This window comes from Panicum virgatum, chromosome 8K (assembly GCF_016808335.1).
Source record: "Panicum virgatum strain AP13 chromosome 8K, P.virgatum_v5, whole genome shotgun sequence".
Classification (NCBI taxonomy): domain Eukaryota; kingdom Viridiplantae; phylum Streptophyta; class Magnoliopsida; order Poales; family Poaceae; genus Panicum; species Panicum virgatum.
Window position 1 is genome coordinate 6217068 of NC_053143.1, and position 71047 is coordinate 6288114.

The 71047-nt window shown below is 43.9% G+C and overlaps 5 protein-coding genes across 12 annotated transcripts; 3 read left to right on the plus strand and 2 right to left on the minus strand.

Moving 5' to 3' along the window:
* The first annotated feature begins 3060 nt into the window (after positions 1-3060).
* On the plus strand, positions 3061-6772 carry LOC120643723 (sec1 family domain-containing protein MIP3-like). 8 transcript variants are annotated; one of them, XR_005663144.1, is made up of 6 exons: positions 3260-3399; positions 3492-3583; positions 4048-4160; positions 4908-5051; positions 5607-6159; positions 6234-6772. XR_005663144.1 is itself a non-coding variant. In XM_039920188.1 (5 exons), exons 2-5 carry the CDS (start codon positions 3536-3538, stop codon positions 5682-5684), a joined length of 402 nt encoding a protein of 133 aa, XP_039776122.1. In that variant the 5' UTR covers positions 3061-3399; positions 3492-3535; the 3' UTR covers positions 5685-6772. The 8 variants fall into 8 exon arrangements, 5 of the variants coding, with proteins under 5 accessions (XP_039776122.1, XP_039776119.1, XP_039776123.1 ...); XM_039920188.1 differs by having other exon boundaries at positions 3061-3399; positions 4029-4160; positions 5607-6772; XR_005663146.1 differs by adding an exon at positions 4200-4274 and having other exon boundaries at positions 3260-3583; positions 4029-4160; positions 5607-6772.
* Positions 6773-9132: 2360 nt separating this feature from the next.
* On the minus strand, positions 9133-11457 carry LOC120643722 (putative auxin transporter-like protein 4). Its single transcript, XM_039920184.1, has 5 exons — positions 10996-11457; positions 10761-10873; positions 10434-10617; positions 10213-10310; positions 9133-10116 (listed from the first exon to the last, which is right to left on the minus strand). The coding sequence occupies exons 1-5, from the start codon at positions 11398-11400 to the stop codon at positions 9459-9461; spliced, it is 1458 nt and encodes a 485-aa protein (XP_039776118.1). The 5' UTR covers positions 11401-11457; the 3' UTR covers positions 9133-9458.
* A 19731-nt stretch (positions 11458-31188) lies between these two features.
* LOC120643724 lies at positions 31189-33093 on the plus strand. Its single transcript, XM_039920191.1, has 3 exons — positions 31189-32124; positions 32241-32586; positions 32677-33093. Exons 1-3 carry the CDS (start codon positions 31434-31436, stop codon positions 32951-32953), a joined length of 1314 nt encoding a protein of 437 aa, XP_039776125.1. The 5' UTR covers positions 31189-31433; the 3' UTR covers positions 32954-33093.
* Positions 33094-41315: 8222 nt separating this feature from the next.
* LOC120643725 lies at positions 41316-42538 on the minus strand. The gene is made up of 2 exons (XM_039920192.1): positions 42027-42538; positions 41316-41713 (listed from the first exon to the last, which is right to left on the minus strand). The coding sequence occupies exons 1-2, from the start codon at positions 42272-42274 to the stop codon at positions 41575-41577; spliced, it is 387 nt and encodes a 128-aa protein (XP_039776126.1). The 5' UTR covers positions 42275-42538; the 3' UTR covers positions 41316-41574.
* A 384-nt stretch (positions 42539-42922) lies between these two features.
* Positions 42923-45786, plus strand: LOC120643726 (dolichol-phosphate mannose synthase subunit 2-like). Its single transcript, XM_039920193.1, has 3 exons — positions 42923-43096; positions 45225-45318; positions 45416-45786. Exons 2-3 carry the CDS (start codon positions 45229-45231, stop codon positions 45569-45571), a joined length of 246 nt encoding a protein of 81 aa, XP_039776127.1. The 5' UTR covers positions 42923-43096; positions 45225-45228; the 3' UTR covers positions 45572-45786.
* Positions 45787-71047: the final 25261 nt, after the last annotated feature.

Consider the following 71047-nt stretch of genomic DNA (forward strand, 5'->3'; position numbering starts at 1 on the left):
ACAATGTCCGATAAATTATTTAACTTTACTAACTTTTGAGCTTCTGAACCTACAATTTGTCTTTTGTAACCAGAATTTGACACTAATAGCTTGCAATGAGTTCCGAATGTCAAACTATCATCTTTATTACTCTGAAAGGTAGTAAAGGAATCTCACAGCATCACACAGCACGAGCACCGAGCTCGGAAAGCAGAGGAAACGTTTCTATGGACTGAAACGCCTCCAGAGTGCCCGCATCTTGCATCTGCAATCTCATCTCCAAACTGCAACAACACTAATAGCTTGCAATTAGTTCTGAACCTAACTTTCTATACCTGTTCGTAAGTTGCAGTGAGTGAAGTGTGGTTAATGAGAGCAGCCGCAGTGTGTTGCCATTGCACACTGCAGCTGGCGATGCCTGAATGAAAAAAGCAAGCACCGGGGACTCTACTTTCCTCGATGCTCAATCACTAAAGTATAATTTCCATCGTCCGGCGCAAGCTACCTTCACTTGCATGCATGTTGGCAATGCCAAGAAAAAAAATCACTGCTGCTCCTCCTCAAAATTGCTAGGGGGGCCTACTGGATTCATGCGAACTCTCCAGCAAGAGAAGGAAATGAGGCATCGGTGATGATGTGACATTTTCGAGCATCGGTATGGTGCGGCACGCTGTGGGTGCCCTGAGAGTCCAGAACTGAATGCAGCATGTCCTGGTCGAACTTCAAAAGGTAGTCAATTCTAAAAGCGTTCATTCTTGGAGGGACAACTACCGCTATGGATAAGACTCCTATCTTCTTCTCTCCTGCCTCCCATGCCTAGCAAACCGCATTAAACCCCCTTGATGTTCTTGGTTTTGGGCTGGTGCAGTGGCGGATCCAAGATTTGTCTTTTGGGGGGCTCATCTCCCTTCTTCTTCCTCCAGCCCCCCCTTTCTTCTTCCTCCCTCCTTTCTTTCCTCTTCTTCTCCCTCCTTCTTACCTCTATTTTCCATGGTGTTTTGGGGAGTAGGGGGGGCTGGAGCCCCCTCAGCCCCCCCTGTAGATCCGCCCCTGGGCTGGTGTGCTATGGCAAGTAAAAGTTTAGTAAAATTTCGGTACATATATATAGTGTGCATTGTTAGCAGGTTCTTTATTAGATCGCATGCCATGCCTTTTACATCAGAATATTTGTAGGTGTATAGATTTTTCATGCAATTATTTTTTATTGATTACATGTTACACATTGTATATTGGACTTATAGTTCTCTGGTGGCATTCATGTCGGATGATGTTTTAGGTTTGTAAAATGATTATGTGTGCAAGAAAAGCAGAGTTGCTCCATTATTAATTTGAACGCTTGAATGCTCTCACATTGCTGACTCGTATGGAGATGACTAGACACTCGTGAGGTTTGTGTACAGAGGCTCAGCTATGAAAATGTAAGCAAATGCATTTTGATTTTTTTTTCTTTTCAATTGAGATGACTTTGTGTTATTTGCATATGTAGTCTGCTTATGCACTTGCGCGCAAGTGTAAAATCATTGATTACTTACTGAGAGGTAATAGACAAAATAACTGTGAGCCGTCGATCTGGATGACTTTTATTACATATTACTTCATGATGAGAGGTAATAGACAAAGTTCTATAATTATATATTTTTATTTTAGAAAAAATAAAAAAAATAGGAGGATATTAGGACAAATATCTTCATTTTGATATATTAGTTGTAACATGGAAACTCGACGTACCATTGGCCTAAAATTTTTTGCGGATTTTCTTGATACAAAATCTCTACCACTCACGTCACGGTCGAGGTTCAATGGTTGCACGACGGGTTCTTCCATCAAGACTGTTAGCTTCTTCCCTCCTGCCTCCCATGCCTAGCAAAAGCGCATTAAACCTTTTCCAATAATTTAGGCACTTGTTTCTTTTTTCCTATCCTTGACGTTCTTGGGCGCTGTTGCACTTTTTTTAAAAGAAAACTAGGGGCTGGTGTGTTATCTGCTATGGCAAGGAAGTCTAGTATAGGTTCGCATTATACCATGTATAGTGTGCATTGGGTTCATTATTAGATCGCATATCGTGCCTTTTTAATTACATCGGAATTAATTGATGTGTACGAGCCTCCTAGCTATTTTCTACGCAGGGCAACATAACATTCCATGATAGAAAGTAGGTAGAGCTGACTTGAACTATTACAACGGCTTAACTTGTGGAGAGTAGTCCTGTTAACTTGGTATGTAATACTATTTGCAGTGCCGCAATCGTATTATATTTATGGACCTGAGCATGTATGTGTCATACCGAAACTAGCTATGATTACAAATCAACTCATCTGTGCAGGAAAATAGATAATAGAAAATATAATCTCTCAAGGAAACTCAGGGTTTCCAAATCTCTGCATGGACACCGGGAGCACAGCAAGACGCTCCGCATGCATCTAACCTTGGGTTGTGACGCCAGACTCTCAAGGAGCCTAAGCTAAGGAGGACTAAGGAGAACGCTGTCTGGAGGCTGGAGCTGGAGTCCGTCCTCGTCAGGAGTGTCGTCGATTCCTCTAGGCCGCCACGTGTCGGCCATCCGAGATGGGGCTACAATCAGCGGAGTTTGCAGCCCGTCTGTACCGATTTTTTTCCAGCCGGATGTCATCCGCCAACAGGACAAGTACCAAATGATAGGACAAATTATTTTTAAGTCCCTGGTCACTTTTGCCCTTTTGCCTCCTATTCCCAACAAGCCAATCATAAAAAAAAGGTGTCTAGCCCTCCCATTCCCTCTCCCTTCTCTTGCCAATGTCAAAAATGACATGGGGGCATTGAGACACAAGCATTATATAGTGGCATATGTCGTCGATGCTAACAGTAATGAATGAATTAATGCTGGTAGATCTATATATTTTCCGTACACTTACCTTTTTCTATAAAAAGGTGTATATGTTTGCCATGCATTTACTTTTTTTTTGGACTACTAGTACTCACTGTGTAACATGACCGGTGCAAGAAAGTAAACTTGCTGTGCTATCAATTTCAATGCTTGGTTGCTCACATTGTCGACTAATATGGTGATGACTAAAGCGCTAGGCATGAGCTAGGTGGCTATACACAGGTTGAGTCATGAAAGTTCAAACAAATGCATTTGGATTCTTCTGTTTTTCATAGAGGATTTGAAGATTTTTTTTCCTTTTTTTTGAGAGGATGAAGATTTTTTCCTGAATGTCCATACGAACAGGCCCACAAGGATGGCCCAATCTTCTTTTCCATATCGAATACGGCCCACAGTCCATCTCATCTTTCTCTTTTCTTGTCCGTGCGGGGCCCATCGCTTCGTCTCCGCGCTCCCCCATTCGTCGCCGACGACGCCATGCCCAGCCTCCTCCGACGAGCCGGGGGCAACGACCGCAGCGCAGCTCAGTCGGCGGCTGGAACGAGGGAGAGGCAGCAGTATTCTCTATTCTCTGCCACCGGCCACCGCGGTAGCCGCTTCCCGACCGTGTTCACTGACTTTCTCACCCTCCCTTCCTCGTCCCGGTCAGGCTTAGGGTGCCGGCTCCTCATCTCCCCCACCTAGGAGGGCGCCATGGAGTCCGTGGATCTGATTGCCGCCTGCCTCGACTCCATACGCCAGGTCGGGTCTCTTCGCCACTTCGTCCTGATTCCGGGAACATGCTTGCCTTTCCCAATTTCTTTCAGAAGATACAACACGAGGCTTAAGCTGCTGTCTCTTTTGCATCTAGGCATGCGAATTTGCCTGTGCAGATAAATAATATCTGATGCATGTTCCTGATTGGAGCAATAAACCTGTTAAAAGAACCATCTTTTTTGCATCCTGGACTGAAACGTTGATTATTTTGTTGCCAAATTTAATGTTACAACGCCCGGCTTTGTTACTAACTTTTGAACTTCTCAACCTACAATTTTTCTTCTGTAACCAGTTCAAATTGTGAATAATTTGACACTAATAGCTTGCAATGAGTTCTGAATGTCAAACTATCATCTTTTTTACTTTGAAGAACACTATTTTATTTATTTATTTATTTATTTATTTATTTATTTATTTACTGTTGTTGCAGATTGGAGACGAGATTGCAGATGCAGATGTTGATTCGGGTATTGAGGCGTTTCAGTTCATAGGAGAGTTTCATCTGCTTCTCGAGCTTGGTTCTCGTGCTATGTGCAGCTTGGAGATTGCATCGCGTGATGCTGTGAGATTCCTTTACTACCTTTCTATATCTGTTCGTAAGTTGCAGTGAGTGAAGTGTGGTTAATGTGAGTGCAGAACTGAATGCAGCATGTTTGGTCTGTCAGAGCTCAAGCAGGTAAACACGTGTCTACTGTCTAGTGCACAAATGAAACGATAAAGATCAGGAAGCATTCGCAGTTAGATTACTTTTTATCTAATCATGGGGAAACTTGTATTGATGCAGTCACATTAATTACTTATATTTAGGAGCAGTTACTTGCACACTTTAGGATTACAGGGAATGAGTGAGGACGCCGGTGATGCAATATTCTCCACTAGTAGCATGATAGGGATGGTTTTATGATGATTTTGTATAACTGTTCTGTGCCTGCTTTCTCAATGGTCTTTATGAATAACAGATTTTGAGAAGAACATCATTTTTAGTTCTTTTACTGCAGGTATTGAAATGCTTCCTGAGTATTGAGTTGGTAGTATGCACACCAAGTTTTTTTTTCAGTGGCATTACATTCTAGCTTGAGGGCCTTTAGAGTGTCTCCTCTAGTAATTTATATTTTAATTATAATTACTGCCTATTGCTATTGTTCTTACAACACCTTGAATTTTTGTAAAACTGATATATGCTCTTTAGTTCAGTACTTGTGATGGATTGGAAGTGCCTGCCCTGATAACCTTTGTGTTAACTTCATGAAAAAAATGTCTTGTTCTGCTACTCTTTACCTGAATGTGTGTTGTATCATGTGCTTTGCAGCTTTGGCACTCAAGATTTTCTCATCCATTAAGGAAGGTTGTATTGCTTACATCCCTCCTTAGTGATGCACATTGGTATATTCTGCGATGCCTGGGCAACCATGGAACTGTTTCACATTGTACTGTGCTGACAGCTATTTCTGAGGTGCTTACCCACTGCAAGACTATGTTCCTTGTGATGTATTCCTTTAAGTGTTTCAGAATCCAGCTAGTTAATATTTTTCCTTCCACTAAAACTGTCATGGTAGAGAATTACCGAAAGTACCTTTGGTTGGCACTGAACTTCCAATTTATTTTTCTTAAAAAAGTTTATATTTGTTTCAATTAAATTGTGCCATCTAACACATCTTTACGTTGTCTTTATGTAGTATAGCTGACGAGTACTGATAGGATATTGTACAAGTGAGCTTGAGATCCCCATGTTATCTGATTTGTTGTTTTATTATATTGTACTTGTGAGCTTGAGATCCTCATTCTGTCTTTATGTAGTATAACTGACAAGTACTGATAGAACATCTTGCTGGTGCTGTTTTCTTTGAAATTCACTGTAACTTCTGCATTACTCAGAAAAAGTAAAGTAGATTTCTATGTTGCTACTGTTATTCATCTTGTTTCCTTAGAACACTCGGAGCAGCTTCAAATAGTATCCTAAATTTGTTCAAGCGGGCCTTTTTAATCTTTTTGTGAAAACTTATTGCAGTTTGGCCACTCAGCAAGTCAGCATACGTTGATTCTCCACTTGGGGCAGATGCTTGACATTACTCGTTCCGGACCATGAGGAGCTTTCTAAAGAGCATGAGAAATCAAACAAAAATAAAGGCACTATTAGTTACGCAGGGAGTGATTTGACCTCAGAGGCTGATAAATATTCTGAATGGGGTTCTAGAGTCCATTATGGATCAAATTCTGAATCCATCCGGATGGAAAGGAATTTTTTTTATGGCAACTTAGGCCAGTTAGAAGCAAGCGGAAAGAGGCTGTCTGTAACTGTGTCTCACTTTCCAATATTTTTTCTCCTATTTCCTCAAGAGCTTTCGTTCTTCCTTCTGATGGCATCATTGCTGACTCATGTGTGTCGAATGGATTCCCTTGGCCCTGGTCTACCCTCCATATCTACTGGTAAAGCTTTTGAAAGTGATGAGCTTCCTCCCTGAGTCCATTATCAGTTCATAGGAGCGTTTCCTCTGCTTCTCGAGCTCAGTGCTCGTGCTGTGTGCAGCTTGGAGATTGCATCGCCTTTGCCTCTTGATGCTGTGAGATTCCTTTACTACCTTTCTATACCTGTTCTTAAGTTGCAGTGAGTGAAATATGGTTAATGTGAGTGCAGAACTGAATGCTGCATGTTAGGTCCGTCAGAGCTCAAGCAAGTAAACACGTTTTGGATACAGAACAAATGTTCATCCCTGTACAGTGCTCCAAGGCATCATTTCATTACAACATACATCTTGGATCGGTTGTTCTTGGACAATTAGTTTCTTGAGAATCTTGGGGCCACATTTTTGTCAATTATCATCCCCCAATACATGATGCAAGGATGCATCGGACTCTGCAATTATTGCTATGCAAAGAACCGAGAGGCGCACGGACGATCACACGTGCTGCTGCTAGAAAAAGGAAAGGAATGAGCTTGCCATCGATGCTCAAGGTTCTCCGGCAGATCTGACATGAAGGTGTCTCTGTTGCTTCATCACCCTGCATATCTGCTTAATTGTGCTTAGCAGCTGGTGACCACTGGACTAAGCCATGTTTTCGTGTGTGTCCTTGCCTGCCTGATTGGTGTGGTGGTGGTACCGCGCTGGCTGTCCGTGGAATGGCAGGCATGCCAGGACCTGAATGATTCATGGTCCTGCAGGGATGGATGGATAGGTTCGTGATTGCTCCTGCAGCGCTCTTTTCCTTTCCTTTTTTTTTCTTTGGTTTTGGTGTTATTCACAAATCACAACGACGGCTGGCATCTTACTAAATTTTGTCGGCAAACTTTTGTAAATCTGTTAGAACAAAACTGAATCTTATGAGAAGTTAGTATGACCAAACTCATCAAAAGGAATTTGGGGGCTTTGAAATCACCAGGCATCATGTCAAGGAGGGGGGAGGATGTGCTGAACTGGATGCACCTTTGCACGTACCAATCGTCCTGAAATGATCCTGTCTGGCCGTGCACACCGGAGATGAAGAAGATGACGCCTGCTTCGGACATCGAGGTGAGTCCATGGTCACCGAAGCTGCTGGCGCTTGGTCCGCGGACACATGCCGCCTGCGCATTGATTGGTTGGATGCTACGACAGGCATGGCGACAGACGAGCTCCAAGTAGAGACAGTTAGCCGGGAGGGGTTTGGCAGGTGCCCCTTGGTTTCTTTTGCTTCAGAGGTGCTGTCCCTCCATCGCTGTTGTGGAGCTTTGGTGTAGTGATAATGGGCGCACGCAGCGACGCAGGCCCGTCGGAACAGTGCCGGAGGGGACGAGGGCGGCACATGTATGCATGCCGTGGATTGCTTGGTGGCCCGGCCGTCCATGCTCCATGGTTCCATAACCTGTAAGCGTCTACTTAGTTGTTAGCGTCTCTGTAGAGAGAGGTTGGGGCTGGGTTGAGTAGTATGCAGGAAACAACCGATAATATTCGCGGACTGAATCTTTCCGAGCTAGCTGTGCATGAGCTTTAGGTAGATTACCAGGTTGCGCAAATGATTCCCAGTAATAGTCCAGTTTTGTGGGTTTTGGTTGGTTTCAAGTCTCCGAAACCAACTTTTATGTAAAATTTTTCTCTTCTCTTAATGAAAAACATGCTCGGCCACGGTCGCGATAAAAGTTGCGCGATGAGCTTATTATGCTACATTGCTTACCGCTACTTTCTTTTGCGCTAACCTCCTCATCTTTTATTTAGAACAACTATATGGTTCCATCAATCAACCGTACTCCTACACGGGCTAGAATGTTTAGGAGATATAAGTATTAGAAGTCCATAGACAAATTTAGGACTAGTGTCTAGTTGAAATTTACAGAATATACTTGTATAGGTATAGATACTTTGCAATAGATAGCCGATTATGATAAACTTTGGTTGCTAGTTACTCTATACATTTTTCCATCCATATTCATAGTTTTTTCATTTCTTTGCATGCAACACCTCTAGTGCTTATTCTACCTCTATTCATAGTTTTTTTTGTATTTTATATATACTTTTCCATCTATAATCGTAGTTTACATAATGACATAAGCAAGGAATATAAAAGGATACCCGCAAAAAATGAAATATAAAAGGAAATTAAATCTAATGCTCAACGATGAGTAGAGCTTATTGAATTAATGGTCGTATGTTTATATTTTTTAAAGAGTCTTTGTGATTTCCCTTTTTTATTAACCAAAGACTTTGAAATTAGCCTCCGATCCAATTAGTAACAGTAAGAAGTATTATTCCCTAGGACATGATTTAGGTCACTTTGAGTCCGAAAAATGTATGTTAATGGCATCATTAAAATCAAAATTTTAATGCAGATGCCGGTTGTGCATTTCATAGTTCATCTGAATTTTCCAGATCTTCAGAGCTGGAGTCTCAAGCAATGTGGGTTCCTTGATCTAACTGTGATATGCTAGACTAACTTATCCTAAAAATTCTTACCATGGACCCCGAACCCCAAAAGTCCATCATGCAACCACATGAGAGGTACCACATGCCTAGTCCTGAACCTTCTCACTGTACTGGCTGTAAGCATCATGACCTTTCAGGACCAGAGAGAGATGCAAATAAAATAGTCCCTCCAAACTAGTCCTTTCTTCACAACAAAGCCAGGGAATGGACCACATGCATGCAGCCTCGTTCACCTTTCCAACATGCAGCCACACACTGTCAGTTCCAGTTGATCTTCCTACAGTATTAGCAACCTTTTTTTTTGCAGGACAAAATGGTGGACCACACTATGCATATATACAGTTTCTTCCTTCTCTAATTCTCTCCTCTAAAGTTAAAGTTCATAGATAGCATGGATGCATGCCTTTCAAGCTAGCCTGTAATGTGACTTTACAAGTGTCTACTAGTGCTTGTGCTTTTACAGTTATCCCCTATATATGGGTATCATCACTGGACTGCATCCATGATCGTATCCATAGGATGTCTGCATTGTAAACAATAGGCATATGGATCAACACTTTTGGAGTTTTGGTACCTTATCAAGGAAACCAAACATTTCCATTTTTTTCCGCATAAATGAACATCATAATGTGCGCATGATAGTAAAACCTGAATTTTTACAAAATCCAAACAAAACTGTTTCATTCTCTCTCGTCAAAGAAACAGAAACAAAAACAAACCTGAATTAATCGACAGGGTTACAACTCGATCGAGGACGATAATAAAACTAATTCGATCGATATATATCATGAGAGGTACGGTACACCGTACACACACATACATACATACAGCACGCGAACTGACAAGACGACATCATGTCCAATAATTCGTCGTATGTGTGCCGTGCCGACATGGAAATAGACGAAGAACAAGCTCGATCTGCTTAATCTTGATGTGTCTCTCTCGATCTGTCAGAGTAGATCATGTCAGTGCTTTGGCGGGCACTGGTAGCACTTGGCGAAGAGCCCGAAGGTGTCGACCTGGCGGACGAAGTTGACGGTGCTGGCCCATCCCCCGAACCCGAACCCGACGACGAGCACCCACGCCACCACGAAGCAGTTGGCGGCGAACATCCCCGGCCAGCCGCCGACCCCCCGCGGCGGCCGCTCCACGGCGTTCTCCCTGGCGGCCGCCGGCGCGAAGGTCGCCATGTGCGCCAGCGCCGGGACGATGTACACGGTGAAGCTCACGAGCAGCGACCCCACGGTGGAGTTGATGGGCCCGAAGAAGGGGAACACGACGGCGAGGAACCAGATGGGGAGCACGACGGGGAGCCTGGCGGCGGCGCGGAGCGCCACGCCCCGGGCCTCGTGCACGCCGACGAGCTTCTCCCACACGAAGTAGAGCGGGGTGCAGGCGAAGCCGAAGGTGATGAACTGGTGGACGAGCATGAGGACCACGGCGGCGTCGCGGAAGCCAGAGCGCGGGAGGAGGGAGAAGGCGTTGGAGTGGTCCAGGAGCGCGTCGCCGAAGGCCCAGTAGACGGCGGCGGCCGACGGCAGCGTCAGCGTCAGCACGTACAGCGTGGCGGCCAGGTAGATGAGCTTGAACTTCTGCGGCTTCCACATGGCGTGCATGATCTCCCTGCATGCAGAGAGATGATAATTGACGGCCAGGCTGCCACGTCAGCATATGACTGTGGTCAAAGCTAGCTAGGCTGGCAGAGGCTTAATTACATACACTGTGACAGCGTGGCCTCCAAAGGTGTAGAGGATGTTGGTGGCCCCAGTGAAGTAGAGCACCATCTTGGTCGGCCCCGAGTGCGTCACACCTTCCACCTACAACGTCATCGGTCGATGACGAAACATTAGTCTTGGTTTCGTCAAGAAACAATCAAGCTTAAGCTGATGGGAAGAGATGAGCAATCAACCTCGCCGCCATACATAGAAGAACTTACTCACCTGGCCGTGCGCGATGGCGGCGATGGTGAGGTACCATGCGGTGTAGGTGGTCATGAGGAGGCCGAGGAAAGACCAGATCCGGTAGTTGTGGAAGGAGGGGATGAAGACGGTGGTGGCGCAGCAGGCGCCGAAGATGTACGTCCAAGTCCGCTTGTCATACTTGTCGTTGATGTAGTAGATGTTGCTGCATGCAGATACATGGATCGTCAGATCATCAGATCACAGATCATCAGGAAATTGATCATCTATCACGTGCGATGATGACGACTTTGGTCGATAGATCGATGTGTACACGCATGGATGGAGATGATGATGACTCCTACATACCTTGCACATGCGATGAGCTGGATGACGGAGCCGAAGAGGAGGAAAGTGCAGTTGAAGAAGAGGCCCATGTTCCTCCAGTGCTTCCCCAGCAGTCCATCCAGAACCTCAAACCACTGCTCGATCACATTTGCAGCAGCAACATCGACGACCAAATAAGAATCAAGATCCAATAATTTGTTGTTTGAATTAAATTAAATGAATAAGAATAATGATCAATGGTAATTGCTGGTAATACCTGGATGACATGGTTCCTGAAGTCGACCTTCTCTCGCTCCTTCCTGGTGCGGTACTCGACGTAGAGGACGCTGATGAGGTAGGCCGTCCAGCTGCCCATGAGGCCGTAGAAGAGCTGGAAGACGACCCCGGACGCCATGCCCAGCTGCGAGAAGGAGTAGGGCAGCGTCAGCAGCACCTGCGCCACCTGGTTGGACGCGCAGCTGAACCACGCGTCGTACACGGACCCGCCGTGCCAGAACAGGCTCGACAGCGCCGTCTTGCCGCCGCCGCCCCTCCTCGACGCCGACGCCGTGCCGCCGGCTTGATGGTCGTCTCCACCGTCGTCAGCGGCCTCACCGCCGGCGGCCCTCTCCATCTCCATGTAGTTCCCGGCCACGATCGTCTCCACCTTCTCCGACGCCATCGCGTGGTGGTATGAGATCCGATTGATCTCTCTTCTAGCTCCCTTCTCGTTGCTGTGATCGGCGTCTGACGCTGCTGCTGCTTCAAATACTATATAAGTAGCTAGGCTCGAGCTGGCGAATCATCAGAAATTAAGAGAGAGAAAAAAAACATGTGCCACACTGCACTGTAGTGTGTGTGCTGTGTGATGGCCCGATGGGTGCGTGCATGGATGGACGGGGCAGCACACGAGCGGCCTTGGCCCATACGGCTAGCAGATCATGACATCGATCAACTTGTCATCTTTTTTTTCCTCTTCAATAATTCTCTCTCTCTTATTTATTTTATTTGGTATACATAGGAGAGATCTAGCTAGCATCTAGCACACACATATAGATAGAGTGATTGTTCATGGCTGTACGTAGCTAGTAGAGCCTGTACCTACAATGGTAGCTTGGGGCTCGTACGGACGGACGTGTGTGTAGGGAAAGATGGCTAGATAGACAGGATCATGAGATGGACGAGATATGGGCAAATGCATCAAACAAAATGTGCAATCAGATTTTGAAGACTTGCTGGATTGTGATCTTTTCTTTTGGTAACCGGACGTGTTTGGATCTTAGCATGCAAAGTTGGCGCATTGATTGTGGGTCATTCTGCAAATCTTTACCATACAAGCACGCAGCTCTGAGAGCAGCAGCACAACAAATTGGTTGTCACACGTGCAACATAATAATTTGGAGCACCATCACCCACCCCTGGAGCAATCATGGATGCTGATGAGTTGATGAATAATGGAATAAAGGGTTAAGGGACATCAAAAGGAAATTAAGAGAGCAGGACATCCTAAAAAAATAGCACTGTTGATGCGTGATTGCATATATCCTTATTAGTTGCAATTAAGTCGACCGAATCCTTGGATTATAAATTTGAGACAATCAAGTATCTATCAGCCCAAGTAAGCACCATTTAAGTGATGAGCAATAAGTCTAGCTAATTGTACAAAGTATAAAAGAAACTAATAATTAAGTTTGCTTTAAACTGAAGAAAATATTGAGATTACATTGTGATGGGAAAAAAATCACGGTCTCATTGCATCAGCTGAGTTTGCATAAGAAGTTATAGCTAGCATCAGCTGCTTTACTGGGTATGTTCATGAACATTTTTTCTTCTTCTAATTATTAGAACCACACAGAAGGTTCATTATGGTCGAGAATTAGGTTATCTATTGCCTTTTCCATGACAAACAACACATAAAACTATAAGTTTTTCCGATATATATATTGATCACTTGATGGTGCAACAATGCATTGAAGTAGCCAGAGAAAATACAGTAAAAGTAGCTAGTGCGTGCAACAGAAAATTAAAGTACATGCTCAAAAGGTGCATGTTCAAAGATATGATTAGGAGGTCTCTACAAGGAATCAAGGAGGCAGGCCCAGTCTAGCATTTGTTAATGCTACAAAAATCTTCTCTCTTTGGTTTCTTTATCGAAGATCTTCCATGCATCTTAAAGAGCTTGAACTATAATATGGAATCAGATTTGTTCCTCTACTCCACATTAACTAACAAGATTATTCATGAGCCAGCTGAGATTAAAATATGAAACAAAAGTACTATCCCACCAGTGGTGACCATAATTTTCAAAAAGTGCATGTTCCAATTTTCAAAAAAGAACATCTTCAGTTTACGTTGAATTCAAAAAATTTAATAGATCAAATTCTGAATGCATGAAGTGGATATGAAATGTTGATGATTTTTAAATATGTACAAACAAATTAACTACAGACAAGCAGTGATACATGTTGAAACCTTTAAAAAACAATTTTGAATGTGGTCCCACCCCAAAAAATGGGTGATATATTTCGCTGTTCCAAGCGCTTGCATATCAAAATCACTGCCCCTGCGGCAAGGCTTAATGAGCACTAAGAAGATGGTACTTCATCTAGTACATCTTACAATTATGATGGCCTTGATAATAGCTTTTGGATCTTAATCATATTAATTAGGGGCAAAGCAAAAGGCAAATCCCATTGACGTGACATGAGTTGCTATAACTATATGTTGTGTCTATGATCAATAATTTCAGAGATCACATGACAGGAGGTACGGTATATTAATTGTCTACCTTTTTTCTGTAAATTTGGTCAGTTAGCTACATGAGTAGCTCCTCACAAAGCGATGTGACAAAATATCCCAAATGGCCACAAACTAAAAGAAACAAATAAGACTGAAAATGAAGGTACAATTTGTTGAGGCTGACTACCCAACCAACTCTCCTTCAATATTTTTTGCAGTTTAATGAGGACCAGCAGCCAAACTATCTCTCTGACTTCCAGCAAAGCTAAGAAACTGGTATATATAATATTGGAACGCCGAGGATCAACCAAAATGCATACGGAAAGAAATAAATCCAGTTGATCAAAATGCAGATCATATATGTGCGTACGTTGGTATCTATATGTTGCACGCAGTACATAAAAATAATCAGTGAATAGTAGATATATGTTTTCCGGTTAGGGCTTTTTTACCTTTCTGGTTACCTTAATTTTCTTATCACATAGCTCGATCGCGTAATTTTTGTCATATATGTTTTCCTTTTCCTTTTCTCTTTTGTAATTTTTGTGCAGTCGACCTTACTAGGTAGCTTCCAGTTCGATCGCGTGATCGATCTCATTATTCGAATGCATGATTACCTTTGGAGGTGCAAGCAGACCTAGCTGTTGGCGACTAGTTAAACAAATCAGCAAGATGTGTACCTTCTCCCTTCCCCCCTGTTGATCTTCACACAATGCAATGCAAGCAAAAGGCACACGGTGATACTTCAGCGATAGCCTCCTCTCCCACCATGGCCGTTCGATGGGCTCTCTTTTTCTTCGTGCACGTATGGACCATTGCACTGCATCTAGCTTTTTCCTGAACCGGCCGGGACCCCATTCACTGTCATTCCCCTGCCAGGGTTAGTTCCAGCTACACACACCTTGCCGACCATCTGTGTCGATCTGCGTACATCTCCCCAGGGCAGGGGATCGATGTTCATGGATCAACTGTAAGCAGACACGCAGGAGCTTCCATTCAATCTGGTCATCATGATCATGATCATCACATGCGTGCCCTTGCAGCATATGATGCCTGCTCGATCGATCGATCGGTCTCTGCGTGTGAACGAGAGATCAGTGTGCAGTGATTGCCGAAACTTTCTTTGGAGTTGGCACGCAAGGCTGGCGATGGCACGCCGGATCTGCCGGGAGCTCGCGGTGCGAATCCAAAGGAAGCTCCATGTGACCCCGAATCTCATTGAGACCTTGCGTTCTCATGAACATCTTGTGCAATGTTCCTGCACATTCCGAACAAGCTGCGGAGGGCCCTCTTCACAAAAAAGTCATGGTGACAGTGACGAGACGATGAAGAGGCACCCAAAGAAGATGGAACATGATCATATCTTGGGTTTCTTGTTGCACCGGCATGAGATGGAGGAAGAGGTGGTGCATCACCAGAGCGGGCACGCAGGTGAAGAGGTTCATGCTTGATCGTTTTTGGAAATATGACCTTTGTCACCCTCTCAATCATGTACATGATATATGGTGCAGTAGGAAGTGACTTCTTGGCCTCAATCATAGTCCTTCTTAGTTCATTCCAAATGAAGTCCATGATGCAAAAAGGTTTTCCACTGGGCAAAGCACGGGCTAGAAGGTTTACTGCATAGTATCTAAGTGCCACGGAATCACCATCCTTTGCATCAATGGTGGCTCTAAAGAATTGATTCATTGCATAGTATACCAGTAGGAGATAGTTTGCCTTTCCTTCCTGAGCGCAAATAGGATTGGAGAACAAGGTAGGTACTTGATATGGCTTGAGTTGTTCCTCAACATGAATAGAATCTCTTTTCTCATCCTTAGTGCCAAGTCCAAGTATCCTAGAGAAGGTCATGTAATCTACTCCATATTTGACTCCCTCGGTGGTCCAACAGAAAGCAATCTCCTTTTCATCATAGTACAAGGAAAAGTGAAATTGACCTAGGATCTCCTCATTCCAATCATAGCGAAAGCCCATGATGTCATAAAGACTCATCTCCTTGCACTTATCCATAGCCTCATTAAAGAATGGTTCCTTCATATCTTCATAATATTTCCAATCCACGTACTTGCATGGGACAATGTGAGCATGAGACTTGCGCATCACCACTTAGGAATAAAAGTCTTCATGGAGTTTACACCAAAAACGCCTCTCAAGACCTTCACTATTGTCATATTTGTAGACTTTCTCCTTGCGTGCCTCCCTAATTGCCACATCTTGCTTGTAGTAATTTCTTTCTATCTCAACAGCAAAACCCGGAACAATTCCAGGTCGATGAAGCCTTGGAATGCTTGGATAGTTGCGCTCCTCAGAAGAGTATTCAACTTGCAAGCGATGAGGGGTTCGAGGACTAATGTCATGAGCAATACCCTTGCTTGTTGGAGTCGGACGGGATGGAGGAGCCGCGGGTCGGCTTTGCATAATGTAAGGAGCTTTCCTTTGCTCCTTTCTTGAACTGCTGCCTGCAGGTTCCTTGCCCGCGCGATGTCGTGGACGCAGCTCCCTTGTAGGGTTTGGAGGGGCATCCTCCCTTTGAGCGCGAGGATCATGACGCCGCTTTTGTCTTCTTTGTTCCGCATCCTCCAAAGACTCACCAGCACATGGTCTCACCATGCCTAAAGAATTAAGTAAGATCAAGACCAAGCTGAAAAGGATTGGGAAGAAGAAGATGTGTCTGTGGCGATCCAGTCCGGAGACTCCGGGTATATCCCCGGAAACTCCGGCCCAGAGATTCCGGAGTATCCGGGTGTATATCCGGAGAATCCGGACTCGAGCACCTGAAACCCTAGGTTACAAAAATCTAAGGATTTTGCCATGAGATTTGCGTGAAACTTGAGCCAAAGGTACCTATACATGCTAGGAAGAGATGCCCTAAATATCTTTCAAAGAAACCTACGGCATTGGGAGATCGGGCGATCCGAAGTTCTAAATACCTTTGAGACCGTTGAGAGCGCGGGAACTTCAAATCCAAAGCCTCCCCGGAGTTTCCGGAGGGAAGGAGAGCCTTCCTTCAAGGATTGACGAGCTCTTGATGGTTGGAAGGTTGAAATCGCCACTAGGGCGTGAGATGAGGTGAGGGGAAGAGAGGAGGCGGCGGCGGCGGTGAAAAGGACTTGAGGACGGTTTGACCCCGACCCCGACCCCCTCGCATTATATATAGGAAAAATTAATTATCCGGAGAATACGGACTGTCCGGAGACTCCGGGTCTTAGGCCGGAGACTCCGGCTCCCCCTCAAACTGAGCAGAAAAAGTCTCAAAAGAACTTGATCTAGATGGATTTGGTATAGATAGATTTTGAAGATCTAAAGGTGTGAGAGAAATTACTCGACTCAAGATCAGCCAACAATCAATCAAGGAGAACAATGATCTCAAGTGAGTAAAGTGAAGAACCACACTTTTCATAAAACAAAAGTCACACATTTTTGAAAGTTTTCAAGATCTTTTCATTTTGAGAACCACTTAATCTATGATCACTCAAGTGTATGCAGTAATTCAACTTAGGTTACGAGAATCCAAGATGTTTAGTTCACTTCTCAAAGCACAAAACCTTGACTCATCTAGAGGTTTAGTAAAGATATCGACAAGTTGCCCGTCGGTGCTTACATGTTGTAGAGCAATATCTCCCTTAGCCTCATGATCCCTTAAGAAGTGATGACGAATATCTATGTGCTTTGTTCGGGAGTGTTGTACCGGGTTGTTTGCTAACTTGATTGCACTCTCATTGTCACAAAATAGAGGAATTGCATAAAAATGACAACCAAAGTCACTCAACGTTTGTCTCATCCACAAGAGTTGTGCACAACACGCACCGGCGGCGACATACTCGGCCTCCGCCGTAGACAAGGCAACCGAATTTTACTTCTTAGAGCTCTAATCTACTAAGGACCAGCCAAGGAATTGACAAGTCCCCGTAGTGCTCTTTCGATCCACTTTGCAACCGGCACAATCCGAATCGGAATAGCCAAGTAAGTCGAAAGATGAGCCCTTGGGATACCATAAACCAAGGTTAGGAGTGAAGACCAAATATCTTAGGATTCTCTTAACCGCCATCAAATGACATTCTTTTGGATTAGTTTGAAATCTTGCACACATGCACACACTAAGCATAATATCGGGCCTAGATGCACAAAGGTAAAGAAGGGATCCAATCATGGAGCGATATACCTTTTGATCCACGGCCTTTCCATCTTCATGGAGATCGAGATGCTCATTGGTTGGCATGGGAGTTTTGATGGGCTTGGCATTTTCCATGTCAAACTTCTTGAGCATATCCTTGATGTACTTGGTTTGACTAATGAAAGTGCCATCCTTGAGTTGCTTGATTTGAAATCCGAGGGAAAAGGTCAACTCACCCATCATAGACATCTTAAATATCTTTGTCATAATCCTACTAAAGTCATCGCACCAAGTTTTGTTAGTAGAGCCAAATATAATGTCATCGACATATATTTGGCACACAAAAATTTCTCTATCAACTTTGCGAGTGAAAAGAGTAGGATCGACTTTGCCTATTTCAAAGTCTTTCCTTAAGAGAAAGTCCTTAAGGCATTCATACCATACTCTAGGATCTTGCTTGAGCCCATAGAGCGCCTTATGGAGCAAATAGACATGGTTTGGGAATTTGGGATCTTCAAAACCCGGTGGTTGCTCAACATATACTAACTCGGAGATTGGTCCATTAAGGAAAGCACTCTTCACATCCATTTGATATAGCTTGAAATCATGGTGAGTAGCAAAGGCAAGCAAGATACGAATTGACTCAAGCCTAGCTACAGGAGCATAAGTCTCACCAAAATCCAAACCTTCGATTTGTGTGTAGCCTTGAGCAACCAACCTAGCTTTGTTTCTTGTTACCACGCCATGTTCATCTTGTTTGTTTCGAAAGACCCACTTGGTTCCAATGATATTTTGCTTGGGCCTTTCTACTAAGGACCAGACTTCATTCCGAGTGAAGTTGTTCAATTCTTCTTGCATAGCCATCACCCAATCCGGATCATCCAATGCTTCATCTACCTTAAGAGGTTCCAAAGAAGAAACAAACGAGTAATGTTCACAAAACGTAGCCAAACGAGATCGAGTGGTTACCCCTTTACTTATGCTTCCAAGAATATTATCCACAGGATGATCCTTTTGGATTATGTGATGAACTCTTGGATGTGGAATGGAGGATTTATGTTGGATTGGTTCAACTTCTCTATCATCTTGAGATTTATCTTGTTGTTGAGTTGTTGTTTCAGCTTGAGTGAACCGGATACTCTGGTCATTATGTCCGGAGTCTCCGGCTTCATATCCGGAGTTTCCGGGTTTTGCAGCGGATGTAGAGGTAGATGGCCCTTGAAACATCAACTCATCATCATTATCATTGTCCACTTGTTCTTGAGGCTTTATCTCACCAATTGCCGACTTCTTGATGGCTTGACTTGACGATTCTTCCATTCCTACAACATTATCAACTTGCTCCCCTTGAGAGCCATTATATTCATCAAATGTCACGTCACACGCTATTTCAACACAACCGGAGGTTTTGTTGAAAACACGATAGCCATGAGCATTTGAGGCATAACCAAGAAGAAATCCTTCATCAACTTTAGGTGCAAACTTAGAGTTCTTGGGCTTCTTGTTTAGAATGAAGCACTTACTTCCAAAGACTCTAAAGTAAGACATGTTAGGCTTTTTACCAAGTAGAAGCTCGTATGCCGTTTTGTTCAAGATCTTGTGAAGATATATGCGGTTGATATCATGACATGCCGTGTTGATTGCTTCCGCCCAAAATTGATCCGAGATCTTGTACTCATCAAGCATTGTTCTTGCGGCCTCAATGAGAGTTCTATTTTTCCTCTCAACAATTCCATTTTGTTGAGAGGTGTATGGAACCGAGAACTCATGACCAATGCCCTCTTCATCTAGAAACTCATCTACGTTAGTGTTCTTGAATTCGGTACCGTTGTCACTTCTCACTTTTTTGATCTTAGTCTCAAATTCATTTTGAGCTCTTTTTGCAAACTTCTTGAAGGTATCTTGCAATACACTTTTGTCATGCAAAAAGAATACCCAAGTGAAACGAGAATAATCATCAACAATGATAAGACCATATTTGTTACCACCAATGCTAATGTACGCCACCGGGCCAAAGAGATCCATATGTAGAAGTTCAAATGGCTTGATGGTGGTGACGATGCTCTTTGATGGATGTGGAACACCAACTTACTTCCCGGCTTGGCATGCACTACAAACACGATCTTTCTCAAAAGAAACATTTGTTAGTCCTAGGATGTGATCCCCCTTTAGAAGCTTGTTGAGATTTCTCATCCCAACGTGATCTAGTCGGCGATGCCATAACCAACCCAAGCTAGACTTTGCTATCAAGAAAGCGTCAAGTTGATCATTCTCTTGAGAGAAGTCCACAAGATAGAGCTTTCCCTTGAGCACTCCTTTGAAAGCAACGGAGTCATCGCTTCTTCTAATAACGGTCACACCCTCGTTAGTGAACAAACAATTGAAGCCCGAATCACAAAGTTATGAGATGGACAACAAATTGTAACCAAGTGACTCAACAAAAAGAACTTTTGAGAGAGTGAACTTTGAGTTTAGATTAATGTTACCGGTACCAAGCACTCTTCCCTTTTGATTTCCTGCAAAGGTAATGAAATGATCTCTACTTGATGCGGTTATTGTTTCGAACATACTCCTTTCTCCGGTCATATGATTTGTGCATCCACTATCAATCACCCATGTTGATCCACCGGAGGAGTATCCCTATAAAATAAAGTTACTCTTTTCTTTTAGGTACCCAACAATACTTGGGTCCTTTAATGTTAGTCACAAGAACTTTGGGCACCCATACATGGCTTTTCATTTTTGTGTTCCATGTACGGTGTCCTACAAACTTGGCAACCACTTTACCACGGTGGTTCCTTATCAATACATAATCGGCATAAAAGGATACATGAGATGATTCTTGCACCTTGATCTTGGTTGGGTTAGAGGCCTTGAACTTATCTTCTTTGAATGAGGATGCAACAATCTTAGCACCCTCATCACATGTTGTGCCTCTCTTGATGAATTTGACATGACCACTTTCTTGAATCACATCATTTGTCTTGTGAATGGGAGTGGTCATATTCACTAGACCTCCTTGAGCACCCAAGGCGGTCTTGTTCTTGTTCTTGATAAATGGAATGGCATGTGGAGTACCTTGCCCATTCCTACCAAGTCCCTTACCTTTTTCAAACCCAAACTTGCTCATGTATCTTGACCCAAATCCCTTGGTGTGTTTCTCAAACTCACCTGCCCTTGTTGAGGGATTTTTCTTTGAGACTTGAGTATGTGATGGAGCCTCTTCTTGCAACAAATGAGTGAGTCTAGAGATTTCTTTCTTCATTGCATTCATCTCAACATGGTTAGTAGCACAAGTTTGAATATCGATGTTATAGCACCATGCACAACCATTACTTGTCGAAGGACTAGATGAATTAGATGTCTCTCTAGTCTTAGAAGTACTTTCCCAAAGAGTATTAAATTGAACTTCAAGTGTCGTGTGATTAGCTTGTAAGTTTGTCATGCTCTGTTGGAATTTCTCATTATCCTTCCTTAGGAAAGTGTTAGTGTCATTGACAAAAGAAAATTTTCTAGTCAAATCATCCACTTTTTCTTTTTCACTAGAGAGTGACTCTTTCAACTCAAGAAGAGTGCCATCCTTGACTTTGGTTGAGTTCACAATCATCTTGTTTTCCTCCCTTTCATTAGCGAGGTTCTTTTCAAGAGCCTTGAATTTTTCTCTCTCAAGTCTAAGCAATTCTTCTTGGGTTTCAAGAGTCTCATCCGCTTCATGTAGTTTCATAACTAATTTCATCATTTTAGTTGCGGCCCATTTATCATATTTCTTGACTAGTTTAGCAACTTCTACTTCATTATCCATTTCATCGTCCGATGAGTTTGGAGATGTTACCTTGGAGTTTTTAGCCATGAAGCACATGATAGGATCTTCATCCTCATCGTCGGTGAGATCTTCAAATAAGCTTGTAGGATGTGGAGATGATGTTTTGAAAGCCATGGTTGCAACATCTTCTTTCTCGGACTCACTTTCTTGTTGTGAATCCCATTCTTGACTAAGATGAGCTTCTCCAGCTTGCTTCTTGTATCTTGATCTATCTCTTTTGGATGTGATTTCTTTGGTGTCTTTGTTCTTCTTCTTCTCTTCCGGGCAATCGGCAATGAAATGCCCAACTTTGTTACACCCAAAGCATGACCTATTAGATCTTCTTCTTGGCTCATACTTCTTGTTCTTCCCAAAGTTTCTAAAGTTGCTTTTCTTCAATACTCTTGTGAAGTTTTTGATAAAGAAGGTCATTTGCTCATCATCAAGCTCTTTATCATCATCACTACTAGTGCCTTCATTTTTTGAGGATTGGTTTACCTTTTCTTTGCCTTTTGACTTAGCTTGAAGTGCCAACCCACTATTCTTGGCTGCTTGTTCTTGAAGCTCGGCTAGATCTTGGTTAATCTTGACTCTCTTCAATTGATCATGGTGAGCCTCAATTCTTCCAAGGACATTCTCGGCAGTGAAGTGCTTGAATCATCTTTCGGCTCTAATCAAGCTAGGTAGAGTAACATCCCTAGCCATAAACACGGTCAAGAGCTTGTCCACGACCTCACGGTCACCCCACTTGTCACCACCAAGAGATTTGATTTGATTTGTGGTCTTCTTCATGCGGTTATACATCTCTTTCACACCTTCATCCTTCTTCATGGAGAATAAGCTCAATTCATCTTTCAAAGTTTTGATTCTTGATTCACATACTTTTCTTGACCCTTGATGGTTCACTAGGAGAGTGTCCCAAGCCTCCTTGGCGGTTTGTGCATCTTCTATCTTATTAAATTCTTCGGGGCTCACGGATGTGTGAAGCATGTTCAATGCTTGAAAATTTCAATGGAGCACATATGATTGAATGGGTGTTGGAGTTTCATCTTCTTCTGGTAGTTCACACCCAACCTCTACAACCTTCCACACATCCTTGTGGATTGCATTCATGTAGCCGTACATCTTTGTCTTCCATTGATTGTATCCGGTCCCATCAAAGAAAAGTGGCTTGCCCATGTGGATTGATGCATTGTGCTCACTAGGTAGTGAAAAAGTGTAGTCATGAGCAACTCTTCGATAATCACATTTGCCTTTTGACCTTGATGATCTGCCCTTGTTTGAAGAGCGTGAGGCTCTTCTCTTGGAATCGGTGTCGAAGTCATCACTAGAATCAATAATAATTCGGGAGCTAGACTTTTTCTTCCTTTGCTCCTTCTTCTTTTTCCTCCATGCCTTCCACTTCTCATAAGACATCTCTTCATCGGATGTCTCTTCTTCACTTTCTTCTCCACCATTCTTATTCTTTTCTTTCTTGTTGTTGTTGGATGGCTCTACATTCTTGTCTTTGTTTCTTTTATCACCAGAATCGTCTTTTTCACCTTCATCAACCGGATTATCTGGATTCTTTTCATCATCCGACATATTAACCTCTCCGGACGGTTAAGCCCTTTGCATGGAGAACCTGGCTCTGATAACAATTGAAAGGACCTTAATATGTATAGAGGGGGTGAATAGGCAATCTGCAACTCAAAAAATACTTAAAAACCTGTCAGACGCAGACTCAGCCCGGATACTCCGGGTATAAGCCCGGATACTCCGGGTTTTGTGGTTCGGAGTATCCGGAGCTATAACCCTCAAATCCCTCAAAGGAATCACTCAAGAATGAAGAGAGGGGAGTGAGAGAGCTCTCTTTTGGCTTTAGGAGGAGTTCAGCTCGAAAGAATGGCAAAAGATGGTGAACTGAAGGAGGAGAGGGAGTATTTATACCCCTTGACCCAAAAATAGCCGTTGGGCGAACAGTTACCCGGAGACTCCGGGTATATGCCCGGAGACTCCGGGCAACTCTAATTTTTCAGCCCGTGAACAGCACTCGGACACTTCGGGCAAAGGGGTCCGGAGTATCTGGCCCTATACCCGGAGTATCCGGGTTAGGCAAGAGGAAAACTCATGTTTTGCTCTTTTGAGTGTATTTTGTGGCTCACAGGTGTTTGTCTAGGTTCTCATGAGCACAAGATTTAAATTGAAACCCTTGAATCAAGTCCCTCTTGATAGTACAGCGTCCCTATACTTAAATTTTAAATATAAAAACTAATATCATGAGTACACATAAACACCGCATTTTCATTTCCTTTTTGGGGGGCCATACTTCATCACTTGATTCACCTATACATATTCATCACCTGCACACATGCTCAATTACCCAATTAAATATACATGTGTTTTGTCATTATTCACCAAAACCCACTTAGGGCCTAGATCACTTTCACATGCTCCTACCTTTCTTCCTCTGCAATCTTTTATTTTTGAAAATTTTTACAAACAACTAATTCACAAAATTTATTGACCGCAACATCGATCTTTAGGTAAGTTCGGTTTTTAGGAGAACTTCTAAAATACTTTCTATTAGAGCATCTCCAAAAGGCTAGTTATCCTGAATTAGTTAGCTAAAAGAGAAGAAACACAACTAAACACTAGATCCAACAGATTCTGCAAACACGTGCTCTCGCTATCGCACTAGCCATTCCAGATCTTCCACTCGTGACAGATACCGCCGCGCGCAGGCTCGGAATCCATCCACTTCTCGTGGGCCCCACACCTTCACCGACAGCCCCGCCGCTGCACGCCCCACAGGGAAGCGGTCTGCCGCGCGGCCCTCGAGTCCTCTACAAGCACGCTCCGCCGGGTGGCCCTCCGCAAGTGCGCCTCAGCGCCGAGTGCCCGGCCACCGCGACGCGCCCCACCGCGCACCCTCTGTCGAGTGCCATGCTGCCGTGTGCACCGCAATGCTCCCCACACTTGAAGCCCCTCTGTCGCGCGGCCTCCACGGAGTTCGACCAGTACGCAAAGCGGAGGTTGGCTGTCTCGTTGCCGAAGAAGGGCCCGAGCTCCACGCCAAGCCACCACTCCGGCCTCGATCCGCCCTAGCTGACCCCCAAAACCGGTTGCCCTCGTCTCCCTGGTGCTCCTCTCCTCTTCTCCACCGCCGGCAAGCTCCTTCTCCAGATTTCGGCCCCAACCATGGCAGCTCCGGTCAAGGACCCAATTGTGAGTCCCCAATTCTTTCTAGGGTTATTAGTGTAAGAACTCAGGGACCTTATTGTAAAAAATAATTTTGACTATCAAAGTCAGATAGCTAGTCTGTTGGATAGTGCAGACATATGGAGAGTGAAGATTGGCTAAATAAATAGCTAAATAGCAATATGAAGAGTAGAATTTAGCTACTCTTTTGGAGGTGCTCTTACAATTTCATCGGATATCTTTTTTTAAATAAGAATTGTTCAACTAAGCTGAAATAACTATTTCTCATGTGTCCCATCATGTGAAAAAGAAAGCCTAGTCTAGGAAACTGCCGTGGCCCTTCAACTGAAATCCTGCACAAAGGGATGACTTGTCACCGTGCACCACACTACTTAACTAGCTAGAAGGTAAGCACTTCGTTAATGTAAATGTTCAGTAAACTTTTTCTTTTTGTTAAAATTTGGTGAATCCATCACAACAAGCTACATATAAAAAGAAGTTCAAAACGCTAAAGAAAAGGTTGTGTGAACATTTCTTCTGAAATATCGAATCAACAAACTTGAGATAAGCGAAAAGATTGGGTGGGGGAGAGTCACGGCCGGGAAAACACCTTTTTCAGCCATTTTTCTTAGTTGGCTTAATTATTCACACACACAAAAAACGAATTGCATAAATGTCTTCTGGTGAAAAGAGACATGAATGATGTGTCACGTCACGCATCCAATGGATAAAAAATGTTACTGATAACTGAAGCAAAAATAGCAGATTACTATCTGCTAACATTACTCTTATCACGTTTGCCCTAAAAAAAGAGGCCATGTTTGAAGGCCTACAATTTTTTTTGAGAGTTGAAGGCCTACATTTTGACGTGCCACCGAATCATGATACAAACTGGGCCGCACGTTGTTGAGTCCGAGCAGGCCCAGTCTGACCTCTCTGGATAAAAGCCGCGGGCTTCTTCTTGAGTTTTTTTTATTTTTTTCGATTTATCAAAAATATATGTCTTGTTTTTTTTTCAAAAATGTCACCCAGCCGCCGGTTCATCCGGCGGAAGGTTGTTACCGCCGGATGAACCGGCGGTAGAATTGTTCCGCGCTGGGCCGTGGTGGGCCGAGCCTTACCGCCGGTTGAAACGGCGGTAGGTGGAACCTACCGCTGGATGATCCGGCGGTACCTACCGCCGGTTCAACCGGCGGTAAGGTCCGGCCCTTTAAACCACGCGCGCCCGTCCCCCAGCGCCGCCGCCCGCCCGCCCCCCGCGCGGCTCCCGCACGCACGCCGGGCGCTCGCAGCGCTCTCCTGGCCGCCTGCCGCCGCACCGAGACGGCGCGCGCAGGTACATTTTAAATTCTAATTTTATTAATAATAGTTTGTAGATTGGAATTAGAAATATTAGTGTTTTTGAATATAGTTTTATGTGTAGAAATAGTTTTTAGTGTGTAATTATTTGAGTATAGTTTGATGTGTAGAAATTATTTTTTTATATATAGAAATATTAGTGATTCGAAAATAAATTATTACGATATAAAATCGTAGAACATGTAATAGAAAATATTAGTTTACATACGAATATAATTGAAAATATTAATGAGTTCAAACAGACATATTTGTCGCATAAAAATAATATTAATTAATATTATATTACAGAAAAATAGAAATTGTTGTCAGTAATAAAAATTGTAAAGAAATAATTAAGATATATGCAAAAATAGCAGAATTATTTTTTAGCGTTGATTAAATTCTAAGGAAGAGTAATTATTGTCGTAAATATTGACAGGCATGTTAGATGATTTGTATTTTCAAGTGTTCTATAGGTCAGGAGAAGTTAGATATGGTCCTGAAGGGGTAGATTTGTCAGAGTTTAGCTCGATCACAAAAAAAATACCCCGAGCTAGAGAGAGGACTTGGATTTCAATATCCAATTGATTATTTAAAGCTTTCGGCCTTAGTCGAGATGAACATGAGATCTCTGTCATGGCAGTGGTTAGTCGAAGGGAACCAGTATTTTGGGAGCTATTGCCGCTTGAAGGGACGCAAAACTGGAGGAATTATGTCAATATAAGTAGTAGCCGAGGCTTACCGCTTGTGTTGTTTGTTCAAGCATTCGAGAAGATTAGTTTTAGAACTGAAGCGGGCGGGGATCATGAAGGCCAGGGAGATATAGTTTCCGAAGAAACTGAGACGATGCATGAATCTCATGAAGATGATGGTGAACTTGAGATTTTAGAAGATGATAGACATGCTGCACACGAACCTCGTCAAGCAACTGGTCAGGCTGATGAAGGGGAAAACATTCCAGAGATAGTTGAAGAGTTTCAGAGGGAGGGTGAAGAACAGCACAATGCAATGAATGATGACTCCTCGAATTTTCAAAATTAAGTGTAAATGAAGGTGAAGCGGTGTCTTGGGAGTACAGGCAAAATGAGGTATGCATCGGTTCGGTGTATGCTAACAGTGACAACATGAAGGAAGCTATAAAACGTTGGTCGACTCTCTCTTTGCAAAGATAGTTCAAAGTTCTTAAGAGCAGTCCGAGAACATATGACGTACGAGCAGTGAGAGGTCCTGTTGTTGTTTTTAGTGGAATGAGTGCGCACTGTGGAGCGTACGAGTGCAGAACCGTGGACGACTGTGGAGCAGTGAGAGGTAATATCTGTGTTCAAAGTGATTGGACATGCAAGCAGCCCTGCGTCTATAAAAGAGCACCTTGTGGTTCCTGGGAGCACAGACTTGCAATTCAATTTCCACTTTTTTTAATTAGCCCAACCAAACAGCTATGAGCTCCTCATTCTCCCGGGCAGCTTTCCGTTGGGAAATGGAGGCTAATTTAGGACCTTCTCCTAACGATCCCAATAGATGTATTACAAATTGCAAGGTATGGCCGAAAGGTGTAGAGCCATCCGATTGCTATTGCAAAATGCGTTGTTTTCCGAACATATCTCGTGATTACGAGACTTTTGGCCAGAGGTATTGGTGTTGCAAGAATATCGAGGAAGTCCAAAAAAGAGGTGCAACATCACAGGTATAGATTAATTTGTAAATATGCTTTTATTATTTTTATTAACTTTGAATCGTTTCTTGCTTGTAAAAGTACGCTGGTGATGACACGCATACTCATTGGTGTCATTTTCATGAGTGGATTGACACGTGGATCACTCATCGTGATCAGCAATATATGGAGTGGTTAAAGAAGGTGAATGAAGATTTACGAAAAGGCGAGCGTGCAAAACCAGACATCGCGGGACGTGATAACGGTACTGCCCGTGAATGATTGATGTTGTACTGCTCCGTCTGAATAAATAATGTAACGTTTGTTCGAATTACCTAAGGCATGTTAGTTTTAGTATTGGACCTCGTTACCGTAGTTTGCAACAGGTCCTGACACGCCATGTCATGTGTTCTGTGCGTTGAATTGTGTGGACCACTATTTAATTTGTGTTCAATGTTTGAACGGTTATTGTTTTCATTGTTTTTATTGTGTGTACTGGCCGATATATGCCAATGGAGTTGTCATCGCGTCGGTCTGAAAAGTTTATTTGTAGGGCAATGCTTCTGAATAATTTTGTTGCAGCTAGTACAAATTACACAATGTCGATAAATTTGACATTGAAATTACAATAACAATTGCACTGACATATACATGGAACACGCTAACGTCGTGTTCCATCTAGACCTAACATGCCTTAGGGAATATGAAATTCGAACATTATATGATATTCATCTACTGAGTGCACCGAGGATACTTCCCCTTTCTAATAGCCTCGGGTCCCGCCTCCTTCGCACGGCGGGCCCTCTCTCGCTTCCTCTCCCTATCAGCTTCACGCTCCTCTGCTTGCCGACGTTCCACTTCTGCGAACCTCTTCTCGATCTCTTCTTTATCTTTCTTGTGCTTCTCCTCCATTTTTTCCTCTTGCAGCATTCGCTGCCACCTTCCCGCAGCCCACCTTGCTTGGCGCTCAACGTGTTCCTTAGCTTCCGTCGATTGCTCCGTGTCCAGCCACTGTATGAAATCACAAAGAGGTGGTGGACTCTATTTCCAAGCCGAGTTAGAATTAACATACTGAACTCCAAAGGCGCAAACTAGATAGTGCGAGGTGATACCTTCGCTTTGTCCTTGCCGTAGCGCTTTGGCGGATCGAACTCGTAGTTCTCACACATGAAGGACCTCCTGCCGAAGTCATCGCCCAAAACTTTGGACTCCATCAGCTTGCACAACGAACCGCAGAAGCACATTGGAACCTGCACTCCTTGAGGCACAAGTTCTCTAATTTTGTTCCACGGAATGTAGGTAGAACCAGAGGAAGACATGATGGCCGTGCGTGGATGGCTAAAGACTCCGTATGAGATGGCTACTGACTTCATATGAGATGGGGCGATGTTTTATTTAAAGATGGAGCTATTTGGTCTATAGGCATGGTTCACGCATGTCTATCGCCGTTTGAAACGGCGGTAAGTACTCCCATATTTTAAATTATAGTGGGGGTGCAGAAGAATCTGATGCAAGGTGACAAGACATCGAAATGGTAATTGAAACTCATGAATATCTCATGAAAATATATTTTCACAGACTATTAGAGTTAAATCTAATTTGTATAAATTTTTAAAAAATATTTCCCTAACCTCCGCTATCTCTATTATTTTCTGAAATATCTCTAAATATAAAGATAAAAATTACAGTTCAGATAGTCTTTAAAATAATCATACAATTATTTTTAGCAGTGAAAGCTTATAAAATAATTAAAAATAAAAAATTATAGCAGTGAAAGCTTATAAAACAATTAAAAGTAAAAAAAATTATGGGAACACCTACCGCCGTTTAAAACGGCGGTAGGGCGCTGCCAGCTACAGCCGGCTGTAGCAGCCGGCTATAGCCGGGCTACAACGCGGCGGTAGCACTTACCGCCGGATCGCTTGGCGGTAAGGAGCTACCGCCATTTGATCCGGCGGTATCTTCCATGGGCCGTGGGCCAAGGATCTTACCGCCGGATGAACCGGCGGTAACTCATTACCGCCAAACCAACCGGCGGCAGGGTGACATTTTTGAAAAAAAAATATAGCCACATATACTTTTGATAAATCGACGAAAAAAAATATAAAAATAAAAAAAATTCCTTCTTCTTTGTGCTCGCCACCCGGCCGGCCCAATCCCTGCTCCCGCTGTAGAAATGCTGGCCCACATCCTCAAGCAGAACGCTATTTTTTTTTTTGAAGCAGAATGCCAGAGTTTGCACTTGATTTCTCTCAAACCGAACAGGCAAGGCGATTCTGTATTACTGGCACTGGATTACTGACACTCGTAGAAAAGAAGAAGCTGCATGCAGCTATAGACAAAGAGCTTGGATACTGACAAAATTGCTCAACTGCCGGATTGAGCCGGGAGCCGGTGTGACTGAAGATGAGATCTGAAAATCATCTGAACATGCCGTGCTGAACCAGTAGAGATTATTGCAGGTCCGATATAATCCTCCATGAGCAAACTGACATGATTTTTGTTTAATCAGAAAAGGATGGAGCAATCATGCAAAATATATCACCACCTGAACATGCGTATCAGTGAGCGTGCTCCATCATCCGCCCGTGCATGTGCTTCCGGCTTTGTTGATTTCAGAGGCAAGAAGATGGATAATCATGGAGGGGGAGAGCATGGCTCGGCTAAGCTCGTCGTCTTCCTCCGGAAATAGCCAAGATCGATCCAGCAGAGGCTCCCCCGTCCGTCCCACCCACTTTCTCGAACCTCGCCGGAGCTGAGACTGAGAGCGCGCCAATGGCGAAATGATAACCAATCGGCCGCTGCCACGGAGCAGGTCGCCGGCAATGATTGCGGCGATCCGCGCCGGATCAGCCGCAAAGCTCTCCCGCCGCCTCATCACGCTCACGCCCGTCGTCGTCGCCAACGCATCCTCCTCGAAGCAGCAAAAGACACCGAGGAGGATCATCGATAGGGCTAGCCGTTTGGGGGTCTTCCGGTAATGATGGGGCGCAGGCCTTTCGAGGCGCCGGAGCGGAGGCTCTCTTTCTTTCCACCGGGCGCCGGCACACCGCACACCCATTGCACAGGTAACCACGTAGTCGTGCGGCAGAACTCAATTGGCACCCAGCCACCAGCATCATGCATCTTCCTCCTCGAAACCACAGGGATTTTTTTTTTTTACCGAGCTCCAGCTAGGTCGAGTGCAGGTTCAGAACTTCAGATTCCGATTCGGTCGCTTCTTGTTCCGTGAGTTCTCTCACGTGAATGACGGGCGGATTCAGAGCAGGAATAATCCAAGCACGCTGCTCCATTCCAGATATGGCACAAATCCTAGTTTAGGCCTCCAATTCGTGCCACTCCTACACGGACTATGGTACAATCTGTACTGAGAAAACAGTTTACAATCGGCAGGCACTACACGATTCTCTGATCAGGACAAGCAGAGTCGGATCATCGGGGGAGAAAGAGAACACGCAGGAGGTGAGAGGTGATGGCGTCGCATGGTCTGGAATGGATTGGGGGCATGATTGCAGGCTGCCCATGCCATGCCATCCATGAAAAACACCCACACAGCAGCAAAAGGCCCCCCCTCCTCCTCCCTTCCCAGGCTTTCCTCCTTGGCATTTGTGGCGCCAGCGTGTCTTTTCATTCACACCCCACCAGCCCGGCATCACGAAATAAAAGGGGCGCCATTAGGATTAGGGGCGCTAATACTATCCTAATCATGGAGCAGCGCAGCGCAGTTTTCAGGCAAAAGTGAGTGAGCAGAACAAGGCCACCTTCCTTATTATTCCTCTTGTTGTTCTTGTTCCAGCAGCAGCTCCTCTCTTCTGCCTCCCCAACGAAGTTCCAGAAAGGAAGAGAGGGAGGGCCTAGTAGGCAGCTGCTAGGTTGAACACATAGAAGATCATGCCTTGTCAAACTGCAATGGATGCGGCAAGTGCAGGCAAGGGTGCTGCCGCCAAGAAGAAGATGGGCAGAGGAGCTGGGAAGAAGACGACTCAGTCATCTTGGATGGCCATGGGGCTGGGGTTCTACCATTCGTCCTCCTCCGGCAAGAACAGAGCGCAGCCGGTGGCGGCGGCAGAAGGCAAGGACATTGACAGTGACAAGAGCAGCAGCAGCAGCAGCAAGAAGAAGAAGAGGAGCATCAGCATCAGCCGGAGCATGACCTGCGCGGGGTCCCTCTGCAGCACCAAGGAGAGCTCCGTGCTGTCCCGGGACCGCGCCGCCGGCCGCAGCGCCTCGAGCAGGTCGCTCCGGGCCCTCGACGGCGCCGACGTTGCCGACGCCGTGTACGCCGCCTCCGCCGCAGCCGTCTCCGCGACGTCGTCCTTCAACTCGGAGGCCACGGCGGCGACCTCCTCGTCGGCCACCGCCACCTCCGCGTCCTCGCCGCTCTCGTCGCCGGCGTCGTCGTCGTTCGGGAGCTCCTTCCGCGGGGTGCACCACATCAGGAAGCTCTCCGGCTGCTACCAGTGCCACTCCGTCTTCGACCCCAGGAGCCTCGCCGCCGCCGCCGCCTTCCCGTGCGCCGACTGCGACGAGGTCTTCGCCAAGGCTGAGTCCCTCGAGCTCCACAGATCAACCAGGCATGCAGGTAACAAACCTTTTCTTTTCCCAAAAACAAAAAAAATCCAAAACAACTTTCTCATCTTGCATCGTTCAATTCAAATTAAAGCTGCTTCACACTAATTCTTCGATCGATTACGGCAGTTTCAGAGCTGGGGCCCGACGACACGAGCAGGAACATCGTGGAGATCATCTTCCAGTCGAGCTGGCTGGGGAAGCAGGCGCCCGTGTGCAGGATCGACAGGGTACTCAAGGTCCAGAGCAGCGACCGGACGGTGAGGAGGTTCGATGAGTATAAGGAGAGCATCAAGGAGAGGGCGAGCAGCGGCGAGGGGAGGAAGAACCCCCGGTGCGTCGCCGACGGCAACGAGCTCCTCCGGTTCCACTGCACCACCTTCACCTGCTCCCTCGGTGCCGGCGGCGGCACCGCCCTGTGCCGGGCGCCGCCGGCGCAGTGCAAGCTGTGCAGCATCGTCAGGGACGGTTTCAGGTAATTGCCCAAGCAATTGATGAGCAGAGTTTTCAGATTGGATAATCATTGTAAATAATATCATCCATTTGGTGAAATGTTGATCGTCAGGGTCGATGGTGACGGGAAGATTGCAACAATGGCGACGAGTGGGCGTGCCCATGACATGGCGCAGGTGTCGTCTGACGGCGAGAAGAAGGCGATGCTGGTGTGCAGGGTGGTTGCAGGGAGGGTGAAGAAGACCGCTGACAGGAAATCTTCAGAGGACAGTGACTGTGACTCTGAAAGCCCCAGCTCAGAGGGGGTCTGCTCGGATTTGGACGAGCTCTTCCTGTTCAACCCAAGAGCTATACTGCCATGCTTCGTAGTCGTATACAGTGGCTATTAAGTTAAATTTAGTTAGTGTTACTTCGGCTTAGTTAAATTTAGCTAGTGTTACTTCTGCAGTTCTGCTCTATGTTCAACCTGTTGCATCCTTTGTTCTTTCTGTTCATCAGCTCATAAAAGCGTAATGTTCGGTTGCAAATCTTTCCAAGTTCCTCTGCAGTAGGAAAGCATAGTTTTCTAGCACATCATGTGACCAATCAAAAAAAAGTACAGCTATAACCACAAGAATCATTCAAATTAGTTTTCAAATGTGACACGTCGACAACAAGAGAATAATCTCACACACTACCAACAAAAGCAGTGAGTTGTGCCTGCTTCCAAGATCTAACTAAACCAAAATCAAAACATCCCATTTGTCGTCATGTGCTGAGCTCATATCAAATGCTTGTCTCCAACTCTCCATAAGCATTTCAGCTCCTTCCAAGAAGCAGCTAGACAAGAGGTTAAGAACAAGCAGGCACTTTGGGAGAAACAGTGAACTGCAAATCTTATATTCTCCTGGAGATGGCACCATACAGCTACATCCAACCCAATGCAATACTAAATACAAGTTTAGTACTGATCCCTAGCAAGTGCTGTTTGTCTGTCCTGCTCTGTAACCGTTATACAAGAAGGTGATTGTACTGTAATTTAATCAACACCATTATGAGGTTGTCAGCTTGTGCACAGGACCTATATATAGGCTGATTCTAGCCAAACAGATCATGGGTTAAGGGTTGTTTGTTAACTATTGTCAATCTAGTATTCCCATATAGTGTTCTGTTCATAATAAAACATTGGTGAGGTGCTGGAGGGCAATGACTGGAGAGTACAATCGGTACAATACAAAATTATCCTTATTTTGATTCCATTGGGTGCCGCAAACAACGTGCTTAGAACGTTATGCCTAAATGTGGGCCTATATCAAGATTCAAATTGAAAATAAACACTAGGAAGCAAACTTATATCCTAGTGGGTACCTATTTGTAGCCTAGAAGATGCAAGGCCTCTAGTTTGGGGTATGCAAGCCACGTACTTAAATGGCTCATAAACTTTGTTAATAAAGTTCATGAGGCAAGCTTAATCCATCAAATTTTCTTCAAAGCGTAATTAGCTAGATGGTACATTAATAACAGTGTAATTTATGTAATTTTTTTATGTACTAGGGTAAGGCCTAAAGGCTAGTCTTGTGACCTTAGGACAGTCCTGATGGGATTTTCATGGGATTTCATTAGAGTTTTATGAGTTCATATGTATAAGAATTTTTTTCTGATTTTTCAAGTTCATTATGAAGAGAAAGAAGGGAAGCCCTATGAAATCCAAAGAACTTCACGTTCATTTTATATAGGAAAAAGTCCAGATTACTACCCTGTGTTTTTGTGAAAGTCCGGATAACCCCTAAGGAATTTTTTAGTTTATTTTACTATGGTGGTTTTCTAAACCGGTGCACTTAACACCTTTTGGCATTAATCAAGTCTTGTTTTGGTGACGTGGTGGTGGTTTTGCAAATAATGATGCCACATAATCAATCTGACATGGCTGGAACATAGGTAGTGCACATACCCCCTCACCCTCCCATGCGCATGTAACCCTTCCCTTGTTTCGCGACAACTCCTGACGGACACCGCACGGTAGCGGATTGTGACAGAACCGCCCAAATTAAACCGGATTAAGTGCGCTAACTATCATCTTAAGCGTTAATCAAGTAACCGCGCACTTAAAACGGTGTAATCTGGCAGCCTGTTGGGTTTAGGATCGAAAACACCGGAAGTCTCACCCGAAGGCGAGCACAGGTGATTACAAGCATACAGAAATTTCTCAATTTTTTATTTACAAAACAGAGCTTAACAAAATAAATTTATGTAAAATATCAGAGTTCAAACTACAGCAAAATTTAAATAGAAGTTTGATGTAAAAACCATGATACTACGAAGACGTGAGGATGTCACATCGAGCCCACCAGTGTGAATCCTAGTTAGCTTCAACCAGCAACAAATACCTGAAAATAGGATAACAACAAACCCTGAGTATACTAATACTCAGCAAGACTTACCCGTCTATGGGTATACTTAGCCCATTATCTAGACATGCACAACTCTTTGCCTCTGGAGTTATTTTGCTGAAAAGCTACTAATACTGGATCCTTACATTCAATATTTTAGCTCCAATTGTGTTTATAGCTGGAAACTAGATTTGCCTAGTTCTCTAGAGCATACATGGTTGATCATATTATCTTTTCAAGAATATCAACATAAAACCATCTTTTCTCTTTCTGTCCTTTCAATCCTTACTATGATGCGACGCATTGACCAAGGCTCTCATATCCGCGAGTCACGGCGAATCGATCCGATTTAACCTTGCAAGGTGGACCTAACTCACACGCCCAGTGCGACCCCGTCGAGTCACACCACGCAACTATTCCCATGATTACCCCGAAGTCTGAATCAAGCCCGCAAACACCCGGATGATGAGCCCCGCACGTGCGAACACCCGGTGAACCCGTGGACCACTTCACCATCCGTCATCCCTACCCAGCATCGCAGGTTGAGACTCAGATTCCGACGCAATTTAGGTAATTAGCTTACCGGTTTCGACTACCTCCTACTTTCGGCATGTGGTTAGTACTGTTCAATTCTCAGTCAAAGGGCCAATAACGGAACGGTCCTCAATCGACACAGGCGGAGACTCAACTTTCCTTTAACCCATAATCATGTCCCACTTTCCTTCGTCCGGTCTCCATTTTCTTTCCTCATTAATTCATTCTCTAGTAACATTTCCATAAGTAACAAGACCTATATCTCGCGAGTGACAGAAAATCACTCGACTTTTACCGAGTTCCTACTTAGCAAAGCATTTCTAATGACACCTGCATACTAGTAAATGCACAATACTTAATTAATAATATTGAATACTGAAATTAAGGGTTATGCTCCGGGGCTTGCCTGGGTTTGACACAAAGTCAGTTAGTTAGTTTGTAGTCTTGCACCGGCTTGACATCATCCCAGTCCAAGCATGCACTCCAGTCAGTCCTTCCGTCTTTTGGATTGGTCCACCCGTGCACCATCTTCTGGCTCGGCTTCAACATTGCCCTCCGGTTCCATGTGTCGCACATTTAACGTACCTAGATGATGTGCAACGATGCAAATGCAATGCAATTAAAGGAAAGACATGACTGGGCAATCATTTATCGAGTAAACACAACAAACAAACTCAAAAGGCAACTGGGTTGGTGCTACAATACGAGAGTTCAATCAAGTATTTTAGCCTGAAGTGTTTCCTACTAAAAAGCATTACTAGCTTGCTTAGAAAAGGCTAAGCAAAGATATAAAACAAGAAAGAACAATTAGGACAATTTATTTAATCAACAAGTCACAAAAGTAAATTAAATAAAAGCAACCCATGAACTAGTTCTCAAGAGGTTAACATAATTTATACAGGACTAACCCAAATTGTTGAAATTAACAAGCAACCATGATTTTCCAGCATTTATTGATAACAGGAGGTAATTAAATTTAACCCCAACATGACAGACAAGTTAACTTATATCAAATCATTGCAAGCACTCACCAATAAGAATTTGCCAAACCTGCCTAGTCAAACAAGAGTTAATATGATTTACCCAAAAATGACATAACTTGATGGATTGAATCATGCAGAAAGGAATTGCTTAGCAATGCTTTTGGAAAAAGAAAGCTATAGCTGGGAACTAAACAAATACAAAACTTAACTTGCAGCCATGTTTTAGTAACAAGAATTAACTGGCATGATAAGATATTAGTAAAGAGTGTAACAAAAATTTATCAACATTTATCGGTGGCTGAAAACATTTATTTTAGCCCAAGGATGGAAATCAAACAATCATAGATCCACAAACATGCACATAGGCCATGCACTTGAAAAATTTTCAGTGGACTACACATACCGGTATTAAATAAACTAGCTTAAACACAATCCAAAATTTTAGCAGGGGCAAAGTGACATTTGCCACGCATAGATAAACGCGCAGGGCAGGGCTCGCACGGGGGTGGCTTGTGACGGCGAGGCGGCGCCCATGGCGGCGGCTCAGCTGCCCAGGCTACAGCGAGGCGAGGTGGCGACGAGGAAGGGCGGCATGATGGCTAGCGCGGGCGGGCGGACCCGACGCGCGCAGTGGCGTGGTGCGGGGCTGCGTGAGCACGGCCCGCAACATGCGGCGGCGACTGGAGGGTCAACCAGCGGCGGCATGGCCGCATTCCGGCGGCGCTGGCGCAGGAAAAGGAGGGAAAGGAGGTCGGGTAGCACGAGGGCGGCACGGGGAAGCTCACCGAGGGCTCGAATCGACCGGAGGAGGGCTGGAGGGGGTCATCAACAGTGGAGGCGGAGCTCCGGTGGAGGGGCAATGGCGGCCATAGCGGCGCGAGCTCGATTCGGTCGGGGAACAGCGCAATCGGGCTCGGGGTGTGGTGGAAGAGATAGAGGGTAAGGTGGATCGGGGTTTGGGGAGGATCGGGGCGCGAGGACGGCTGTGGGGCGGCGGGGTGTGGCCGGAGCAGCGGACGGCGGCAGCGCTGCGCAGCTCGGCTCAACCCGAGCTCTAGCAGAGGAAGGAGGGGGCGAAAACGGGGACGGCATCATGGGGATAAGGACGCGCAGCGCGGAGGGCGAGGATCGCCGGCGCGGCGATGCGTGGAGTCGCCGGCGACGACGCGGGGTCGCGGCATGGGCACGCGCGTACGGGCAAAGGAAAGAACAGGGTAGCATAGTGCCCACGTTTGAAAAGTTTTGACCCGATTTTGACCATCCATATCTCAAAATTTCATATGAGAACTTAGAATTTGGCCAAAATAGAAGTTGTAGAGGAAGAGAAGGTCTACAACTTTGATTTTAGGCGAAACTTGATTTGAGGCTCGGATCAGGGAGAAAAATGAGATCGAACACAGCTAAGTTGAGGAACACTATGCGGACTTGATTAGCGCTAACAACGAGCTTAAATCCATAATTAACGGGTTAAGCACATTATTGGCCTCGCGATTAACACTGGGGTGTTACACGGATCAGCGCAGCAAGGCAGCCGGCGGCGATCGGCGGCGATCGCACCACAACTCCTGGGATTGGCGGCGGGGACATTGCCGAGGTGCGTACCAATCCCTCTTTGGACTAGCACTTTGGTAGAATTTGCTGTACAAGGCTAGGGTGGGCTAGGGTTACGTGGGGATAATGTGATGTGTTTTTGTTGGGTCTGAATGGCCACGATTGGTTTGGAAACCTGACTTTTTGGTGGATTCGATGATTGATGCGGTTATTGTGGGTGCTATGGATGGCGTTCATAATTTCTGTACATGGAATTACGGGTGTTGTGGGTGGCGTTCATGATTTCTGTATGTGGAATTACAAATGAGTTTTCCTTTGTTGCTTTTCAGGGCAATGGATCCTGGAGATGTATTGGCAGTTAGGTTTCATCTTGGGGGAAGGTTTGATTACGATGGTTACAACGTCATCTGCATAGGTGAAACATCTGTTAGATCATCTCACTTGGATAGGGATAAGATATCTTTGATTGAAGTTAGGGGATTTTTGTCAGATCATGTGACACTTGGCAAAGATGATGATGTCCAACTTCACTGGCTTTATCCTAGACAAGATCTAAACAGTGTTTGAGGACTCTAAATGATGACAAGATATGGCAGTTCATGTCTGATTGCATTACAGATGATAGTGTTGCTGAAATTTATGTGGAGATTCACAAGAGTTATGGAGGTGTAAAACAACAAAGATGGGCCTTATCTTACAAAGAGTTGTCCAATAGTGCATTCTGATGAATTTGGAGATGGAGATGGAGATGGAGATGGAGATGGAGATGGGCAGGGTGGTGTTGATGGTGATGCTGACCGGGATGGAGATGCTGAAGGAGACAACTCAGAAGGATTTGACCCTGATGAGGAGGAAGCTGAAACAGAATCTGATGAAGAATATGTGGATGGTGACAGTTCAGATGTTGATGAAGAGGCAGATGAGTTCAGGACAGTTGTTAGGAATCAAAGGTCTAACCCTGCAGCCTCTAAAGAATTACTGTTGGAGATGGAAGAGGTTGCAGCTGAAGCAAATGTATTGCAGGATGACAATGATGATGAAGCCCCCATGATAGATTCAAGTGATGAGTACAGTTATGAAGAAGATGATGAGGGTGAGGCAATTAGAAGGAAGAGCAGGTTTCCAAGATTTGATAGTGAAGCAGCTTGTCCCACTTTTTCTCTTGGTATGATCTTTGCTGGGAGGGTGCAATTCAAGGATGCTCTCATCAAGTATGGTTTTGCTACTAGGAGACACCTCAATTTCTCAAAGGATGAGAAGGATAGGACCAGATGTAAATGTTCATGGAAGGGCTGCTCATGGATGATTTTTGCTTCTAAAGACAAAAATCACTTTAAGGTGAAGACATTCAATGATGTTCATCAATGCCCACAGAGAAGGGACAACAGATTGGTGATAGCACCTAGAATAGCTGATAGATTTGAGAACATCATTAGGCCCAATCCATCATGGAGGCTTCTCAATATCAAGGAGACTGTGTTCCTTGAGATGGGTGCGGAAGTTTCTTTGTCCAAGATTAAGAGAGCAAATTTAATTGTCATGAGAAGGATATATGAGTCATGCAAAGGAGAGTATGCCAAGGTCTTTCACTATCAAGCAGAGATACTTAGGACAAACCTAGGTAGCACAGTTGCAGTGTGCTTGGATCCTGAGTATGATTTCCATGTGTTTCAGAGAATATATGTTTGCTTTGATGCTTGCAAGAAAGGTTTTATTGCTGGATGCAGAAAAGTTATTAGAGTGGATGGGTGCTTCTTCAAGGGAGCTTGCAATGGTGAACTCATATGTGCTATTGGAAGAGATGCAAATAATCAGATATATCCAGTAGCTTGGGCAGTGGTGGAGAAGGAGACTGAAGTCTCTTGGTCTTGGTTCTTTGGTCTTCTGCAAAAGGATCTGAACATCCCCATTGGTGGCAAGGGCTGGGTTATAATCTCTGATCAACAAAAGGGTTTGCTCAATGCAGTTGCTAATTACTTTCCAGAATGTGAACATAGAATGTGCACAAGGCACATTTATGCAAATTGGAGGAAGACCTACAGGAAGACTGATTACCAAAAGCCCTTTTGGATGTGTGCCAAAGCTTCTAATTTGCAATTTTTCAACTATTGCAAGGCAAAGTTAGCCCAATTAACAGCTGCTGGTTCTAAAGATATGATGAATACAAACCCCAAACATTGGAGCAGAGCATGGTTCAACATTGGCTCCAATTGTGATAGTGTGGACAACAATATGTGTGAAAGCTTCAATAATTGGATAGTTGATATCAGGGCCCATCCAATCCTTTCCATGCTAGAGGGGATCAGGACCAAAGTTTATGTGAGGATACAACAAAATAGAGCAAAGTCAGCCAAAAGGAACTCAAGGATATGTCCAAATATTATGAAGAAATTGAACAAGTATATTAACCTTGCTCAGCACTGCACTGCAATATGGAATGGGAAAGATGGATATGAGGTCAAAGACAAGGACAGGAGGTACATAGTTGATATTGGCGCAAAGACTTGTTCTTACAGGTATTGACAGCTGTCAGGCATTCCTTGTCATCATGCCGTCACTGCAATATACTTGAACAGTCTGCCACTAGAGGACTACATAGCTGATTGTTACTCAGTAGTGGAGTACAATAAGATCTATGATCATTGCATGCTGCCAATGGAAGGAATGTGCCAGTTGCCGACTGACCCTAGGCAACCTCAGCCTCCAGCATATGTGAAGATGCCCGGGAGGCCAAGAAAAGAGAGGAGAGAACCTGGAGAGTCCAAGAAGGCAACTAAAGTCTCTAGGGCAGGCAGTGTAGTAACATGCAGTAAGTGTAAAAAGGCAGGCCACAACTCTAGAACATGTGGTCCCAAATCAAAGGCAAAGAGAAGAATTATGGAGAAAGACAAAGAGGCAAGTAATTTCATTAGCCTAATTCCATTCATGTATGCTTTTATTGTGCACTCATATTATTTTAGTTGGCTGTAGGTACTTGAGAGCAGCAGGCCCCTTAAGAAGGCAAGGACAAATGGAGGCACCCAATGTAGTAGTCAGGCATCTGAATTATCTCAAGTGCAATCCCAAACAACCTCAACACCAGTGAAGAGGAAGGCACAGGTTGCAGCCAAAGCAAGACTGAGGAAAGCTTCAACTAGAGAGTGATGTGTCAATTAGCTTGGTTATGTCATTGTGTCAGGGTTCTTCCTTCTAGTTATGTTAAACTTTGGTTTGATCAGTTATTTAGTTATGTCAGCTATGTCAGCTTTTGGTTATGTTAAATATCGATTATGTCAGCTTATGCCAGCTTTTGGTTCTGTTAAACATCAAATATGTCAGCTTGCAAATATAGTTGTTGCATTTCCATTTTCTTATTCCATAACTTCACTCATTCAGTACATCAAGTGACAATTACAGAGCTGTTCTATTCTGCTACTCTAATATTACACCTTCACACACAGTGACATCCACACAAACTTGCAAGCTGTTTGGGTACAATGTATAAATTCTTTAAGTTATTAACAGCAACTAGTTGGAGAGGGCCATGTCCGATCACAACCCTCTTTGGTTGGAAAATGATGGCCTTCTCGTTCTTCAGGAGTAGTATCCAACCGAGCTGTAGTCATTGAATATGGGACCAACAGATAGATAGGCATGAGCAGACTCAACAGTTTTGTTCAAGAATGCTGCTGCAGCTTGCACTGCTACCTCCAGGTTCATCTGGTTTGATAACCTGCAAAATAAACAATTTATCCACATGCATATTGCCAAACTGATCACATTGACTTATGCACATATACGCCAAGTTTCCAAAAGGCAAAATATGCGCCTATCAGGTGGGATGTGGGATCGAAGGGAGGTTGCAGCTAATACTGATGTAAATAGGCTTGCTCTCCTTTTTATTGCTGTACAGCGCCGCTCCATCCACGAAGCAAGCAAGCAAGAACAGAGCTGAGGTATTGTGGAACATTGCTGAACAGCTAATTCTGATGTAAACAGGCCATTAAGTCGAAGAAGCAGCTGAGAGGCGAGGCGATTGAGCTTACGGGCTGGCGACACGGAAGCTGAAGTTGTCGGAGATGGTCTCGGCAACATTGTTGTCAGGTTGTTGAGCTGCTTCTCGACGGCCGACAGTGCCGGGGCGAGCGGCGGCGCGGGGGAACAGGGGCAGTGGGCTCTGCTGTCCACGTGCGACGCAGGCGAGGAGGAAGCCGAGAAGCTGAAACAGCACGGGGAGGCGCAGGGTGACGCCCCGATCCCGCCGCTGAAGCCGGAGGGGCTTGGCATCGCGCATTCCCAGAGCCGCCGCCGGCACGCTGCCCCTTGCTAGGTCGATCCGCCGCCGGTCGCAGCACGGGACGAATAGAGGGTACCAGCAGGGTGGCCATGAGCACGGGCAGGGACCGCTGGCCCTCCCCACCCTTGCTTGGTCAGTCCGCCGCCGGTCACCTTGCTGGTCCGATCTGCCGCCGGTGGAGCACGCGGAGTTGGGGAACAGCCGAACAGGGGATGCCGTCGCTAGGGTAGGGAAAAAGGAGGGGTTATGTGAGCAAGATTAGTTCCAGCCACGTCAGCCTGCTTATGTGGCGTGATTATTTGTGAAATCGCGTCCACGTCACCAAAACAGGATTAGATTAGTGACAAAAGATGTTAAGTGCACCGGTTTATAAAACCACCATAGTAAAATAAACTAAATTTTTTTAGGAGGTTATGCGGACTTTCGCGAAACCACATGGTAGTAATCTGAACTTTTTCCTTTTATATATACTATCAAAAAAAAAAGCTTCAGGTTCGTTTCCTACTGGACGCACTCTCAACTTTGGCCCATCCACTTCTACTGTAGAACTACGGGTGCGAAATTTTTATCCGAACGGACCCGATTTCTACCCGGCCCGAGTCCGGCCCAGCCCATAAATGGGTCTACCTCAGCCCGTCTCCCCCGTCCCTTCCAGATCCGTCGCCGCCCTGCGCCCGTCTCCGCCGTCCGCCGGCCGCGCCGCCCACGCGCCTCCTCGCGCTCGTGCTGGGCACGGCGCCGCCCGTCTCCCCGGCCCGCGCCGCCCCTCCGCGGCGTCTGCGTGCCACCTCGCGCTCGCGCCGCCGCCCGTCCCGGAAGGTAAGAGGGCTACTACCGAATACGGCTCCCTAAGTGTTGACCACGAGCGCCGCATCAAGCGTGGACTGGTATTTGCACCGCGTCCTAGCATGGAGAGGTGGAGTTGCTTCTAGATCGCCTTCGTTCCCTAAGGTTTGGGGGGTATTTTTGTGGTGAAATTAAGCCCGGTGATTTCAATTGTTGCGTCATTTCGTTGCATCGTTTAGTGAATGTCCCTAGATCAAGACTCTCCGCATCCTGGACGTAATTTTCCTGAGACGTGGAACCTATTGTTTGTTTCAGACATCACGTGCCACTCTCAAACTTAGAAATGCCACTGCACCGAAAGGAAAGGGACTCTTGTCATTCTTATATTGATTGTTCTAGGTAGTATGATCAGATTTTACCTGCGCATAATCAAAGGTTCCTCTGCATTGCAGCACTGCTCTCTAATACATACAAGGTAGTACATCAGTGGCTGGATGGTTGAATAGTCATGAGATTTGCATTAGGTGCGCTGCTACTGTATGCAGCATTTCAATTTGTGTAATTATTTTGTTGGGATGAAAGAAAGATGTATCTTTGTTGCCTAAGCTATCAATTTCTTCATTTGTGTATCCCCCTGTCATCATCACTAGAAATTAGAAAAACAAGTGGTTTGTGCTACTTCATTATTGGATTGAATTTCAAGTTTTCAACAATTCTGTTGATTTGTTTATGAACAAAAGTGCTTGTATGGCTGCTTATTTGGAAGATGGAAATGAAACAGAGAATGCTCTCATTGTATTTGGCCAACAAGCTACATATCCATATAGAACTTAATGTGTATGTGTTCAAGATGTTGGATTTTTTTTTCTTATAGAAGTAACAAATATAAAACTTTGGTCTTTGCCCATTACAATTTGGGGAAAGAATTCCTGAACTCTAAGCTCAGAACATATGCAAGTAATGGAAACATAAACTTTTAAACATGCTACCCAGGATTTGACTTCTTGTAGTTCAGCTGAGATGAATTGCATATGGTATCACCCAATTTTACTCATATTGCCCTACTTTTGAGCAATTGGACCAATATAACATGTTTATTATAGCAGATTATCTGTCCTGCTGTCCATATATAATAACAAAGTAGAACAAAGGGATTTTGTTGTTTGAGTAGCCAAGCCATTTATCAACTATGAAGTAATCACCACATTGTACTTAGGGCTTCATGTGCATGCAAATGATATAAATAAGGGAAATTTGTGTATGCAATGCTCATAAAGAATTTTTGTAAATCAGTATAGGAAACTGAGCAACTACCAGTATAGACATTTTGCTTATATGTGTTTTAAGAGAATGATGTTGATCATTTTCAAAAGTGAGCATAGTAAACTGTACAAATATGTACCAATATAGTGTGTCTTTGATAAATTAAAGTTTGATTTCCTTTCTTCAAAATAATGATATCCTACCTCTAGGAATTCCACTTCTGTTGGATATCGTTCCACTATGTTATCTGAGAATTTAAGTTATTTACCAGAAATTCCATTATCGTACTATGTGAGTTTCTAATATGGTTGGATTTTCTAACATGCGAATTTTAGTCTTTTAGTGATATACCAGAATTTATGCTTGGATTTTCTAGTAGTTATGTTTCCTGCAACTTCATGATGTAATGCCGTAACTGTTGTGCTTGATGCTTGCAGTTGTAGCAATGTGGTAGCAGTAGCACTATTGCAATCTCAGACCATATTTACGCTTACCATCACTTTGTGTGGGTATGTAGGCACAGTAGCAACTGCCACATATCCAGACGTGGAATGCCTAAATTTGTGATAATGCATGATATGACAAGGCATAGTGCAGTATATGAGTGTTACTAAGCTAGCGCTGCTCTGTTTTAATTGTTTGGTTTTCTTGCCTTAATTTGGGTGCATTGCTAAGACAGGCTTTGCAGTGGAGTGGCTGCTCATCTCCCTTGATACGGTTCTAGCACTCTAGTCTATTTTTCCCATATTGGATAGTTTTTTGTGCAATAGCTTTTGTGTTGTTCAGATTATTATGAACCCATCATGAAACATATTTGACATTTCGTTTGGATTATCATGACCATTCATCTGCCAAAATTGATAGCACTGATAAGGTTGTTATTTTCTATTATTCTCAGAGAAATGGAACTGGGTGATAAGGCAGTTGGTTTTCTGCTGACGCTAACGAGCTTATCCATCTTCACCTATTATACATTCTGGGTCATTATCTTGGTCAGTAACTTTTTATGCTTTTATCAGTTTCAGTTGAAGTAGAACTGTAATGGCTTTATTTCTGAATGGTTATTTTGTCTATGTTATTCCCACCTAGCCGTTCGTTGACAGCGACCACTTTGTGCACAAGTACTTCCTGCCTCAAGAGTATGAGATTTTGATACCAGTGATTGCCGGCGTGGTTCTCCTTTGTTTCTTGAGCATCTTTGTGGGTCTCGTGATGCTCAAGTCAAAGAAAAAGAAGACCACTTGATTGGGTTTGCCATGTACATTGTAGTACTCTTCACTTACTATGATGATTAAATCCATGAATTCAGAGCCCATGTAATTGCTAGAAGCTCGGTAAACAGTTCCATCATATTGAAGGCGCTCACTTTGTAACTCAGATCTCTGTTTTCATTTGTGATTCTCAGATCAAGTTAATCGAAAGATGACCACTCAGGTTGTCGGTTTTTCTTTATTGTGAAATATATGTTTCTATCTTGCCCTTCTGAACTGTTGGGTTGTCATTAAGAGCCCAGGTTAATTCACGCTCTTCCGATTGGAGAGGCATGATGCTCCCTTAGCTAGCATGGGCGCTAATGGGCTGCACATGACATTTCCTTGTGCATTCGATGCTATCATCATACATGGGCTTCCTTGTGTATTCGATGCTATCATCATATACATGGGCTGAGAAAAATCAGCTCGAGAGGTTAGTTTTTTTGTTTGGTTTCCTCTCGAAAATCAGCTCGAGAGGTTAGTTTATTGGTTGGTTTCCTCTCTCTCTCACACACAGACTACACAGTAGTAGTGTGAATACACAAGTGGGAATATAATGAACGTTTGACGTCAACAGATAAATCAAAACATTGACTTTTTTTGGAAGTTTCTGGTTCGACATGATGATCGCCTGGCTAGTCACAGTCACTACCCTACCCGAAGTCCGACGTCCATCTGTTCATAACGTGCCTCCCGTACTATGTGTCTACTACATGTTGGACCAATGGAAGGTCATTTGTGTCCATACTGTGGCCCTGCTGCAACTCATGCACCCGACACGATTGTTAATTCCATCGTTATTTTAGGGTAGTCTCAATCCAGACTGTATCATAGAGTTTAACCCTCCTATTTATTGCGTTTTGCTGATGTGACAGTATATTTATGGAAGAGAGAGAAATCAAGACTCCAAGTCTTATTTAGACTCCAAGTCTTCACGCAAATCAAGAATGAATGTGTAAGAGACAAGTGAGCCATATAAACCAAAGTAACACACTTTGCATTGGGAAGTATAGTTTTTTGTGATGGAGTCTTTGAGGTTTAGACTCTATAAGTGGAGCCTGCATTGGGACTGACTTTAGTAGCTACAAGTAGCTTGCTGGCTTAATTAGTGGCACGTCCATGTCATCATTTTCAACAATTATTAATGCACGCCCCGACACGTCCGGTATAGCAAAGTCGTGTTTCTCGCCATTACCTGGCTAGCTGCTAAAGTCATCGCTCGTACGAGCCGTCGTGTTCCTCGCCACGCCTTGTGCTTGGGTGAGTGATGTGATGATCACTGATCAGATCCATCGACCTTCTTTAATCTGTCCATGTTAATTATTACCAGCACATGCATGTTTATGAAAATAGAATAAAACTAGTTGAATACCCCGCGCGTTGCTACGGAATTTCAGAGCAAAAATATTGAAGTTGAGTGTGCTGAAAAGATGGAGTTATGAAGTTGCAGCCAATTTTAGCATTGGAGATATATGGCATAGTTGCATATAAGAAATTCTTAAATACTGAAGTCGATGTACATATAAGAAGTTCTAGTTGTTGAGACTCATAAACAAAGGAACCATAATAGTTATGACAAGGATGTTTTAATTTTATTATGTGAGGAAATGGAAATGTCTGCATCATTTTGTGAAGCAAGAGATTGGACTTTGTATTGACTCTCTTGGATAAATGAAGTTTCTGCAATATTTTTTTTAAAATTAAATGTGAGCAACACAGTTATGTGAAATGTTGATAATTGAAAAGAATATATTTTATTTAATGGCTTTAGTACCTATGTTTCATTGGACGAATATAGATATTTTGAATTGGTTATGGATTCTACTCCATCAATATGCAATACTGCAGTATAATAGGTTGTTAGGAATGAGTGTGATAAAAATGAACGAGAGATGTTAGTACTTACATTATTTTTTTGATGTTTTTTTGCTAATTCCGTCATAAAAATTATTTATGTGGCAATAATAAAATCAACTAAAAAGGTAAGAACTCTTATTGGGTTGCGGATGGCCAGGATATGAGTTTTAATTCAGATCCGATGGTGGAAATAAAATGATGATGTGGCGCACGTTGTTGCGGGATTTGAGGGAGCTTTTCAATAAATTGTGACTAAATGATGCAAAATATTTTTAAGTAAAATAGTATGGAGAGTATGCAACATTACAATATAGTACTTAGATTAGATCAAGTTTATTGAAAATATGACTAATAAAGGAAACTTCTCATTGAGCTAATGAACACACAGATGAAATTAATAGAACTGATACTCACATACAAAATAGATAGATGTTACTTAACACATGATGGTAATTTTGGTTTAGAGATGTAATCTTAATTGTACTCGGCTTACATGCATGAACGTTTAACCTCTTTGTTGGTTAATTAATAAATAGGAGAAGAAAAAAAAATCATGAAGACATACATCTAATGGACAGAAGATGTGCACGAAATTGATTGGGCAAATATGTTAATTCCGATGATATGGAGAAGAGAGAAATAGCATTTATGACACTTTTGGTGATCGTTTATGTGGTAATGATATGAATTTGAATTGCACATTATTCTTTAATTGGATATCGAATCCGGTAAAAATAGGTAAGCTAACAGAAAAAAACCAATAGAATAGAATATTTGATCGCATTATAAAATGATAGGTGACGAAAAAAATAGCTTATGCATATGACTTTACGTTAATAGATTAAAGATTAAAAGTATCACATATAGTAGAGATGGCATGGATATTTTTTGTAATTAATAAAAGGAACATAGATATGTTGCATGAAAGGATTGCAAAGTTAGTGGCACACTTAGTGAGGGATGATGTGGACACCTTGCATGAAGAGATAATACACTTAGTAGAAATCTAATTGCAAAGTTAGTGGGACACTTAGTGGAGAATGATGTTGACACCTTACATGAAGAGAGAATACACTTAGTGGGGACCAATTATATAGGATATATAGATATAGATAACCCCTAAACATGTATCTCAATTACCCACCTCAGTAATTATAAAAAAATTCTAAAGTAACCGCCTAGATCCTCTATCGTGTAAATTACCCACCTATGCTATCATAAAAATAATGCAAATAACTCCCTAAATTTTCATATAAATTATCCAAATTTGTCACTATTATAAGTTAAATTAACACACATATCCCAATCCAAATTATAAAATTATAATAAAATATTAAAGCACATCAATATAAAATTCTAAATTATTAATTTTATCATTATTAATATATTATTTATGTTATTTTTTTATATAAAAATACTATCCACAATACGTGTCACCATGTATTAATATATAATATAAGAGACAAGAATACCAATTAACAAACAAATAATTCAATTAAATATATATCATACACATATGGAGAGGTGTGAAGTGAAATGAAATATATTATAACTAGATAATGATATATATGTATGTTAGAGTATGTGTTAGAATATTTAGTAGATGAAAGAGAGTGTGAGATAGATAATTATAATTATTAGCTAGAAATTTTTTTATATTAATTATAATTAGCCCATATAGGAACACGAGTTGATAGACTAGTGTAGAACTAAGTGAGAGCGATCATCAACTGTGGTAATGAGCATTGTGACCATCCTGTGTAGACGATATGCATCGATATTGTTTCCATCGAGCAAAAAACAATGTACGCGCAAGGTACACCAAACATATCCATAATATTTTTTTAGTAAAACCAATCATGCAGTCTCGTCAATGTCAATTGTTTTTTATATTGCGACCCTATTTTTTTAATGAAAGGATTGTGGCCCAAGAGGTTTGAATTGGGACTTTTTCGATTTTTACAAAATCCTTAGCCTAGTACTAGTGTTTGTCCAATCTATGAATTTGAATCCTATCAACTAGATCACACTAACAAAAGGACTTTAGGTGGGTAAACATACAAACATGCTTATTTTGCCTAGTGAGAAACACACTAACAAGAACAAGGCCTAGTCAAAAGATCATATATATTATTGCTAGCATGCAAGGGTCTTAGATAACAAACAAGCAAACAAGAGCAAGAGTAAGCACAAACAAAGCAACTTGCTTGAATTGCTTGAATGTAAATGCAAAGTACACGATACAACTAGATTTTTTTTCCGGTGGTATCGAGGAGTTAACGCTCTCCTCTAATCCACATTGGAGCACCCACTAAGGGTTAAACTCCCTTGCCTCACAAAGAGCAAGTCTTCACTAAGAATGCTCTCCATCTTCGGAGCGGCGAGCTTCAAACCACGTACAATCTTTTCTTCTTGGGTCTCCCACAAACTCCAAGAGCTCATGAAGAGCCTACGGGTCACCAAGATCATGTAGATGCCGTCAAACACAACTAGAAAAAGAGTCATTCGTCCACCTCCATTTAGTACCGGTTGCTTTAAATCCGGTACTAATATCAATTTAGTACCGGTTCTACAGCACAGTGCCTCCGGAGCCATTTAGTACCGGTTTTTAACACCACCCGGTACTAAATGTCATCATTTAGTACCGGTTGGTGTTATGACCTGGTACTAAATAGCTCCTGGCCCCCCCAACTATTTAGTACCGGGCCATAACACCACCCGGTACTAAATGTCATCATTTAGTACCGGTTGGTGTTATGACCCGGTACTAAATAGCTCCTGGCCCCCCAACTATTTAGTACCGGGCCATAACACCACCCGGTACTAAATGATGACATTTAGTACCGGGTGGTGTTATGGCCCGGTACTAAATGGTCATGGCCCGGTATTAAATGGTCCATTCTGGTTACTTCAAAAGGATAACATCTTCAATGCACTCACATATGCTGTGTGGGTGAGATGGTAGAGGATACTACACGCGAGGCCACAGATCATGAGTTCGAACCCCGGCACATGTGCATTTATTTTTTCAAAGAGACCAGCTATTTAGTACCGGACACTGCGACCGGTACTAAATGGACCGTCCATTTAGTACTGGCTAGCCGGTACCGGTCGGGGCAACCGGTACTAAGGGCTACATGTGCCCGGTACTAATGTAGCTATTTCTTGTAGTGAAACATCAAGAGTAACAAGCTTCTAAGCCTTTACTTGACCTACACTCAGTTGGTCCTAAGCTCAAGTACACCTGCTACACTCAAATGGATAAGATCTTTTTGTTTGGATCAATCTTCAAGCTCTAGCTCTTCTTCTCATGATCATCGCCTGGCTAGTCACCGGTCACTACCCGACGTCCGACGTCCTACATCTGTTCATAACGCGCCTCCCGTACTATGTGTCTAGGCCAACAGATGGATGGTTGTTTGTGTCCATACTGTGGCCATGCAGTCTCAATAATTAATAATGCACGCCGAAAGTCTGGTAGCGACTCGTGTTTCTCTCCATGGACGAGGTGCTAGCTACCTATAGCTATCTAGCTGCTAAAGTCATCGCTCGTAGTACAAGCAAGCCGTCGTGTTCCGCCCTGTTGCTTGGGTGAGCGATCAGATCCATCGACCTTCTTTAGTTTGTCTATGTTAATTATCACCTGCACATGTACAATTACGACGAAGCCTGCTGACCTCTGTGATTGTGGATGAATGAGCAGGCAAATTGTTTACAAACGCTGGGGGTATGTGTTGCGATTTTCAAAGTGTTTACATGTAATTTGTTTCGTGATATATAGTTACAGCCAGCTGATTACGCTGAGCAAGACTTTTGGCGACAACTAATGGGCCAGCTTTGGCAACTTCTCCTCGGTAACTTATTAGGGATTGTTTGGATGGATTAAAATTGAATGCTAAACTTTAGCATATACTAGCACTTATATCCTTACAAAAGTTTTTGAATCTCGATTAAAGTTTAGCCCATCCAATTAGCACTCTTGTTTGGATGGACTAGTTCTAAAATTTGGACTTTCATCACCCACTAGGTTCCAAATGGAAGCTTAATTAGTGTAGTGTTGTCATTTGTTCAGATTTTGTATTAGTGCGGCTCAGATTGATGTCTCTGTTTGCAATGTACAATCTATTTATATTTTTGTTGTTGCAGTTGACCCAAACGAATATTATATTTTTCTTTCATAGCCTCACTCCTATCCTAGCCTCACAGATTTGGCATACCCCCATCTATAAATAGATGGATCAGCATAACATATGGGGCAACCCATACTCAAGCAGCTCAAAACCTATCCAGCTACCAAGAAATGGCTCTGCTTGCTTCAGCCCTGATGAATTGCACTACCCATCTAGGCCTTAGAAGCCACATAGGACCCAATGGAGACAATTTGTCATGGCGCCTACCTTCAAAAGAGAAGAGTAAGAGAAGGTGTGACCTAAGCCTTAGATCACAAGCAGAAAGGATGAGCAGCGAGCTTGGACAAGAACATCTCATGCCATCAGAAAGGATGAGCAGCGAGCTTGGACATGAACATCTCATGCCATGGGAAATCCCTAGGAGGCACTGGTTCCACCACGGATTCGTCTTTGGCGCCGCCACTGCAGTGTACCAAGTATTGTTTCTAGCATGGATGATGTATATGTCTTTGCTAATAGGAAGGAAAATAGCGCTAAGTTTTACTTAATACTAATAACTAAGAGAAAAAATATGGATGCCCAAAACTCTAAATGCAAGTTAAGTGATATGGTTTGTTTTATATGCACAAGAAATTATTTTTATGTTCCATCTATGTAGATTGAAGGTGCTTGGAATGAGCATGGCAAGGGGCCAAGCACTTGGGACCACTTCTGCCACAATCATCCTGGTAAAATACTCAACTCTTGTTTTTCTTTTGTTTACGTAAGCTGTATATGTACCAACAATAAGATCGATGCACCTTTTCAGTATTACCAACATGATGCCATTCTTTATGTGTATGAATATACAGAGATGATAGCTGGCTGGAGCAATGGGGATGTTGCAGTGAACTCGTACCATCTGTATGAAGTAAGTACCAAGATGCCATTAACCAGCTATATACCCAAATGTGGAGCGCCACCCGCCACTCGTTAAAATGCAGTGCAGCTCATCATTGCGAAGATACAAGACACAGTTCACTACCGGATTTCTCTACTTTGCCGAGTGCCCCAGACACTCGACAAAGCCTTAAATACACTCGGCAAAGGCTTTACCGAGTGAAGCACTCGGCATACAGCACACGACGACTGTTTACTTGGCAAAGACGTGGTTGCCGAGTGTTTTTCATCGAGCACTCGGCAAACACTTTGCCGAGTGTCTAGACGGCCCTCGGCAAAAAAAAGTAGATGGCACGGAAGGATAACGGTGACGGTGACTTTGCCGAGTGTCGTAACGACTAGACACTCGGCAAAGACTGCCTGTTTGCCGAGTGCAGGGTCCCAGACACTCGGCAAACCCTGCGTCCAGGTGCCCAGAAAATGCATTTTTGCCGAGTGTCCTGTTCATGACACTCGGCAAAGTGTTTTTTTTTTCTATTTTTTTCTTTTCGGCGACATATATGATACCCTCTCAAATATACACTACATGCATCACATACCATCAAAATTACCATCACAAGACGTTCATATGGGCACAAGCAATCCACAAATACAATTAAAGTTTAGTATCGTTCATCCACAACTAGAAATAATCCACAAGTGTACAAGCAAACCGATACAAGTCCATACAATTATTCCACAACCACAAACTAAGTCCACAAGCACTCCACAAATCTAGGCCACGAGTACTCCTCAAAGCAAGTCCACAAGCACTCACTAACGTGGCCACGGTGACAAATCCGGGTCCTGAGGCTCATCATTCGATGCCGCTGACGGATTCTGCACAAAGAAGAAGATTTCGCATGTGTGAGACAAGATTGAAGCTAGCAACATATAGAAGATAAACAAGTGATTAGGCGCCAAATAGACTGCTTAAGGTTCACTACTACAAAACAGGCCTTTGTTCCTGGCCATTTGTCCCGGCAGCCTTTGGGCCCGGGACAATAGGTGGCTTTTGTCCCGGGTCCAACGGCTAGCCGGGCCAGCGGGGGGGACGGGGGCCTTTTGTCCCGGTTGGAGACACCAACCGGGACAAAATGGGAGCCTTTTGTCCCGGTTGGTGGTTCCAACCGGGACAAAAGGCCCGCGTAGCCTTTTGTCCCGGTTGGAACCACCAACCGGGACAAAAGTCCCCCCTTTTGTCCCGGTTCGTGCCTCCAACCGGGACAAAAGGCCTTGCGCCCCTTATCCCCTTCCCTCTCCCCCCGCCCGAGCCATTCAGCTCACTTGTTTTCTCGCTGTTCTTGGCTCGGGATAGAGGAGTTCTTGCTCATTTCTTCACCACATTTGTGAAGATCTTTGATTCCCCGTCCATCCATCTGCTCTAAAGGTTTGGGGCTTGTTTTTCTCTTCTTCCTTGGCTTGTATAGCTCATTTCATACTTTAGAAATAGAGAAAATGTGTAGCTAGCTCATTTCTTGGACATTTAGCTAGCTAGATTGCATATGTAGGTGTAATTTTCTTTTAGATTTAGATGAGTATATGGATAGTAGAAATTTTTAGAATGAGTGTAGATACTTCATGTGATGTACTTGTATATATGACCATATTGTGGATAGTTAATTTTTTTATTCGTGAATGAATTAATGAAATGAGTATATTATAGAATTTTTTGTATTATGAATGGATTATTTTGACACTCTAGTGATGTATTTAATCAGGCTCACATTGAAACCATCTAGAAGCTAAAAAAATCTTTATTTCGAAACAAGTATACGTCGTTAATCTCCATCCAACGGTGATGGCACTACCTTTCAGGGATACACGATGCGCTATAAGGACGTCGCAAATCGGTTGGTCGCATCACCAGCACTTCCGATTGATAAGAAGACAGCATTTGACGCAGTCAGCATGCCGTTGTTGTACTGAGAGCATATGAACGAGCATGCTGCCTGTGCCAAGTGCTGTGCCTATTAATCGTAAATGTTGGTGCTGCGACTAGCCGATTGATGACATCCTTGTACCGCACCGTGTCCCCCCGAAAGGCAGTGTCATCACCGCAGGGTTGAGGTTACTGACATATACATTTTCAGAAATAAAGGTTTATTTTTCTTCTAGAGGGTTTCTGGATATTGAAAAGAGTGTACTCCTGGAACTGAAGGGTGTCAAAGTAATTAGAAGTTATAGAGATTTCTTTCAATTAATTAGAGATTTCTTGAGGATTAATGATACATTTCGTCTTTTTTTATATAATTTCATTGTTATTTGCAAGAGTTATTAATCTGATCATTGTAATTGTAATAGTAAATAATTTTTGCTTTGTAATGGTAAGAATTTATAATTTTGTGGAAAATAAAGGTATTTTTCAGTAAAATATGGCTTCAGCAGCTGGAGGGAGTGGCGCCGGTGGGGGTGATCGTTGTCCTTCTGGAGAGAAGGGCACAACTCGAGTAGGTCGTCGGTCCAAAAAACCTAGTGCTTTTCATAGGGCAGCGCTCCGTTATTTGGAAAAAGAATATAGAGAATGCATGGCAAGGGGCGAGGAACCTCCGTTTGATCTTGAGGATTTATTGCGGCGTTACGGTTCGTCACCACCAAACTCGGAGGTTTCAGCTCCGCCATCTTATTCTGCGCCAGCAAGAAATCCGTTAGAACATTCTGCGTTCCAACGCAAGGACGGTTGAAAACCTATGTGTTGTTGACCGAATTTTTAAATTTCATGTATAGTACTCCTTTGTTAAGTTCTGTAATGGATTAAGTACCCCTTTTAATTAATCAAGATGTATGATAGATATTGCATATCTTTTAATTATTCATGTTATGTTACATTTAGTTTAATTTAGGTTTGATATATTTTATTTATTCGATACGTGTAAAGAATTCAAATCGATTTATTTAAAATGCAGATGGACCGGCAATGGATGTACAATGCTGACCGACGTTCGAAAGAATTCATTGATGGCCTGCATTATTTTTTGTCTGTGGCTGAGGCAAACAAGCAGAATGGTTTTATGTGCTGCCCGTGTGTTCATTGCAACAATAACAAGGATTACTCATCTTCAAGAATCCTACACAGCCACATTTTCGCAAATGGTTTCATGAAAAAGTATGTTTGTTGGACGAAGCACGGAGAACAGGGGGTTACCATGGAAGACAATGAAGAAGAAGATTTTGACGACCACTTTCCCGGGAATGCTGGAATCGGTGCATTCGATGACGATATTCCCATGGAAGAGCCCGAAGTAGATGTAGCAGAAAATAATCCCAGCGACGATCTGGGGCAAGCATTGCACAATGTGCAGGCAGACTGTGAGAGTGAAACGGAGAGGTTGAAGTTCCAGAAGTTGTTAGAGGACCACCATAAGTTGTTGTACCCAGATTGTCAAAATGGATTTAAGAAACTTGGCACCACCTTGGAGTTGCTGCAATGGAAGGCGACAAATGGTGTATCCGACAAGGGATTTGGTGAATTACTCAAACTTGTTAAAAAAATGCTTCCTAAGGATAATGAATTGCCTGCCACAACGTATGAAGCCAAACAACTTGTTTGCCCTTTGGGACTGGAAGTGCAAAAGATACATGCATGCCCCAACGACTGCATCCTCTACCGAGGCGAGTACGAGAATTTGGATGCATGTCTCGTATGCAGTGCATTGCGTTACAAGATTAGAAAAGATGATCCTGGAGATGTCGAGGGGGAGCCTCCCCGGAAGAGAGTTCCTGCGAAGGTCATGTGGTATTTGCCTATAATACCACGTTTGAAGCGTCTGTTTAGAAATAAAGATAATGCTAAGTTGATGCGATGGCACAAAGAGGAACGCAAGAAAGACTCGATGTTGAGACACCCCGCTGATGGGTCGCAGTGGAGAAAAATAGATAGAACGTACCCTAAATTTGATTTGGATGCGAGAAACATAAGGTTCGGTTTGAGTACGGATGACATGAATCCTTTTGGTGAGATGAGCAGTGGTCATAGCACTTGGCCTGTGACTCTTTGTCTGTACAATCTTCCACCATGGCTCTGCATGAAACGAAAGTTCATCATGATGCCAGTGCTTATCCCGGGTCCAAAGCAGCCCGGAAATGACATTGATGTGTACCTAAGACCATTGGTCGAAGAACTCTTATTGCTCTGTGGCGATGAAGGTGTACGGATGTGGGATGAATACAAACAGGAAAACTTCAACCTACGAGCATTGCTGTTCGTAACGATCAATGACTGGCCTGCTCTTAGTAACTTGTCAGGACATTCGAACAAGGGATACAAAGCATGCACACACTGTTTAGATGATACCGATAATATATGGTTGACTCACTGTAAGAAGGTTGTATACATGGGTCATCGTCGGTTTCTTCCCACCAGGCATGCGGTACGAAAGAAGGGCAAGCATTTCAAAGGCCAAGCGGACCACCGAACAAAACCGATGCACCGTAGTGGTAAAGACGTCTTCAACATGGTAAAAGATCTAGAAGTTGTTTTTGGAAAGGGATCTGGTAGCCAACCTGTTCCGAACGAAAACGGAATGGCGCCCATGTGGAAGAAGAAATCTATATTTTGGGAGCTACCATATTGGGAAGTCTTAGATGTTCGTCATGCAATTGATGTGATGCACCTCACGTAGAATTTTTGCGTCAACCTGATAGCATTCTTGGGAGTGTACGGAAAGACAAAAGATACAGTAGAAGCACGTCAAGAATTGCAACGTATGGAAGAACGAGATGCCTTACATCCACAACAGCGAGATAATGGACGACAATACTTAAGTCCTGCCAGCTATACTCTTAGCAAGGAAGAGAAAGAAACCATGTTTGACTGCTTGAGCAGTATAAAGGTTCCATCTGGATACTCATCCAATATAAAAGGAATCTTAAATTTGGCAGAGAAGAAATTTACAAATCTCAAGTCCCATGACTGCCATGTGTTTATGACCGAACTTCTTCCGGTTGTGCTGCGGGGGATTCTGCCTGATAACGTCCGGTTAACCATCGTGAAGATATGTGCCTTCCTCAACGCAGTTTCTCAGAAGATAATTGACCCGGAGAATTTGATAAAGCTGCAAAACGATGTGGTGCAATGTCTTGTTGGCTTTGAGCTGATATTTCCACCATCTTTCTTCAACATCATGACACATCTTCTAGTGCACCTTGTCAAAGAGATTGATATTCTCGGACCAGTATTTCTACACAACATGTTCCCATTCGAAAGGTTCATGGGGGTACTCAAGAAATGTGTTCGTAATAGAGCTCGTCCAGAAGGAAGCATCGCCAGTGTCTATGGAACTGAGGAGGTCATTGACTTTTGTGTTGACTTTATTGATGACCTTAAACTGATTGGAGTCCCTGAATCGCGATATGAGGGGAGACTAACTGGAAAGGGTACATTAGGAAAGAAATCTTATGTCTGCACAGATGATTTCTCATTCAAGAAAGCGCATTATACGGTTCTTCAACAATCATCCTTGGTTGACCCATATATCGAGGAACACAAGAAAATTCTGCTCTCCAATTTCCCGGAAAAGTCTGAGGCATGGATTACACGTGAGCACATGAACACTTTCTGTAGCTAGTTGCGGAAGCATCTAATGCATAACATGGATATAAGTGAACAACTGTTCTTATTGGCTAGGGGACCATCTTGGAATATCTTAACATACCAAGGGTACGAGATAAATGGAAACACATTTTATACGATAGCCGAAGATAAAAAGAGTACCAACCAAAACAGCGGTGTTCGTATGGATGCCACGGACAATAATGGAAAAAAAGAGACATATTACGGCTACATTGAAGAGATATGGGAGCTGGATTACGGTCCCAATTTCAAGGTGCCTCTATTTCGTTGCCAATGGGTTAAGCTATCTGGAGGAGGGGTAACAAAAGATGAGTATGGGATGACAATAGTTGATCTCAACAATCTTGGGTATAGAGACGAGCCATTTGTCCTAGCCCAGGATGTCGCTCAGGTTTTCTACATTAAGGACATGTCCAGCAAGCCAAAGAAGGGGATCAACAAGCAAAAGGATGAGCCTAAGCGACACATAGTTCTATCAGGAAAGAGAAACATCGTTGGAGTGGAGGACAAGACAGACTTTTCAGAAGAATATAATAATTTTGTTGCCATTCCACCTTTCGAAGTAAATGCTGATCCATGCATCCTGCTAGCCAATGATGATGCTCCATACTTGCGTCGTGATCATAATCAAGGGACATTTGTGAAGAGAAAGTCTGTTACCGCTAATCCTTCATGTACTTGAATCATTTTATATTATTGTATAAAAACATAATCGCAATTCGAATACTTTTATTATATATGTACTGTACAATTATATTTTATGTGTTATTTATATTATTTTATATATTTTTCACTTAATTACTAGACTCAATTATAATTTTCATTCAATAATGGATTACTCAACTAATTTTATTTATTTCATGAAATTACATTCACATTAACACACTATACTCTCTCACTAACACACACAATCTCACTAACACACACTATCTCTCAAACTCACACACTACTCATTAATATCATGAAATTGCTTAATTTTATCTAAAATTCACTTTTTAAACGTTAATATCGTGATAGAATCCACTTTCTATCGAAAAGCAACAGTTTGAAAAAAAAATTCACCTAATATATTTTTGCATGGTCAAAATAACAAATATGATTTCAAAAAAGTTAGATATTTCATTGACCCAATCACTTGAATGAAAATTAATTATTTTTGTTGCGTGTATCAAGTTTATATAGAGATAAGAAATTTTGTTCCATAATTTTTGGAATCATAATTTTATTAACTGAATTAACAAATGAAATCCAATTTTAAAAGAGAAGTTAAAAGAAACAAAAACAAACATAACATTAGGCGGGAACGAGGGAAAACGGGCCCCTTTTGTCCCGGGTGGTAGATCCACCCGGGACTAAAGGTGGGCCGCGGGCTGGGAATTTTCCCGGCCCGCCCAAAAACCCCTTTTGTCCCGGGTGAATCCACCACCCGGGACAAAAGGTCCTTTTGTCCCGGGTGGTGGTTTCACCCGGGACAAAAGGGGGGGCCTTTTGTCCCGGGTGAAGCCACCACCCGGGACAAAAGGTCCTTTTGTCCCGGGTGGTGGCTTCACCCGGGACAAAAGGCCCCCCCATATATTTCCTAGCTTCCTCCCTCCTTCGCCCTTCCTCCCTCCCGCCGTCCGTTCCCCTGCTCCCCCCACCGCTCGAGCTCCCCGAGCACCGCCGCCGTCGACGTCGCCGCCCAGAGCCCTGCCGCGCGAGCCCACGTCACCGAGCGCCGTCGTCCCTGCGAGCGCCGCCGCCGTTGACGTCCGCCGCCCTCGTCTTCGCCGCCCCCGGCCTCCACTCCGCGCGCGCATTGGGTATACTAGCAAGCTGTTGTAAAAAAATTCGTCTTTCATCGTATTATTGGTATTGCGCACCGCATTGGACATGGAGGATCTGATAGTGTTAGAATCGATTGATGAATGACTATATATGATCAGGAGCTAATTATTGTTTTCAGCGTCTTGAGCTTTGAAGTAATTTATTTAAAGGTTGAGCAGTAACATGCTACCAGAAGAAATTAAGGTACTACTAATAGATGGATCACTGATCTAGCATTGTGGAACAATAACTATGTAGATAATTTTTACCAGAATTCTGGCAATTGTCGAATGTAGTAAATGTTAGCAAGGCAACAGAACTACCGGAAATAGGTAGCATCATATACCTGTGAATTGTAAGTAAACCCCATCATGAGTTATTAATTCTTATTAGTCCATATTTGTACATATCCCGCTCATGAATTTTTTTATGAAAGGCACAGTTTTGAAAGCAGAAAAAGTAAAACACTACTCTGCTTTTCTATGTGCATGAATAGTATGCTCATCTTTTGATGGATCACGTCAAATATTGTACATGAATCTGTATTTGCAACGACCTTCTTTTTTTGATAGTTATTTGCAACCTTCTTGGTTAACTAGACAAAGGTGCTTTTATGTAGTCTGGGTCTGGCTGGCATGCTGTTAGCTGCAGAGGTTCAGCGAAGTTCAGGGTCAATGTCCGAAAACCAGAAGAGGGTAGTGCAGGATGTTACGGGATCCCATTGTTGACAATGAACCATTGTGGCTTCAAACCGATGCTTTTGTGTACAAAGGTCCTTCCTAGTATTAAGAAAATTTGGCATGATGTGACTGAAAAAGTTTATTTCCACTACGCAGCATGTCGTGAAGGAGCAAATAGTTGATCAAATTCAGTTGAGGGATAATTATTTTAGCATATCTAATACTTCTTGGTATAATTAGTATTGCTTTAATTAGATGAATCTCATTACAAGCTAAAACTACATTCTTTGTGGGACAAAATTTGGATGCAAAAAACTATACTTATTTTGACATGGAGAGAGTATCATATACAACTTATGGACCCAATTCAATAAAGCCTAGCAAGGAAGCCCCAAATGCAAAAGAATCATTCTCTCCGTCTCTGCTCATAGCTCGCCCTGAGCCCACGTCCCCCCCGGCTCCGCGTGCGCCCCAGTGCGCCTCCGGCCCTCGGCTTTGAGCCCTTCGCCTTCGGCCCTCGGCCCTCCGCCTATCCCTAGCCGCAAATTTCTGGAGTGGATTATTTAGATAATTTTTAAGGGTTTTATTTGTATTCATATTTTAGTTACGATGGACCCGCGACACACAGACGCGGAAGACGAACAGTTCCTATTGAATATGATTGGCGAAGGTCAAGGAGATGTCGCTGAACAAGCTGATGATGGCAGCAATACCGACATATATTTGAATATGTCCGGTGATGGAATTGAGGCACCATCTATTCAGGATGACGCTGCTGCTGAACAAAGTGCTAATGTACATATCAAAACTATACTTATTTGTAGTGACAATCATATTTTCATCTGAATCTATATGAATACTATGAATGTTTTTTTTATAGCCGTCTGGATCATCGTCGCAGCAGAAAAAGACGAAGCGAGGCCCAACAAAAAACTGGAAGGGCGGTTCATTATAACGGAAGTTGGTCCAGATGGCGAACAGATCGCTCCAGAAGCTGCCGCCAAAAAATTCATAAGACAATCCGGATGTATTGTCAGGGACCACATCCCGATCAGCTTTAGGCTCTGGAAAGCTTCCAATCCAAGCGAGGAACGGGATGCGGTACCCGAAAGAGAAAAAGAATGGTGCTGGCGGGAGCTTAAGAAAAACTTCACGGTTCCAGCTGAATCCGAAGAGATATGCAAGCGCTGGACCCTGAGTAAGATGGCCGAACAACTGCGATCATTCAAGAAAATTTTGACGAAGAAATATATCAAGACCGGGACCACACCCGTATTTACCGGCGAGCTCGAAAAGCTCAGGGGTCACTGGGATGCATTTGTGGAATACAAGTCTTCAGAGCATGGGCTTCAGAAGGTGCAGAAGGCCAAAGACAACGCCTCGAAGAAAGTGTACCATCACACTCTAGGCCAAGGAGGCTACAAGCTTGCAGTACCCAAATGGGAGAAGATGGAGCAGGATCTGCTTGACAGAGGCATCTGACCTGCGACCATGAACTGGCCTGAAAGGTCAAGGACCTGGTTTTATGGTCACGGGGGAAGCTTGGACCCATTGACTGGTGACTGCATCTATGGGCCAAACATCCAGCGAGCAGCCCAGAGACTACAGGAGGCCATACAAGCAGCGGCCGAGGGAACATTCCAGCCGGATAGAGAGAGGGACGAGCTGACTTACGCCCTTGGGAATCCAGAGCATCCGGGCCGCACAAGAGGCAAAGGCGTGGTTCCGTGGAAGTATGGGTTCAGGGATTACATTGATTCATATAGAAGCCGGCAAAGAAGAAAGAATGATGAGCGGGAGCACCTGCGAAGGCTAGAGGAACGGCTCATGTCACACGATCAAAGACTGGAGGAAGAGGTTCAACGCCAAGTGGCCGTAGCAATGAGCCAGCAACAGCAAGCGCAAACGTTGCCTCCAGAGCCTAGTGTCGCAGCCGATCACCTGTCTCAGCGGAAAAGCAGCTGCGCTTCCACAGACGTCGCTGCTGCCGAGCCCACGGGGATCCAGGCCGCAGTTGAAGCGTCGGCCCCGCAGCGATTTCTAGTGGATGAGATCACCCACCGGACACCTTGTGACCTGCAGACTGCCGTTAAGAACTTAATGTTCACTGTTGCGTACGGTACCCGCCATGCCCACCGAACCAGGCGACGTGTACCACGGGCAGCAAATTCCGCCTAGATACACAAGAGTTGGCGTGGAGCAGGTGTGCCAGGGTTGGGAGACGCTCGAGCTTGATATTCCTGGAGGCGATGGGGAGAGGACACTAGCAGAAGCCATTCATGGCTACATCCTGTGGGATAAGCGCTACATTGTCCTAAAGTCGGATGATCAAACACCAAGACCGGCATCTCAGCATGCCTCTCCAAGACCGGCATCTCCGCAAAACTCCCCAAGGGCAGCACTGTCTCGGCAAGGTTCACCGGCACATTCTCCATCACCATCATCTCATGCGCCGATGAACACTCAAGCGTCACCGTCGCCTCCATGGTCACCCCCTCCGCCCGCCGGCAAAGAAGCAGAAACGGCCGCCGGCAAAGAAGGTAGCTGCACCGGCTAGGGAGCCTCCAAAGAAGAAGGAAAAGAAGAAGAAAACCAAGGAGGCTCCTATTAAACCCTGGGACATGAGCCTTGAAGAATGCGATCGGATACTCAAGAAAGAGTTAAAGAGCACTTCAAGCCGAAGCCGAAGCCGGAGCCCGAGAAAGTGATAAATCCGATAGATTTGAAATTTTTTAAGGGAATGTGCGAAGCAAATAAGAGAAAATTCATTCCGAGAGACCCCCCTTCAGACTACGAACGCACAATTATCAAAACTACTGAGAAAAAGAAGAGACAATCAAAGTCGTCGTCGTCCGACGTTCCACAGCTCGGAGCCCAAAAGAAACAATCAATAGAGCCTCTCGTAGTGGGACAGACGACGCAAGAACAAGACTTTGTTACATTTCTGAAAGAATCAAACCTGACGGCCGCTCAGATTGCAGGGGGAGAAGATATTCCAAAGGCCGATGTGGTCGTCAAATGGACGTTTGAGATCGGCAAAACTCTTGTACCCCCCGAAGTAGTGTCTGTGCTTCCAACGCAAATGTATAAGCTGCACCAGCACTACATGCGTGCGATGGCCGATTGCATCTTCATGCAGGGCGCAAAGATTAAAGATGACGATTTCTTATGGGGGGAGGCCATTATATGGATAAACTGGGAAGAAATTTACCAACTATTCCATCAGGAGGCCCTCGACATCTCTATGGTCGGCTTGTGGGTTCTGTAAGTATTTTACTCTCCTTACGTATTGTTTTGCATGATCTCAACATACTGATCTCTTGATTTATTCGGTATCATGTAGAATGGAGATACATACTTGCAGAAGAAAGGGATACTCTCACCTCGGCTTCATCGACCCAATTACTTGTAATTGGAGGCTTCTACGGGACAATCCCGATGACATATTCCAAAACTTGTTCAAGTACATAAGCGTTCATCACAACAAGCAAATGATATTGTTTCCTTACAACTTTGCGTGAGTGATTCCTTCCGTCTAACTCTTTCTATTCTATAATCGAATTGTTTAAACCTTAACTACCAAGAACTGCCTCCGTATAATCTTGCACTGAACACTTTGTCCTAATTGTCATAATTCCCGAGAAGAGCCTACTCGTGGTTATGGACTCATTGAGGAGACCTCCAGAACAATACGAAAATCTTCTTAACATGATGAAAAAGTAATTCTACCACTACTCCGTCCATGACCGATAATTTGAATCACTTTGTTACTTGACTATAATTGTTCTAATCATGCACAGGGTTTGGAAAGAATTCGCTAAAAATCATCCAGGCAAATTTGACAAGGAATTGAAGATCAAGACAGATTTTCCGGTACGCGCTTGGATGATTCGTTGCACGATTCATTAGTTTTATTATATATTCATGTAATACCTGATAATTTCTTCTCTCTTAAAGTGTATGAGGCAGAAAACCAGGCACTGTATTGTGCGCATACTATGTATGCGAGAACATCCATGGTCTGGTAGGTCCTCCAAAGGGCTGGACAGATTGGGAGGAGGAAGTAAGTAAAAAAAAACTTGTTAATATTTGAACTCGTATTTTAATTAGTCGAAATTAATTATTCCCTTTTTCCATAGGTCGGGGAGATGCGCGATAAACTCATACCGGAGGAAAAGGTTATGGCGATTCAAGAACAATTCTCCGGATTTATTGTTGAGCAAGTCCTCGATCCAAAAGGCGAATTCTACTATGATGGAATATCTAATATTGACAATCACAGTAAATATGACAATATACGCGTATATATGTAATTAAGAACGAATATAACTATGTAAATATATATGTGTGTCTATGTATTAAATTTCTATTTATGAGTATGTCTGTATGTATTAAATTTCCAAAAGGCGAATTCTACTATGTAATTAAGAACGAATATACCTATGCAAATATGATGGAGTATGTATGTATTATATATATAAGCACTCCAATAATATATATGTGTATATATATATTTATATAATATTGGTCCTAGACATTTTCATATGTAAAGGAATTCACATGTATAGATATGTGTATACATATATATATATAAGTGAATTAATTTATATATGAAAACTATCTAGGACAAATATTATATAAGTAACTATATATATATATGTATATATTAGTGGAGATCATACACACTGAATTCCAATACATAAGTTTAATTGAAATGCAAAAGTATAATTGAAATAGAAAAAGAATTGAGAAAAGAAAAACATGAAAAAAAGAGACCTTTTGTCCCGGTTGGTAACACCAACCGGGACAAAAGGGTGCGCCAGCCACGTGGGCGCTGGCTGCACCTTTTGTCCCGGTTGGTGTTACCAACCGGGACAAAAGAGTCTTTTGTCCCGGTTGCCACACCCGGGACAAAAGGGCACCCCCTTTTGTCCCGGACAGGCGTTCCCGGTTGGGAAACCGGGACAACAGCGGTTTCCCAACCGGGACAAATCAACGTTTTTGTAGTAGTGGTTGCACTCAACATAATAAATATATGAATCTAATCATCCATGCCAAGTACATTCAGATCCCACTTCTTCATGGAAAATATAAAATTGTATATCAGAAAAGGGTTAAACTACACATGCTCCCCTGCACTGTTGCATCATCTCATTATTTTGGTTGATTCCTTTATATAAGAATAACCAGTTTACTATTCAGGACTTTTTAGTTCAAAACTAAACTGGTTCTTGAAAACTCTTGCAATTACCAAAACAAGTATCAGTATATGTGCTAATGGGTATACTGAAATCACCAAAACTCTTGCAATCACCAAAACATATACTGATGGGTATGCAGCATATACTGAAACCACCTCGATCATAGTGAATACAAAACAAGTATCAACAACAGGCATAGATGAGCATAATAAGGATTTTCATGAATTGTTCGCATGAAAGATCACACAAGTGCAGCATGAGATACAAAAGTGGAACAAAAATATAACAACTTCAGTGCAAAGCAGGGTTGTCAGCAGAAAAATAGTCGTCTAAACTCAACAGTTGCACATATATCCTAAATAAATCATGAAAATGATAAATAGTGGCACATATATGCAACCACCATATGGTTCCAACTCCTAAAGATATATCATGGCAACTAACATATTTAATTTGTGACAACCAAATTACTTGGAGATAGCTAATGAGACAGAGGCATGCATGCTTATATTATGCACTGCTTGCAGAGGCGACAGAGATGCATCATGTGTCACAAGGCATCTCTGATCAATGAAATGTACAATAATGTATGCATGGGTCAAGGGCAGCGACAAATTAAAAGCAGGATTCAATCAAAAGCCATAAAAAAGAACACATGATAAATGAAAAGAACGCAACGCTAGGGTCTTCCAAAGAAAGCACAGGTCAGCAGTTACACTTCTAGCAAAGATCAAACATTAAGTTTCGGCATGGTATATTGCAGTTGCAGGTGCAGAGCACCTTGGTGAGCTTTTACCCCACCTGTAATTGTTTTTTAGCCTGAGAACATTGGTGTGCTTGGGTGGGAGGCTCCTGTGTTCTTTTCTTTTCTTTTTTCTTGGGCTTAGGCCTTGTTACTTCTCCTATATTAATTAATATAAAACGGCAGGTCCAGCCAGTTTACGTTACAAGATATATGAAAGTATGAACAATCAGGTTCAGATGAAAATAATATTATCTAATTACACATAGACAACCGTTTTCCTCTTGCTTCGCATACAACCAGGGCCATTGGGGTGATAAGAAGTAAAAACTCTGCTATTCATACAGAGCAAAGCTACACCTAAGCACTCGGCAAACATCACGGCCGGCACAGCACCGTTGACGGGCATGGCGGGGTGAGATGGTTTGCCGAGTGCCCCCTAGTAGACACTCAGCAAACGCGTGGTTTGCCGAGTGCTCCCAGGTGGACACTTGGCAAACTGCCCTTTTGCCGAGTGTTTTTGTTTTGCTGAGTGCATTTCTTCTCCCACTCGGCAAATAGGCAATTTGCCGAGTGCCCGTATTTTTGCACTCGGCAAACCCTCTGACACTCGGCATATGACCGGTTTCCGGTAGTGGTTATTATAATCACATAAATGGAATGTGAACCATTTTTAACAACGCCATCTCATCCAAAAGTGAAATATTTACCTTTACAAAACCAGTACATATGTCCAGACTTATAGGGTTTTTAGAACGGACAACATAAGCAGATAGGAAAAAGAATGAAAATACGCATATAGGCCTCGATCGAAGGATACATTTTGTACGTGAATTTTTTCTAAGGAAAAGAATTGGGAACATATGTACACTAAATAACTAAGCATGCATTTAGTTTTTACTGGCATCAATATTTATGTTGTCAACACTTGTGACCGACAGGAGGATGTCAAAATGCTCAAGGAAATGGGCATGGATGCCTATAGGTTCTCCATCTCCTGGTCAAGAATACTGCCAAGTAAGTACAAAACTAATCCAATATGTTTTGTACGATGAAAAATTTACCACCAAGACGTTGTGCTCAGCGATCAGGGTATGTTAGATTGCTGTGGTGTTAATTTCGGCACATGCTTACGGTTTTCAGAGGGGACGCTCGAAGGTGGCATAAATTATAAAGGCATAAATTACTACAAAAACCTGATCAACAAGTTGACAGAGAATGGTGAGAATATTATTTGATTAAAGAGCTAATGATATTTTTTCTTGATTCTTCGACGAATTAATTGAGGAAGAATGTAGTACAATGCACAAATGTTTACACAACTCAATACTTATTTATTGCAACTCCAGGCATAGAGCCATATGTAACAATTTTCCATTGGGGACACTCCTCAAGCACTGGAAGACAAGTATGGCGGCTTCTTAAACCCAAGGATTATGTAAGTATGCAGTCATAATAATATATTGTAGCATATACAATTACCTAGTTTAGTGGTTCTTACCCCAACAAACAAAACAATATCAATATAAAGATTATATTGTTTGATCACTAATTCCAGTAACTACAATTTGTATAACACTATAAACTAAAATATTGTTGTTGGCCAATGGTCAAATTTTAAATGTTGTTGCTGAAGATTCAAAACAATGTCATGTTCTTTATCATTCAGTGAAGTGCTAATTAATGACATGACTATTTGTTATAATTGAACATCATTCATGATTATTGCAATTTTGCAGAAAAAGATTACACAGACTTTGCCAAGGTGTGCTTCGATCATTTTGGCGACAAGGTGAAGCACTGGTTCACCTTAATGAGCCTCACATAGTTTGTTCATTTGCCTATGGAACCGGGGGAGCATGCTCCAGGGAGGTGCTCACCAAATCGCAATTGTGCCATCCCATGTGGTGACTCGCTCAACGAGCCATACCTTGTTGGCCACAACATCCTCCTAGCTCATGCTGAGGTTGCTGATCTGTACAAGACGTATTACAAGGTACAATTCACCAAGACAAACTCAACCCCCCCCTACCCGCCACCCTAGATGATAGGTATTGGATTACTGGTAGTGTGCTACTATTGTATACTATACATTACTGGATTGTGACATCCCGAAAAACTCACCAAAATAAATCATGCGCTAAATTTGTTTTTGTTGTTGAGCTCGACTCAAACCCTAACCCTAACTTCCCGGAAACCCTCCTGTTCCGATCTCCCGATCCCCGGAGATCTGACCCCGACACCCGAATTCAATCCACGTCTCATCTCCTTCCCATCCAGCGCGACGCGTCGTGACCAGCCGCCGCGAATCCCGCCCCCCTCCTTTTTCCTCTCTCCCCTCCGACCGCGTGCCCCACCTCCCGCGGCCGCACGCCACGCGTGGCCGACCGCAGTCGCGGTCGCCGCTGGCGCGCACCGCCCCCCTCCTTTTTCCTTTCCATCCCTCCCATTTTCTTTTCCCTATTTCTTTTCCTTTTTCCCATTTCTTTTCCCCCTTTTCTCTTTTTTTCTTTTCTTTTCTCTTCCCCCCCTTCCTTTCTCCCTCCTCTGCCTCGCTCCCGCTCGCCCGAGCCCCGCCAGGCCGGCTCCCTCCCCGCACTCCCTGCTCCCTCTCCGGCTGCCCTGGCCCTCCCTGGCCCGCGACGCCGCCCGCCCGCTTGCGCTCCACCCACTCCCCACGCACGCCCACGCGTGCGCACCCGCGCGCACCCGCACGCGCTCGCCGCACCGCGGCACACCGAGCGGCGCACGCTCGCCGCCGCGCACGCGCACGGCGCCCGGCGCATCGAGCCGCGATGCGCGCACGCGCGCCGCGTGCCCCGCGCGCGCGTCGAGCCGTACCCGCGTCGCTCGCTGAGCCGCGTGCGTACCCGACCGCGCCGCGTGCCGCGCATCGCTGCGCCTCCCCGCAGCAGTGCCAGCGCACGCGCTCGCCGCGGCCTCGCCGCCCGCGCCGCCCCGCTCGACGCCGCGACACCCACTGCTGGCGCCCTGCTCGGCCCGCGCGCGCCCACGTGCGCCCGCAGTGCCGCTCGCCGTGCCCTGCCTCGCCGCTCGCGCCGTCACTGTGCTGAACAGCGCCGCCCCACGTGCTCGACGACGGCCTCGCCGCCCTCGCCGCACGCCGCGTCACGACGCACGCGGATGGCCGCACGCCATAACTCCACCCTGCGCCGCTCGCCGGGCCACCTCACCGGCCACACCTACTCACGCCGCCGCACCGCCTTCGCTTGGCTATAAAAGGACCCCCCCGAGCTCCGCGGCCATCCACGCCACCTCACCGCCGACCCTAGCCTCCCCTCTCGGCCCGCAGCGCCACCGCCGCAGCCACTCCCGCCCGCCGCCGCCTGCTCCCGTCGCCCCGCCGCTGCACGCCACCCTAGCTCGAGGTGAGGCCGGGGATCGGTCCCCCGTACCCCCCTCTCTCTTTTCCCCCGGTCCACGGCCACCCCCGGAGTCCGGAGCGGCCAGATTGGCCGCCGCCGGTGAGCCGGCGCCCCTCCCCTGTTTTGCGATGGGAGGAAGGGGATGAATGGCCATTTTGCATTTAGGCCCCCCCCCTCTCCTCCCATTCTATTAAAGGACCCTTGTCCTTATATCCTTTCTTTTCAAAAAGAACCCTGTCCCTTGTTTTATTTTCAAGAAAACCCTTTCACATGAAAACATAATTCCAAGTTATGCCCTAGACCTTTCCAGTTTAGTCCAAATATTTCTAGAAATTACAAATAGGTCCCTGCCTTCTCGAGGAGTAATTACAACCAGGCCCCTGACCGACCCCCGAAACCTCTACTAAACCTATTATTTCATGAACCTAACGACCTCTAATCAACCCGAAACCTTACCAAGTATCTCTTAACTCAGTTTCGGCCTACCATTAAGAAACCACTCAAAAATGCACTTCTATCTCTATATTTTATGTGTTTCCCGATTCGAGCTCAACGATGAATCTTTGTTTTGATTGGACGCTTGGTGTGTGTGTGCTGTAGACCGCGGAGTGAACGAAGGAGAGCCCGTCAACGAGCAGTTCTGTGAGCAGGAGGACGAGGACCAGTTCCGCGACCCCAAGCCCGAAGGACAGGACTTCCCCGAAGGCTACGAAGACGGCCAAGTTCAATCCCATCCTTTGATGCATGTTTCTGTCCTAGTTTTTATGAACACAAACCCAATGGCCTGCTTTATAAAAATTGCATATGTTTTGCTTGCATGAAAACACGGTTGGATAGCCACCCCTTGATTTGTGATGACCATTCTGACTACCTAGATTAATGTCTGATTTTGCTTGGACGTTAATTCGATATTAGAACGCTTAGGACTTTACTCACATTACTATTTATTTATAAAGAAAATGTGTGCGTATGGGATGGGATAAATGTGGTGTTTTTGTAAAGAAAGTGTAGACGGGATGGATGGCATTTTCTACGGATTTGCCATTTGGTGTGCTTGTGCCAATGTGGCAAGGCAAAAGAAGGGAGATATCCATCTTGTCGTGTCTAAGGACCCGAGTTGGTGTGTCATCTCACCTAACTCCACTATCGTGCAAACCACTCGACCGTTGAATGGGC

Excerpts from the sequence above, each read along its gene's own strand:
- LOC120643723 (XM_039920185.1), top strand. The coding sequence starts at position 3,320 with ATGCCCAGCCTCCTCCGACGAGCCGGGGGCAACGACCGCAGCGCAGCT. Across the intron at positions 3,584-4,047 it reads GCCTCGACTCCATACGCCAG|ATGCAGATGTTGATTCGGGT; the intron begins GTCGGGTCTCTT and ends ACGAGATTGCAG. Across the intron at positions 4,161-4,907 it reads AGATTGCATCGCGTGATGCT|CTTTGGCACTCAAGATTTTC; the intron begins GTGAGATTCCTT and ends TGTGCTTTGCAG.
- LOC120643722 (XM_039920184.1), bottom strand. The coding sequence starts at position 11,400 with ATGGCGTCGGAGAAGGTGGAGACGATCGTGGCCGGGAACTACATGGAG. Across the intron at positions 10,311-10,433 it reads CCGCCATCGCGCACGGCCAG|GTGGAAGGTGTGACGCACTC; the intron begins GTGAGTAAGTTC and ends ATGACGTTGTAG. Across the intron at positions 10,117-10,212 it reads GGAGGCCACGCTGTCACAGT|GGAGATCATGCACGCCATGT; the intron begins GTATGTAATTAA and ends CTCTGCATGCAG.
- LOC120643724 (XM_039920191.1), top strand. The coding sequence starts at position 31,434 with ATGCCTTGTCAAACTGCAATGGATGCGGCAAGTGCAGGCAAGGGTGCT. Across the intron at positions 32,125-32,240 it reads CAGATCAACCAGGCATGCAG|TTTCAGAGCTGGGGCCCGAC; the intron begins GTAACAAACCTT and ends CGATTACGGCAG. Across the intron at positions 32,587-32,676 it reads ATCGTCAGGGACGGTTTCAG|GGTCGATGGTGACGGGAAGA; the intron begins GTAATTGCCCAA and ends GTTGATCGTCAG.
- LOC120643725 (XM_039920192.1), bottom strand. The coding sequence starts at position 42,274 with ATGCGCGATGCCAAGCCCCTCCGGCTTCAGCGGCGGGATCGGGGCGTC. Across the intron at positions 41,714-42,026 it reads AGCTTCCGTGTCGCCAGCCC|GTTATCAAACCAGATGAACC; the intron begins GTAAGCTCAATC and ends TTTATTTTGCAG.
- LOC120643726 (XM_039920193.1), top strand. The coding sequence starts at position 45,229 with ATGGAACTGGGTGATAAGGCAGTTGGTTTTCTGCTGACGCTAACGAGC. Across the intron at positions 45,319-45,415 it reads CATTCTGGGTCATTATCTTG|CCGTTCGTTGACAGCGACCA; the intron begins GTCAGTAACTTT and ends ATTCCCACCTAG.